Genomic DNA, 72089 nt, shown 5'->3' with positions numbered 1-72089 from the left:
ACGCATGGGACACACCAGTTGGAAGAACAGAGAATATCTGCTGCACCAAAGGTAAAACTAGCCACCAAAATTTCAGGCCACAGTTGCAAACAGAGACAAAGTGTCCCTACTAGAGTAGAGGTGATACCCACTATGACAAATTCAGGCCACAAAGACAAGAAGACCAAAGAGGAAACAGAAACTAAGGAACAAAACACCCAACCAACAAAGATAAACTCAGAAATCAGCATTTAGAACCATATTTAAACCAAACCCAGATAACTAATTACCAGTGTAAATACAATCAACAACAGTTAGGGCAATATGGCACCACCAGATTCTAGCTATCCTACTGAAGCAAGACCTGAATATTACAGCAACACAGTTGTAGCATAAGAAAAAGACCTTAAAACAAACTTTATGAAGATGCTAGAGGTCCTTAATGAGGAAAGGGAAAAAAAACCCTTAAAGTAACTGAAGAAAAGACTAACGAAAATGAAGAAAATCAATAAATCTCATAAAGAATTACAAGAAAGCCAAGAAAAAACTAACAAACAGGTGAAGGAAATTATTTGGGATCTGAAAATAAAAATAGAAGCAATAAAGAAAACAGAAACAGGGATTTCTGGAAATGGAAAAACTGTGTAAGTAATCAAGAACTAGAGACATGAGCATCCCCAACAGAATACAAGAGATGCACAGAAATTTCAGGTGTTCAGGTTATGATAGAAAAAAATAGGTTAGTCAGTCAAAGAACTGTTAATTTAATATTAATAGTTAATGCCAATATTCCTCAAAGAAACATTGCCAAATTTATTTTATGAGACCATAATTACACTGATACCCAAACCAAATAAAGCCTCAAAAAAGAGTGCAAATTATAAAACAATTTCTATTTTGAAGTAGATAGAAAAAATACTCAATAAAATGCTTGCAAACCAAATTCAAGAACACATTAGAAAGAGTATCCACCATGATCAAGTAGGCTTAATCTCAGATATTCAGATATGGTTCAATATATGAAAAATCAATAAATGTAGCCCACCATATAAAATTTTAAGAAAATAACAAATTATCATTTCATAGATGCTGAAAATTTCTTTCATAAATGCCAACACCCCTGCACGATAAAGTCCTCAATTAGGAAGAATAAAAGGAATATACCTAAATATAATGAAGGGAGTTTACAGCGAGCCCATTGCCAACATCAAAGTAAATGGAGAGATACTTAAAGCAATTCCACTAAAATCAGGGACAAGGCAAGGCTGTCCACCCTCTCCATACCTATTCAATATAGTATTTGAAGTCTTAGCTAAAGCATTAAGACAACTGAAGGAGATCAAAGAAAAATGAATTGTAGAGGAAGAAGCCAAAAGTATCTTTATTTCCAGATGATATGATATTATATATAAGTGATCCTAAGAATTCTACTGGGGAACTTATAAAGCTGATAAACATTTTCAGTGAAGTAGCTGGATACAAAATAAACTAAAAAAAAATCTGTAGCCCTATTATACAGAAATGACAAATGTACTGAGAAAGAAATCTGAGAAAAACTCCTTATCAATACTCTCAAATAATATAAACTATATTGGGGTAACTCTTACTAAGCAAATGGAACTGTTGTATGATTAAAACTTGAAGTTTTTGGAGATGAGTGTAGTGGCACATGCCTTTAATCCCAGCATTCAGGATGCAGAAGCTGTGTGTGTGGTCTACATAGTGAGTTCCTGGAAAACCAGAGCTACACAGAGAAACTTTGTCTCCAAAAGAACCAAAAAAATCCAACCAACCCACCAAACAAACAAAAAACTTGAAATCTTTGAAGAAATTGAAGAAGATATTAAAATATTGAAAGATTTCCCATGCTCAAGGATCAGTAGAATAAACATAGTAAATATGGCCCTCAACCAAAATCATCCTCAAGATTCAAGACAATTCTCATCAAAATGCCAATACAATTCTTCAAAGATCTTGAAAGGTCAATTCTCAAATTCATATGGAGAAAAAAACAAAACGAAACTAAAAACCCAGAAAGCTAAAACAATTCTGAAAAATAAAAGGACTGCTGGAAGTTTCACTATTCCTGATTATAATTTGAACTGCAGAAATATAGTTATAAAGAACACTTGATGTTGGCATAAAATAAGACAAGTAGATCAATGGAATTGAATTGAATTTCCAGACATAAATCCATAAATGTATGGACAGGTGATTTCTTGATGAAGAACCTGGAAACACACACTGTAACAAAGCATCTTCAAATAATGTTGCTGGTCAGTCTGGATGTCTGCATGTAGAAGAATGCAAATAGATCCAAACTTATCATCACTCTGCACAAAACTCAAATCCAAATATATCAAAGGCCTTGACATAAAACCAGATACAATGAAGCGAGTAGAAAAGAGACATAGCCTTGAGTTCACTGGAACAGGAGACAACTTTCTGAGTAGAACACAGATAGTGCAGGCACTAAATTCAACAGTTAGTAAATGGGACCTCATGAAACTGAGAAGCTTTTGTAAGCCAAAGGAAACAGCCATTCAGAGTGGCAGCCTATGTAATAGATAATTTGTTATCAACTCCAAATCTGATAAAGAACTAGTAACCAAAATATATAATGAACTCAAGAAATTAGATATAAAAAATCCAATTTAAAAAAATGTGGTACAGTTCTAAACAGAGAATTTTCAATATGGAAAACTCAAATGCCTGAGAAACGTAAAGAAATGTTCAACATTCTTATCCATCCATGAAATGCATTTCAAAAATACTTTTAGATTTCATCTTACGCATGTCAGAATGGTTAATATCAATTAACAGAATTGAAAGCTCATGATAGCAAGGATGTGGAGTAAGTAAAATTCCACAGGTTTCTCTATGTTCTGAGAGGAGGGAGTTGATGGAGACTTTCTATTTAAGACTGTGTTCTCACTGTGTAATATTTGGCTGTGGGTCTGCATATATGTTCCCATCTGGTACAGTAGGAAGCTTCTCTAATGATTGTTGAACAAGGCACTGATCTAAGAGTATAGCAGAATATGATTAGGAGTTATTTTCTCACAACTTTTTTTAAGACAAGCAGTATTTGGTTTATTCTAGGTCTTTGCAATATCTAGTCTCTGATTCAGGTCATCCATGTAGTGTTGGGTATGGCTCCCATCTTGTGGAGCATAACTTAAGTCAAATCAGACATTGGTTGGTTAATCCTACGAGCTTCGTGCCACCATTATATTTTAGCAGGACACGATTATTGATCAAAAATGGTGTGGATGTGTTGGTGTATATGTTTCTCTTTTGGTAGACTGCAGTGTATTTCCCCATACCAAAGTCACTAGAATGTGGGAAGGAAGGTTATGTGTAGGCACCATTTTATCCTGTCCATGTTCAATGAGTTCTATGGATATTGTCTTCAGCAATGGAGAACCCACATATTGTCTTTGCATTAGCCTGGGTTGCTGGGGGATTTTCTATTTCTTTTTTTTTCTTTCTGTTTTTTTTTTTTTTTTTCGAGACAGGGTTTCTCTGTGTAGCTTTGCGCCTTTCCTGGATCTTGCTCTGTAGACCAGGCTGGCCTTGAACTCACAAAGATCCGCCAGGCTCTGCCTCCCGAGTGCTGGGATTAAAGGCGTGTGCCACCACAGCCCGGCTGCTGGGGGATTTTCATACGATCCCTTTGGCCAAAAATTCAATTGGATATAACCAAGTTTTATTACTGAAAGCTTCATTTGGTGATAAGAGAGGGCCAGTGGGACTCTGTCTCCACCATTATTTAGAGAATTCATTAATATTACTTTTATATATTTTTGGAAGTTTACATTCCACTAGGTTTCCATACAACACCTCTAAAGCTCCTCATTTCTGGCTGTCTCTTCCTCCATTCTCTCCCTCAACCTCATTTTTCCTTCCACTCCCCACCTACTTCTCTCTTGCTAGTCCTCGCCCAACCTTAGTTTACCCATAAATATCTATTTTATTTCTCTCTCCCAGGAAGATTCATGTGTCTCCTCTTGTCCCTTCCTCTATATATGACCTCTCTGCATCTATGGATTGTACCTTGGTTATCATTTACTTAATTGCTAATATCCATAACTGAATGCCTATCATATTTACCTTTCTGTGTCTGAGTTACCTCACTCAAGATGGTTTTTATACTTCTTTCTATTTGCTTGCAAATTTCATGATGCCATTTTATGAAAACTGAGTCATAATCCTTTGTGTATATATACCACATTTTTTTTGAGACAGGGTTTCTCTATGTAGCTTTGCGCCTTTCCTGGAACTCACTTTGGAGACCAGGCTGGCCTTGAACTCACAAAGATCCACCTGGCTCTGCCTCCCAGAGTGCTGGGATTAATGGCGTGCACCACCACCGCCCAGCTAACACATTTTTTAATCCATTTATCTGTGGATGGATATGCAGGTATGTTTCTAATTTCTGGCTATTATTAATAGAGAAGCTTTTAGTCAATGTATAATGAACTTTGACATCATAGGGGCTTTTTAAAAAAATAAATTGTGTTTCAATAGACTGTCTTGGCCTCATAACCCACAAATTATTACTACACCTAATTTCTTTGTTATGGTAACAGTTTTCTCCCAGTCTCCTTCTTTATATGGCTTTATGTGTCATCTTGTCCACCTCTAATTTTCTCTATCACTTTTACTCTCTCTTGGTCTCCTATCCACCTTGTTTAGGTTTTGTTCACATAGCCACAGATATGTTGATACATATGTGCACACATACACACACACACACACATACTTATATACATATTTTAGATACTGAGGTCTGCATATGATGAATATTGTGGTCTCATTTTTCTGACTTTAGATAATCTCACTTAATACAGTTTTTTCTTTATCTGCACATTTTCCTAGCAAAATTTCATAATACTTTGCTGCTGAAAGAAGTCCAGCTACACACACACACACACACACACACACACACACACACATATATATATATATATATATATATATATATATATGGACATCTATGCCCTTCCTCTTTCCTTACTATGGTAAATAGAGAAGTAATTAGCATGAGCATGTTGTTATCTTTCTGGTAGCATATGAAGAAACTTGAGTACATGATGAATTTTGTATTATTGACTCATATAGTTCTGTTTTTAGTTTTATGAGAAGCCTCCATTTTTGTGTCCATAATGACTATACTAGCTCTTACAGCAACTAGAAGCAAATAAAGAAAGAAATGAAAGAAGATATCAGAAAATGGAAAGATCTCCCATGCTCATGGATAGGTAGAATTAACATAGTAAAAATGGCAATCTTACCAAAAGCAATCTACAAATTCAATGCAATCCCCATCAAAATCCCAACACAATTCTTCATAGACTTGGGAGGAACAATACTTAACTTTATATGGAAAAACAAAACACCTAGGATAGCTAAAAGAATCCTGTATAATAAAGCAGCCTCTGGAGGCATCACAATCCCTGACTTCAAGCTCTGTTATAGAGCTATAGTAATAAAAACAGCTTGGTACTGGCATAAAAACTGACATGTAGACTAATAGAATTGAATTGAATTGAACACCCTGCCATTAATCCACATACCTACAAACATACGATTTCGACAAAGAAGCCAAAACCATGGGGAAAAAAAATCATCTTCAACTAATGTTGCCGGCATAACTGGTTGTCAACATGCAGAAGATTGCAAATAGATCCATACCTGTCACCATGCACAAAACTCAAGTCCAAGTGCATCAAAGACCTCAACATAAATCCAGTTACACTGAACTTGATAGAAGAGAAAGTAGGAAGTAGTCTGGAATACCATGGCACAGGAGATCACTTTCTAAATATAATACCAGTAGCACAGACACTGAGAGCAGCAATTAATAAATGGGACCTCCTGAAACTGAGAAGCTTTTGTAGGGTGAAGGACACGGTCAATAAGATAAAACGACAGCCTACAGAATGGGAAAAGATCTTCACCAAACCCACATCTGATAGAGGGCTCAAAATACTGACCAATCCCATTTTAAAAAATGGGCTATAGAGCTAAACAGAGAATTCTCAACAGAAGAATCTCCAATGGCTGAAAGACATTTAAGGAATTGCTCAACATCCTTAGACATCAGGGAAATGCAAATCAAAAGAACTCTGAGATGCCATCTTACACCTGTCAGAATGGCTAAAATCAAAAACACTGAAGAAAGTCTATGTTGGAGAGGATGTGGAGCAAGGGGAACACTACTCTACTGTTGGTGGAAATGCAAACTGGTACAGCTGCTCTGGAATCAGTATGGCCGTTTCTCAGAAAATTGGGCATAAGTCTTCCTCAAGACCCAGCTAAACCACTGTTGGGCATATACCCAAGGAATGCTCAATCTTACCACAAGGACACATGCTCAACTATGTTCATATCAGCATTATTCATAATTTCAAGAACCTGGAAACAACCTAGATGCCCCTCAACTGAAGAATGGATAAAGAAAATGTGGCAATATACACAATGGAGTACTACTCAGCAATAAAAAACAATGATATCATGAAATTTGCAGGCAAATGGATGGAACTAGAAAATATCATCCTGAGTGAGGTAACCCAGACTCAGAAGGACAAACCTAGTATTACTCACTCCTAAGTGGATACTAGATGTGAGAGAAGGAATGACCAGACTGCAACCCACAGCTCCAGAGAGGCTAGCTAACAGGGAAAGACCCTAGGTGGGACACATGGATGACCCTGTGAAGGAAAAGTGGATGAGCTCTACATGAGAGGACTGTATTGCTGAAGGGCTTCTCTCCAGGTTCCACTAAGCCCTGCAGTCCTACAATCCATGTATAAAATAATCACTCAGACGCTTATACTACTTATAAACTACATGGCCATGGCAGGCTTCTTGCTAACTGTTCTTATATCTTAAATTAACCCATTTCTATAAATCTATACCTTGCCATGTCACTTGTGGCTTACTGGAGTCTTTGCATGCTGCATGTCCTGGTGGTGGCTTGCAGTGTCTCCCTCTCCTTCTTCCTGTTCCCTCAACTCTCCTCTGTCCTTGTCCCGCCTATACTTCCTGCCTGGTCACTGGCCAGTGTTTTATTTATATAGAGTGATATCCACAGCAGGACTGGGTGTGTGGGGGATGGCAGAGTGTGAGGATGGGGGATGAGAACATAGGGAAATGGGAGGGTCAAGCTGGAATAGGGACAGAGTGGGAGGGCAGGGAGGAAGATACCATGGTAGATGAGGACATTATGAGAATAGGAAGAGGCAGGATGCTGGGGAGGTTCTCAGGAAACCACAAGGATGACCCACCTTAGTCTGCTGGCAGTGGTCCAGAGGGTGCCTGGACTGGTCTACTCTGGTGACCAGTCTAGCAAATACCCTAACTATCATCATAGAGCCTTTATCTAGTGACTGATGGAGGCAGATGCAGAAATCCATGGCCAGGCATCAGGCTGAGCTCTGGGAGTCCAATTGATGAGAGAGAGGAGAGATTCTGCAGGCAGGGGAAGTTGAGATCATGATAGGAAGATGTGCAGAGATGACTGACCACACTAGTGGAAGCCCATGAACTGCAGACTAGTACCTGTGGAGCCCCCATGGGACTGGACTAGGCCCCCTGGATATGGAAGAGGGTTTTTGGCTCAAAGTGATTGGGGGGACACCCAGGCAGGGGGATTGGGATCCATCCCTGGTGCATGGGCAGGCTTTTGGGAATCCAGTGCCTGTGGTGTGACACCTTGACAGCCTTGGTGCAGTGTGATGGTGCTTGGACCTGCCTAGGCTCAGTGTGTCGGGCTCTGCTGACTCCCCATGGGAGACCTGAATTTGGTGGATGTGGGGATGTGAGTTGGCTTAGGAGAGAGGCCTGGGGGTGGGAGGAGGGAGAATGTGGGACCTGTGAGTGGTAGTGAGCAGAAAATTTCTTAATAAAGAAAAATGAGAAAAAAAAGAATTTCTCTTTCCCATTATCCTGTAAAATATTCATTCATTCCTTTGTTTGTTTGTTTTTGCTTGTTTGTTTTTGTCAATGCAGGATTTCTCTGTGGGACAACCTGGATGTCCTGGAACTCCCTTTCTAGACCAGGTTGGCCTTGAACTCAGAGAATTCTAATTGACTCTGCCTCTCAAGTACTGGGGTTAAGGGCATGCATTACCACATCTGGCTCACAAATATTTATTTCTTATTTCTTAATGCTAGCTCGCCTTTCTAAAGTTCGTGAAATGAGTTTCAAATATATACCATTATGCTGTGGGATGGTCTGTATGTCAAATGTGTTGCTCTGATTGGTCAATAAATAAAACACTGATTGGCCAGTGGCCAGGCAGGAAGTATAGGTGGGACTAACAGAGAGGAGAATTGAGAGAACAGGAAGGCAGAGGGAGACACTGCCAGCATTGCCATGACAAGCAGCATGTGAAGATGCCGGAAAGCCATGAGCCACGTGGCAGGGTATAGATTTATAGAAATGGATTAATTTAAGATATAAGAACAGTTAACAAGAAGCCTGAGCCATTAGGCCAAACAGTTTAAATAATATAGGTGTCTGTGTGTTTATTTTATAAATGGGCTGTCAGACTGCCGGGGCTTGGCGGGACACGGAGAGAAAACTCTCCAGCTACACCCTTAAGTCAACATTCCTCTTTGCCTCTAAAGAAGCTAACCAAAACTTCTCAGAAGTCTTATTTTGTTTTTTTTTTTTCATTTTTGACATTTTCATACATGTTTATAATATGATAATATACATCCCTTGTTACCATTTCTCCTCCTAATTTTCTATCATTATTTACATAGTAGTTATACATGAAGTAACATATTTCATGAATCCATAATTATAACAGCAAGGCATAATCATAATATAACATTTTGTAGCATTATATTTCTTGCTTTATAAATTTTTGAGCTGCTCTTCTGATATTTTCCCTTTATTGTGAGTGTTTGCTAACATTACTTTGTTTATAATAGAGCAGAAAATACCTTGCAAGCATCTTAAGAGGATCTGAAAGGAGGTAGTAGGAGATAGATGTTATCAAACAAATTATATACAGGATGAGAATTTTCAAATAATAAATAAAAATATTTTTATTGAGAAAAAGGAATTGATGAACCTGAGAAGTCCTATGATGTTTGGAAGATTAGAGAAGAAAAGTTTTATTTTTTCACAGAGGAAAGTCATTACATATTATGAGAAATATATTATCACTATGTTAATGAATTTTCAGATCTATATAGAAATATGTGTATACATATGATAATACATAATTCAATATAGATTGCCTTAGGGTTTCTTTTGCTGTGAAGAGATGCCATGACCCCAACAACTCTTATAGAGGAAAACATTTAGCTGGAGCTTGGCTTATAGTTCAGAGGTTTAGTCCATTACCAATATGCTGGGAAACATGGCAGCATGTAAGCAGACATGGTGCTAGAGAGGAGCTGAGAGTTCTACATCTGGATCTGAGGACAGTGGGAAGAGAATGAGACACAATTCCTCCAACAATATTACACCCACTCTAACGAAGCCACATCTCCTAATAGTGCCACTCCCTGTGAGCTTATGGGGGGGGCATTTTCTTTCATTCACCACATTGATAAAAACAAAAAAAAAATATTGGGGAACTATACATCAATAAAATTGCTAGCAATGAAAATAAGATTTTTCATATGCACACACAGATTGTGTTAGTAACCATTAAATAGATTAGGCAGTAATAATGTACCATTAACCTGACATAGTGTTAGTCTTTAAAATTTCATGATTATCATGTATCTACTAAGTTATCACTTGTTTTACAATTAATAAATCCAACTATGTGCATAAACAATTTTCACTGACTCAAATTATCTATCTTACACTGTTGTTAATAGAGTATTTTTAAATATATAAAAGATAAGGATATTTAAAACAAGGGGAAAGCCAAATATTGGAAAAGAAAGGTAATGAAATAAATGTGAGTCAAAATGGGAGGAATACTATTGAATTCATAACAATGAAATAATAGAATTAACACTTGTTCAGTGATTATTGTTGCTCTTTAAGTATTTATGTTGTCCCATAATCACATGGGAATTAAAGTATCTAAATAATGAGAAGCTGTGGATATTGAAACACCAGTACTACAGGGACTAAAGACAGTTTTCATATGAGAGAACTCAACAGCTTTATCCAGATAAATATTCAGCACCCTACTATCTGATTTTAGGTATTACCACTTTAGTAAGGGAAACAGATGACTGACTCTCTCATTCTTCAGTGTTTACAGTGAGGACATCTGATATTTCCTACTTTATGTCATACCACTATTAATGGTTTCTTGTCTATCAATCTACTTGGGAAAACTCCAAAGTGAAGCCTTCAAGAGGATGACCAGAATCATACTACATGTGGAGTGTCCTTATAATTCACATGTTTTCTTCAATACCTGAGAAACACTAATTTTGATATTGTCTTTTATGTTCCAGGGATGTCTTTTATCCTCAATAGCACTGTATTCTTGGTCAGTTCTGAATTAGTTTCAAATTTCTCCAAATTGAGAATAGGCATGTATATACATATATGTAGCCAGATTTTTCTTAATTTTGTCTGCCTGCTTTAGAAAATTCTTTGTTGATCAGATATTTAGTGTTTACTATGTTTTGGTTATAAATATTCTGAGAGAGAGAAGGTAGTGAAAAATGTCACTAGCTTCTCTACAGAATATTAAGGCAAAATATATATAGACAAGAGATAGAGATCATAGTTAGGAACTCTATGCTCTTATAGAAGACTGGCATTCATTTTCCAGCAACTGTATCAGCTGACTCAAAATTACATGTAATTGTGTCTCTAGAGAATCTGCCCTTTGTTTGGCCCTCTACTGGCACACATATTCCTATGTACATGCCCACATATAAACGTAAAACACATACAAATAATTTAAAATAAAATAAATCTTCAAAAAGCAAAAATAGCATAAATTAGCAAAATATAAGCACCATAATTCCTGAATTCACTAATGTTAATATTTTGCCATCAGAGTCCTTAAGACTAGACAATTATTCACATCAATATAATATATAATTTAAATTCTTAAAAAAAAGTCTTTGGTTTTGGAAGAAACCTGATTTTCAATTGAACTGTTCTCAGTACATTATTTCATTATTTGAATTTATTTGCCACTCATTTGAACATATTCCTTAATGAAACACAAGTCTAAGAAAAATCATTCATATCAAAGAGAAGGTACTATACTGATTAATTTTTTCATAGTTCTTTTCATGTCCTTGTTTCTAAGGCTAAAGATGAATGGGTTCAGCATTTGTGGGACTACAGTGTACATAATGCAAGCCACTGAAGTCTTATTGGGTAAAATATTAACTGCAGAGCTTATGTAAACCCACAACCCTGATCCATAGGACAAAGAGGTCACTGACAAGTGAGAACTACAAGTAGAAAAGGCTTTATATCTCCCTCTCACTGAAGGTATTTTCAAAACAGAAGAGGCAATTTGGACATAAGAGAAAATAATACCGGAGACTGGGATGCCACCAAATATAAACGTTGCAAGATATATCAGAATATTATGAACAAGGGTGTCAGAGCAGGCAAGCTTCATGATCTGAGAAAGTTCACAGAAGAATAAGGGAATTTCCAGGTTTGTACAAAAGGATAGCCTCAATACCATGAGACCAAGCAGTCCCATGTTCAAAATGCTAATGAGGACAGAAAAGAGAATTATTAGACCACATAATTGAGAACTCATGATAACTGTGTAAGTCAGTGGATAACAAATGGCCACATAACGGTCATAGGCCATTGCTGAAAGAATACAACTTTCAAACCCAGCAAAAAACAAGACAAGGCAGACCTGAGTGAGGCAGCCTGCATAACTAATGCTCTGGATCTGTGTTTGGGTATTCAGTAACATTTGGGATTACAGTCGTGGTTAAGCAGATGTCATTAAAGGACAAATTGGAGATAAAGAAGTACATGGGTGTTTGCAAATAGGAGTAAGAGCTCACCGCCAGGATAATAAGCAGATTCCCCAAGATGGTGACCATGTACATGAACAAGAAGAGGCAAAAGATGACTGGCTCCACTCTTGGATCATCTGTTAGTCCCAGAAGAAAGAAGTGAGAAACATCTGTCTGGTTTTTACTTCCCATATCTTTGGCAATCTATTTGAAATAGAGTGAAATAAAGTGTAGGAACAGTCAACATGTTGAAAGATGTTGGGAATATAAGTTATTTGGATGAATCACATTTATTCTTAATAAACTCCTAATATGAGGACCATAGCCTATGTTCTAGCAAGCCCTCCAGACTGCTTTGAAATACAATTGATTTTGAGGTAAATCTAATTCATTTAAAAAACATGCTTATTATAGCAGCTGGTTAGCATTCAAATAGATCATTCTGGTTATTTTCCCTGCACAGAACCCTCATTCATCTTACTGTAACTATTACTGATTTTTTTTAACAATGTGGTTTTGTATATTGCTAAACATCCAGTAAAAAATAAATATAGTATAATGTATGGCTTTTTAATCAGAAGCATTCCAGGGATTATACGGACAAAAAGATGAGCAAACATTATGTAAATTTTCTTATAAAATTCTTTCAAACCTCAGCCTGCCTGTTTTTGAGAGTATAATATTGTCACATCATATATATATATATAAAACCTTCCCCCTCCAAACTTTCTGATATACTTCTTCTTTCTCTTTTTCATAGACATGACCTCTTTTTTCATTAACTGCACACATATATGTATAGTTATATATGTGTATTACTAATATAATCAGATAAGTACCTAGAATGCTACTCATATGTATGTTTTCAGGGCTAACCATGTAGTTTTGGAAAACCAATTGGTGTGTTCTTTCCTGGAGAAGATTATACTTCCACTCCCAGCATTCCTTTTGTGTTTGTAGTTCTTCATGAATGGTTGAGACCTCTTGTAAAATGAGAATGTATCATCAAATTATGAATGGAGCTGGGCGGTGGTGGCACACGCCCTTAATCCCAGCACTTGGGAGGCAGAGGCAGGTGGATCTTTGTGAGTTCGAGGCCAGTCTAGTCTATAAAGCCATATCCAGGAAAGGTGCAAAGCTACACAGAGAAACCCTGTCTTGAAAAACCAAAACCAACCAAACAAAAATGTGGATGGATTATTCAACTTAATTATCCTATTTATCCAATGGAAATATTTGGGAAAGTGAATTTTTCCTTGATATGAAGTGAGCAGTGAGTGGAACAATTAAGCTCTAAACATTTATTCTCTATTATTAGACTTTTCTGACTAAACTTTATTCATGCACCTGGATCATACAGTTTTGTCTCCTTGTGTAACTCAAGTATATACAAGTTTACTAAATTATATTTCAATAAATCTTGGGAAATCATTTGTAAGAATATTTCATGATGAGCTACAGTTATAATAATTAAATTTGAAGGTAGCAGTGTATGCAAAGAATGTGCGTTTTGCTGGGCTCAATATGCTCAAAGAGAAAATGCCTTAGCTCAGTGCTCAGAATGTGGTAGTCTCACATAACATTTACTCAGTTTTTCATTTTTTCTTACTACTATGGACTGCCATACAACTATTATTCATTAATCAGAAAGAAGTGACAAAGTGGAGTAATTTTAGAAAAGGAGTAAGATGGGACTATCCCTAACAAAAGAATTATAAACATCAGAGATGTGACTGCATGTAAAAATCACCTTTGACAATGATAGTCACGTAGAATAATAACAAGGAAACATCCTTGAAAACAGTATTTTATTAACAGAATTTGTAATAAATATACAGGGATTAACAAGAGTTTAAGTACAAATGATTTAGTTAATGAAACATACTTAAACTCACTTTGTCAACCTTTACTAAAGAATTTTACATTATATGATTAGTCTCAAGAGCAACAGGACTCAATAGTGTACCTTGTTATTGAAGACAGAAGATGTGTTCTTGTGAAGCAAAGGAACTGAGTCATTACTTCTTTGCTAGGGAGACTCATCTCAAGAAAGATGCATATGTGTTGGTGTCTACCTAGGGCAGAGATGTTTCATTGACTGTCACAGGATAACTCCTCTAGTTTCTCCATCTCCAGGGACATAATATCCAAAGGTCTTCATTAGGCTAGGTATGTCATGTAACTTTATTTCCTTAAACACAGAGGGTAAAGTAAAATGAGGATGGCTGCCCTCCTGACCCCTGGGGCTTGATTACACTGCTCTCCTGTAATTATTATGTCTGTTTTTCTCCATTTCACAGGCCTAGAATACAATGTCACATCTTACTTTTCTAAAAATTTAAATTACTGTTCTCAAAATCATTACTAAACTGTTACTGATACACTAAATATTATTTTCTATGGCAGTAAAAATACTTTTATGTTGAAGTGGACAATATAACTATGCATGATAGATTAAATATAAAATTATATACTCAGCACAATTATCCTAATTTGTCTCTGCATAGTGATAAAATGAATGTATTAAATATGCTTCTGGGGAAGGAATTTATTAATAGCATTTCACCAAAGAACACAGAAATGTTGTATCATTTGTACATTGGAGCTCTTTGAGCTATAGAAATCTTTATATTCCCTAGCATATTTCCTCCAATGAAAGTGTATCTTTTAAACTATAATTTCCAGAGGGGCGGAGAAAGAGAGAAATGTTATAGATTCTATAATATCAAATGTCTGAACTTCAGTAAAGATTTGAAACATTACAATTTTAGTCCTTTTGAAAGTCATTCATTTCTATTATTACTTAGCCACACCACCTACCCCTCATGAATAAATTCTCACAACAATGGAAAATACATTTCTTCATATTATCTTGTCTCTTGGTATTAAGAAAATCATTAAGTAAAAGAAAATGTTAAACTATGTAAGTAAAACTATGTAAACATAAAACATTTTAGTATGTAAGGTGTACATATGAAGACAAAAGAGTTATGTGACTTATAAGCAAGTTGTTTATATTATGCAAATGATGAGACTTTATATATATATATTTCTTAGGACAGTGATAAAAACTAATAACTGACTAAAATATATTTCTAATCAAAGTTTATTTAGAAATGCCTGATTTTTAAAATACTATACATTAGCTAAAACTAAGTAAGTGGTTGTAACTGATCTTAACTGTGTGAGACAACCAGACTTGGAGGCTCATATCAATGTGTTCAAAGAGTAAAGTGAGTGGTATTTTGCAATTACGAGTCTCAGTAATTTTTTTTTTAAGACTGACAATTTATTGCTGCTGAGACCAGGCTTAATGGAATTTACAGTTCTCTTGCCAGATCCTACTTAATGATGGGTTGGAATTGTGGATTGGTCCCATACATGGAGAGAAAGACACAACTGACTTGCATTTGTCTGTCACAGGGTTTTGAAAGTTCACGTACAATATTCCATGAGGAACTGACTGTAGATCATGTGATATTTCTTAGAGATATTTTGCATTATGCCTTATCCCAATATATGTATGACCTGCTTGTTTACAGCTCCATGTCCTTCTTGTAGCTTCCAAGTTTCAGAGTTGAAAGAGAGTACCACAATTCCTGGTTGGCTTTGTTTCTTAATTCATTCAGCAAGCATATGGCCATCAGTTCTTAAAGTTAGTAGTGAAATTGCATATTGATTACAGTTAGTTTGTTCTTCCTTTATTGTTGTTTGTGTTCAGTTTCAGTAGCAACAATTTCATGTGTTTTGCTATAGTCTCCTGGTTATGTATATTTCTTTCTTCTGAAATATCATATCCAATATTCTATGTAAGGCAAGTATTAAGGATGCAAATTATTTTAGCATGTTTATTTCATGGACAGAATTTTTTATTCCACTATACCTGATATTTGTTCTGGGTACAGTATTCTAGATTAGCAATTAGGTCATTGAGAACTTGAAATACATCACTTTAGGTTCTTTGGGCTTTTAAATAGGCCACTGAGAATTCAGCATTCTGTCTGATAGGTTTTTATTTATATGTGACTATTGGTTTTCTGCTTCCTCTTTTCAATACTCTTATTTTTGTTGTCCTATGTATATGGAGTTTTAACTATGAAATGCAAGCTGGGTGGTGGTGGTGCACGCCTTTAATCCCAGCACTCGGGAGGCAGAGCCAGGTGAAACTTTGTGAGTTCGAGTCCAGCCTGGTCTACAAAATGAGATGCAGGACAGGCTCCAAAGCAACACTGAGAAACCCTGTCTCAAAAAGAAAACAAAAACAAAAACAAACAAACAAAAAAAAAGAAAAGAAAAAGAAATGCATGTGGAGATTTTTTTTTGGATATTTCTATTTTATATCCTGTGTGCTTTGTTTTTCTGTATGTATATGCATTTTGTTTTACGGGAAAGTTTTCTTCTATGATTTGCTGAAGATGTGGTGAATGCCATTGAACTAGGTTTCTTCTGTATTTCTGTAAAGAATTAGAAGTTTTGTCCCTTTTTTGGTGTCACACAATTTATGAACATGTCTATGTGTTTGTTGTAATTTTCATATCCTTTTTTTCTGTTATCTAATACCTCTACTTTATCTTAAAGCACTGAAAATCTCATATGTATTTGATCTACTGTACTTGTAAGATTTTACTCCAAGTTTTTAAAAATCAAATGCTATAAAGTGTTTGTTGATTTACAAGTATCTTTCATACGTATTTTTATGTATTATATGTATGTGCTTAGTATGTATGTATATGCAAATATTTGAAGCAAAGATTGTAGTGAAATTTGAAATGGGTTGTAAAAGAGTCAATTAGTCCAATTTGGATGTAGAGAATATATTAGAAATCACAGTTTACAGTATGCAATATCCTGTGCAGATTTTGCTAAGCCATGTGCAGTTACCTCTCAATTATTGCATTTTGTTACATATTGACTATGTTGAAAGAAAAAAACATGATTATCTCATAGATGAAGAGAAGTCTTTTGACAAAAACTGAACACCCTTTCATGATAAATGTCCTGGAGAAATTAGGGATACAAGGAAAATACATAGACATAATAAAGCCAGTTTACAGCAAGCCAATAGCCAACATCAATGTAAATGCAGCGAAATTCAAAGTAATTCCTCTTAATTAAGTGACAAGACAAGGTTGCCCACTATCTCCATACATATACAATATAGTACCTAAGATCTTAGCTAGAGAAATTAGACAGCTGAAGGAAATAACAGGGATAAAGATTTAAAAACACAAAATCGAAGTATTTTAATTTATGGGTGATATGACAGTATACATAAGTGACCCTAAAAATTCCACCAGAAAACATCTAGAGCTGATAAACCTTTCAACAAAGTAGCTAGATACAAAATTAACTCATGGAAATTAATATATACAAATGGCAAGTATAATGAGAAATAAATCAGGGAAACATCTTTCACAATGAGGGCACACTTTTCTATTTCTGATGGGAGTGCTAACTTGTACAGCCACTCTGGAAAGTAGCTTCAAGCCTTCATCAGAAAGTTGGGAAACAATATTCCTCAAGATGCATTTGAACACTTTTAGAAATATACCCAAATATTCTTCATCCTATCACAAGGACATTTGCTCACCCACGTTCTTTGCTGTTCTGTTTATAATAGTTAGAAACTAGAAACAACCTAGATATCAAGCAACAGAAATGGATAAGAAAATGTGGCACATTTACACAATGGAGTAATATTTGGCTGTTAAAGCAGAACAAAACAAAACTGATACCATGAAATTTGCAGGAAAATAAATGGAAATAGAAATAAATCATCCTGAGAGAGATTATGCAGACCCCAAAACACATATATGGTATGTATTCACTTATATGTGGATAGTAGGTGTTAAATAAATGATAACCAAACCACAACCTATAGGATCAAAGAGGCTAGGCATAGAAAACAGGACTAGGTGGGACAGATGTATCTTTCTGAGAAGGGGAATAGAATAGATTTTATGGCTGGACTGGGGCCAGGGAGACTGGAAACAGAGGCTCAAATGGAGAGGGGGAATGGAGAGAAACTATATTTCCCACACTGTCTTTCTCTTTCGCATCATGCTGTTACAAGCTACATTTCCCAAGATTTCTTTCCAGTCTGCTGTACTCCCATTTCCATTTACACAGTTTGTTTTCATGCTTTTGCTTTTGCAATAGGAGATTTTTGTTCTCCCTAAGCTTGCTTTAGGATGGCCATGTTACTGTTTAACAGATGTACCTCTCTAATAATATTTTTCACCTGCCACTGTTCCCAGAGCTGGTCATGTCTATCTGTGTGCCTTGAGACAGATGTTTTGGTGCCTGAAACAAAAACTTCTCAGGGCTTGCTCCTCTGCCTTACCAGGTCAGTGAAATAAAATGAAGGTATTTAAAATAAAAGTCTTTTCAGAGAGATTTTTGGGGACTCAAACTCTGCCTCCTTCATTGCTGTGAAGATTTCAAAGCCTCCACTTCTTCCTCCACACCAGCAGACCCTCCCTGGGTCCTGTACCACCTCTGTTGTGTCTTCATCCTTTGGGGAGGAAGCTGCTGCTCAGTCTCTACCTGCACTATCTTGGGTGTAGGCTCTGGACACAGGGGACTCCAGCTGATTTTTTTCTAGTACTAGCTGGAAGGAGAGACAGGACAATCAAAGAGGATTTGCCACATTCCAACAGGTTTTGGGGGGTTTTTTGTTTGTTTGTTTTTAGAGCAATTACAGCTGACACTCCCATATTGATAGATGTTGTTTCCAGGTGAGTTAAATTTTTGCCCTTACAGAAATAGAAAAAAATCTGAGAAAAAAAAAGGTCTGAAAAGCTTTTAGTTTTTTTTTTAAGAGAGAGATTACTAAGAATTTCCTAAGACCTCTGTTCTCCTTGGCTTCATGGCCAAATGGAAACTAATTTTGATGGTATGATGCTTTCATACAGTGGCAGCATCAGAGGAGTGAAAAGTTTTATTTCACTCACTTCCACCTCAAGGAAAATTCTTTCCTCTACTGCTTGGGACTTAGAATTTAAGGAGTTCACAGACAAAAAGCTTCCGTAGGAATCTTTTTCTGTTCATTTTTCTCATCTTTGATAGATTTTTCTGATTCTTCAAGGATTTTACATTCATATCCCCATAGTTGGAAATCAAGGACATAGTTCCTCTGTCTTGTTGCTTATCTTATTCTAAATTTTTCCTTAAACTGTATTCCTAACCCAATATTTCTATATTCTACCTTACTCTAAATTTCTTCGGACACTATATTCCTGTATTTCTTAATTTTTATAGATAGAAATTAAGAGAGAGATAGAGAAAGAAACCTAGATAGAGAGAAATATACACTGTAGTCTCACTTTTCAACGTCAGCATTCCAATGTCTAACTTGATTCCCAAGAATAAAATACTGCCACCTTTATCAGTTCCTTATTGGCATGCCTTACATTCACAATACCCCCTGATACCACTTTCACCAAGTCCCTGGGTCCCTGTTTGGGCGCCATTTGTGGGGACGCAACCCCACCTTTCCCCCCAGGATACTCTCTAGGAGTGAGGGAATAAGAGATTTAGATATATAGAGGGGAAGAGAGACAGATAGAAACACAGGATAGCCCGGGAGAGCCTGGATCCTAATCCACTGGCCCATTCTGTCTCTTCTAAAGGGCTTATTAAAGAAATGCCAAGGAGTGGAACAAAAGACCTCCTCCTAGCACAGGCAAGTGCAGAACTTTCCGAGCACCTGATAACCACACACATGGTAAATCCCTCCCCCTACACAGCCCTGCTGGGTAAAGAAAGCTCGGATCTCACTGGGAAACCTCTGTGGGCTCCCATAGTCTATCCACTTACCTGCAAAGTTCATGATTTCATTTTTCTTGATGGCCAAAAAGGACATTCAGATTGTCTTGATTTCCTAGATGCTGTGAGTAGAGCAGCAATGAACATGACTGGGTAAATATTTCTGGAGTAGGATGTTGAGATTATTGGATATATAGCAAGAAATTGTATAGCAGAGTCATGTGGTAGATTTATTTTCAGCTCTTTTTGAATTAGCCACACAGATTTCTCTAGTGGCTGAACAAATGTTCAATCCCACAAATAGTGAATTAGGGTTCCATTTTTTCCATTTCCCCTTGAGCAGGTGCTGTGGGTTGTTTGTTGATTTTACCAATCTGACTGGGGCAATATGAACTCTTTTTTTTTTAAAAGATTTATTTATTTATTATGTATACAGAAGAGGGTGCCAGATCTCATTACTGATGGTTGTGAGCCACCATGTGGTTGCTGGGAATTGAACTCAGGACCTCTGGAAGAGCAGTCAGTGTTCTTAACCTCTGAGCCATCTCTCCAGCCCCGCAATATGAACTCTTGAAGCTTCTTTGATTTGTATTTGCCTACTTACTAGGGATTTTGAATTTTTTAGATATTTCTCAGTCATCATTTTTCATCTTTAGAGAACTCTCTGTTTATATCTGATGCACATTTTATGAATGGGGCATTTGTTGTTTTTCATTGTTTTATGTTCTTTCTGTATTCTAGCTACTAATATCTCATCAGAGATATAAATAACAAAGCTTCTTTCCTTTATTGGGGCTTTCTCTTCATCCTACTGATGGTTTATTTAGCTGTGAAACAGATTTTTATGTTTATGAAGTCCCACTGATCAAGTAGTGGCCTTATACCAAATGTAGTCCTATTCTTTTTTGTACATATACAATATTAACATATTGCCTATGTTTTCTTCCAGCAGTTTTAGGGATTTAGCTTTTATATTTAGACATTTGATCCATATGGAGTTAATTTTCATGCAAGGTGATAGCACCGTCTAATTTCTTTCTTCTGAATAGGGACCCACACTTTTCCCTACACATTTGTTGAAATTACTTTCCTTTTTTCTGTTTATGATTTTAAAGGTTTTTCACATATTCAATGATTATGCATACTCATTATTGGGTGCTTGATTTTTTCTATTCATCTACATCCCTCTTTATGTTCCTGTACTATTTTGTATTTATTTCCATGACTCTATAATATATCATAATATCTGGAATTGTAATGCCACCAACATTATTCAAGAATATTTTATCTCTCCTATTTTTTGTGGTTTTGTATAAAATATAGAATCATTTTTATATTGTCATGAAGAATGATTAGGATTTTTTATTGTGATTGATTTAATCTGTAAATAGCTTTTGGTAAAATGATTATTTTCACAATATCAACTGTGCCAATCAATGACTGTGGGTTATCTTTCAATTTTCTAGTGTCTTTCTCTTCTCTGTCTTCAAAGGTTTAAAGTTTTCATTGTAGAGGTCTTTCACTTCCTTGGGCATGTTTATTCCTAAATATTTAATTTTCCCAAGGTAATTGTAAATGGTACTGTATCCATGGTCTCCTTCCTTATATGTTTGTAGCTGGTGTACAGAAAAGCTACTCATTTGTACAATTTGGTGCTGTATACAACCACCTTGCTGAATTGCTGTATTGCTTTTAGAATTTTTCTAGTAGAAATTTTAGAATTTCCAATGTACAGTCCCATGTCATTTACATATATATATATATATGTATGTATGTATATATATGTATGTATGTATATATATATAGTTTAACTCATTTTTTCCATTTTATCCCTTCAATTTCCTTCTCTTGCCTTATTCCTCTGAGCATTACTTTGAGCAAATTATTGAAAAGGAGTTTGTATTGTAGACACTGATGTCTCATCTCTGTCTTCACTAGGATTGCTTCAACCCTTTCACCATTTAAGATAGTGGCTTTGAGTTATACATAGCTATTTATGGAGTTTCTTACACATAGCTATTTATTATACTGATATATCTTCCCTAGAGCCCTACATTCTCTATGACTTCTATCATGAATTCACGTTAGATGATGTCAAAGGATTCCTCTATGTCTACTGTGATGGTAATCTGATTTTTAGTTTTATGTTCACTTTTGTGGTTTTTTTTTACCTTTATAGGCTTGTGCATGTTGAATCATCTCCACATTTTATGGATGAAGACAACTCTATTTTTTTATATACTTCTGCCTTCTGTTTTCTCATGTCTTATATAGCATTTTTGAGTCTATGTTAAACAAAAGTATTGGATGTTTGTCTTCTTTGTGCTATTGTTGCTGTGAATTTATCTTGTGGTATGAGATTGATACTGCCTATCAAGAAGTTTGTCAACACTTATATTTCTATTTTAAGAACTGGATGTAGGTCTTCTTTGAAAGTCTGGTAGAAATCTGTTGTAAATCCATCTGACCTTGGGGTATTTTTAGATAGAAAGTGTTGTAGCTGGAGTTTTCTCCAGTCCTGCTTGGGCCCCCACAGTTCTACAGCCCACTTATAAAATAATCACTCAGAAGCTCATATTAATTAAAATTGCTTGGCCTTTAGCTCAGGCTAACTATTGACTAGCTCTTACAACTTAAATTAATGCATTTCTATTAATCTATGAGTTGCCATGAGGCTTGTGGCTTACCTGTACTTTTACATCTTGCTTCCTCTGTGTCAGTCTGGCATCTCCTGACTCAGCCTTCCTGTTCTCAGAATTCTCTTCTCTGCTTGTCCTGTCTATACTTCCTGCCTGGCTACTCGCCAATCAGCATTTTATTTATCAATCAATCGGAGCAACACATTGCAGCATACAGAAAGCCATCCCCAGCAGTCTGTTTTGTCAGATATTAGGATAGTGATGTCCTCTTGCATTCTTCTCCCATTTGATCAGAGTCTTTTGGTCCATCCTATCTTGCTAAAGTGATATTATATATCTTTAACTAAAAGTGTTTTTTTTTCTTTTTTTCCTCTTTGAAATACATTTCTATTTTTTAATTTTTCTTTATTCAATTGAAAATATATTTTATATAATATTTTCCAGAATATGTTTTCCTATCCCCTAACTCCTCAAGATTCTCCTTACCTTTACTCTCATTCAATCATCTCTACCTTTTGATTGGAGAATTGAGGACATTGATATTGAAAGTATTGTTGAAATGTGTCTGTTAATGTGGTCATCATACTGTACATTTTTGGTGTTTGTATTCTCTGTGGTACTTTGTGTTTTAGTAAGTATAGGTTTGCATTTGTTTTCACATTCTCTTTCATTTCTTTCTTCAGGCACAAATATTGCTTCCTTTATTATCTTTAGTTTTCTTTTGCTGAATTTAAATGATTTCAGGATGTTTATTACATGGAAATTTTTCTTCCTCAATTATGGCAGATAGTCTTGCTAAATACATGATTTTAAGCTGGCTATTATAATCTTTTGGGATTTAAAATGCATTGTTTTAGATTTTCGGGCTCTCAAGGGTTCTATTGATACTTAAGCTGTTATTTTGATGGATTTTCCTTTACATGGGGCTTGCATTATTATAATGTGTAGGTTTGATATACTTTATTATGCATACTAGTGTCTTATGAGATATTCTTTTATATTTTTGTCTATTTGGTTTTGTGTATGCTTCCTGTATCTGTATGGGTGACTTTCCTTTGCTTGGTGAATTTTTATTCTGTGAGCTTGTTAAATATTTTGTCCATGTCATTGACAGGGATTTTTTCTTCATCTATGCCTATAATTAATAGTGTTAGTTTTTTCAAATGTCCAATATTTTTTGTATGTTCCGCTTCTATGTTTTAAAAAAAATTTATAGTTCTATCTTTAAATCTTTTGTCTAGATCCTTTACTTATGTTCAGGCTGATACATTTTATTTTCTTCATTGAGTCTATGTATCTGCATCCATCAGCTGCTGTCTGATAACAATTGGGCTAGTCACCAATCCTATGAGTATAGGGTATCATTAGGAATAATTGTGTTTTTAGTTTTGTCGAGACAGAGTTTCTCTGTATAGTTTTGGTACCTGTCCTGGATCTCACTCTGTAAACCAGGCTGGCCTCGAACTCACAGAGATCTGCCTGGCTCTACCTCCAAAGTGCTGGGATTAAAGGCATGGGGTCACCACCACCTGGCCTTTAGGAATACTTTAATTGACTCTTTTTATCAATAGTGTTTTATTCTATCCTAGGTCACTGAGCCATCCAACCTCCAGATCCTATCTATCTAGGCTGTGCTTGGCATGGTCTTTTTCTCCTGGCATGGGCTTCATGTTTGACCAGTCATTGGCCTACCATTACCACAAGCTCTAATGCACCATTGCCACAGCACATCTTGTAGGTGAGACAGCTGGTGGGTCATAGATTTTTGTAGCTGGGTTTGTGTCCCAGTCCCAACACTGGGAGTCTAGCCTGATTACAGAAGATGACTGCTTCAGGCTCCATATCTTCCATTACTAATAGTCCTCTCTAGGGTCATAACAAATATACAGATAACATATATACTGAGAAATAAGGAAAAAGTATCTTTCATAATATTTGAAAACTTTTAATATCTTGGAATACTACACACCAAGCAAGTGAAAGTATTGTATAATATAAACATTTAAGACATTGAATAAATTAATAGAAGATAACATTGGAAAATTGAGATAGCCTCCTGGTTCATGGACCTATAGGAGTATTGTAAAAATGACAAATCTACCAAAAGAAATTTACTGACGCAAAGCAATTCTTGAACACAATTTTAAAATAGTCTTAAACTTGTCAGAGTAAGCAGCCATTCTCAAGTTGGATTTCAAACCCACTTTATGAGATGGAACCTAAACCTGACACTGCTTTGATAACAAAGAACCTGAGACTAGATAGTCCCAGGGTAAATCCAAATCCTATTGGTCTGATAAAGGAAAATAATAAATGACTCTTAATGATATTCTGCTATACCTGTATACAAATGCACCACTCAGCCATTGCCAGTGAAGCTTCCCCTTGCAGTAGATTGGAACTAAGGCATAGACTCACAACTGAACAACAGAGACTGAGAGACTTTGGAACAGTCAGTCTTGAAATGGATGTCATTAAATCTCTGCCATAGCTGGGTGGTGGTGGTGCATGCCTTTAACCCTAGCACTTGGGAGGCAGAGCCAGGCAGGCCTCTGGTTTACAGTTCGAGGCCAGCCTGGTCTAAAGAACGAGTTCCAGGAAAGGCACAAAACTACACAGAGAAACCCTGTCTTGAAAAACAAAACAAAACAAATCTCTGCCATAAAGGATCAGGGAGCTAAGAGGAAGAGCAGTCAGAAAGATTGTAAGTGCCAGAGGGAAAAGATGATTCCATGGAAACAATGTCTTCCATATACAATAAGACTGACACAAATATGAATGAACTCACACGGGGCACATAGCACATAGCACACACTGGGGCTACACAGATTCAAGTTAGGTTGGATCCTAGTGTTGAGAGAGAAAAGAAGACATGGGCTTCCACTCCTAACCTAACCAAAAGGTTACCTGCAGTTGATACCTACTTACAAAGGAAAAGTCAGTTTTCTCCAACAGAGTCTTATTGGGTTTATTAACCACACTTAAGTGTGGACCCCATTCTCAACATTAGATGGCCAATACAAGGTGAACTTAAGTTTATTTTTGTCTCACATCGATAACTTTGGGCATTGTTTTTTCTTACTGGTCTTTCACTTGTATATTACGGTTTCCAATTTTGTACTTTTATGGTGTGTATGTGTGCATGGGTGTGTATGATGTGTCTCTGTGCATGTGTGTATCTTTCTTGCAATTTGTTTTGTCTTGTTTTCATTCTTGTTTGTTTGTTTCATCTGTTTGTTTACTTCACAAACAAAGAGAAGTGAAGGGCATGGAGTTTGATGGGTATGGAAGTTAGAAGAATCTGGGTGTAGTTGGGGATGGGAACTGATGATTAAAATATAAAGTATGAAAAATATTTTCAATAAAAATATGAGAAAAACAATGATCTTCTGCCACGACCCACATGGCCTGGGACTGAGAACTGGTGAGGGATGTCGAGGTTAAGCAGCACTCAGGACACACTGTGGTTCGTCATTCAAAGAGAGCCCTTTATTGACTATCCATCAGCCTTATATACCCTGTTACTTCCTACTCTCCATGGGGTCAGGGTATGGTCCTCAGGTTCCCATCCACATCCCAGCAGCTCAGCCAAACAGGAAGACCCCAAGCAGAGAGCTGATTCTTGAAACAATGTTCCAGCAATAGCTATATCGTAAATATCCTGTGACTTACTGACCACAGGAAAAGAGGAAGAAAAAAGGGCACCTTAGGGCGACTTAGGGCAAGCAAACAGGCTGTGCACAAGGGCTGTTCAGCGTCTGCTGCCAACAATCTTCAACATCAAATGAAAACACAAAAATTCCAGGATAGCTGGAACATTCCTGATTAATCAAAGAACAGCTGGAAGTTGTTCCAGATTTTAAGATTTTTAAGTTGTACTGCAGATCTATAGTAATATAAAGAGTGACATTGGAATAAAACATTTCTTTCATCAGTAGAACAGAATTGAAGATATGAACATGAATCCACAAACCTTCATTACCTGACTTTTGACAATAAAAAAAAAAACCACTGGAGAATAGACACTATCTTCAACAAATGATGCTTTTCAAACCAGATGGGCCATGGAGAGGAGTAAAAATAGATTCAGATTTATCACTCTGAAAAAGCTCAACTCCAAATGATTAAATGACCTCAAAATAAGAGTTAAATAAGCTTGTACTCATTGTCACAGGAAAGGACTTTCTTAACAGGACACAAAAACACAAGAATTAATATCAAAAATTAATAAATAAAACTGCATGAAGCCAAAAAGTTTCTGAACAGCAAAGAAACAAAGAAGCAGCCTTCAAAATGTGAGGGAGTGGAATCTTTACCAATTATATATTTGACAGTGTACACAAAGAAATAATTAATTAATAGAGGCCTCAATGTAAAGGAAATAAATAACCTGCTACAACCCACACAGCTGGAGCACGAAATCTGGCGAGGGACGCCGAGGTTGAACAGCACTCTAGATACCCAGTCTCAGTTCATCAGGGAAGCTCTCTTTAGTCACACCATCATGGGCTTATATACCACTCTAACAGCAGGGGTCAAGGAACAGTTACTCTGTATCCAGCAGCAAGCTGGACACTGTTCACCAAACAGGAAAACCACAGGGGAACTGATCCCCAGCACTTTCAGGATCCCAACTGCACATTCTCACACAAACAACTTATGTAAACACAGCATAACTGGGACAGGACAAAAAAGGCATTTAAGATTAAGGCAGCAAACTTATTGCTGTAGACAATAAACAAATAAATTATGTAATAAAATCAAACAAAATTAAACACAAATGCATGTGAACACTTTTGTAGTATTCAGAATCCTTAGGCATCAGGTAAATACAAATTAAAACTACTTTGAAACTCTATCTTACCATAGTCAGAATGTCACAAAATAATTTAAAAAAGAGAAGTCACAGCATATGTAGAAGAGGATGTGGGGAAATAGATTAAAATATTTATTTCTAGTAGCTGTACAAATTGTTACAGCCACTGTATGGAGATTCCTGTGAAGATGAATATAAATCTACCATGAGATCTAGCTACAGCACTTTTAGGCATATACCCAAAACCTGTAAATCTTAGCACAGAGATATTTGCCCATCCATGTTCACTGCTGCACCATTCACAATAGTGAGGATATGGTGCATTCATGAAGAAATATATGTCATTTACTGAAGAATATATAATGCAAGTGTTGTTCATGTGTTCAATAAAATATTATTCAGCTGTTAAGAGAATTTTGCAAAAATGGATGGATTTAGAAACAATCCTCTCAAGGGAGTTAACACATACTCAGAAATACACACATTACATGCTTTCTTTTATATGTGGATGCCGTCTGCTAAATTTTAGATATTAATGCCACAATCTAAAGAAACAGAGCTTAGGTACCTACTAAGGAACAAATGATGGAGGCAGGGAGAAATATATACCAAGGAAAGGAAAATACAGTGTTATGGAGAGAAAACTAGCATATGAGTTTGATGGGAGAGAAGAGTAAAGGAGAAAATATGTGGAGGGACAACTAACACTAAAGGCCATCTAAAACACCATGTGGAAGCATCCTACTATAATATGTATATAGTATACCAATTTGACATCTTTCACAAAGTAAAATCTCCAGTGTCAGCAATTGGTTATATCTTATTGAGTCATTGGCCAAAATGACCCTTATATACCTCAAATATTACAGGATATTGCCAAGCCTATAAATCCTGATGGTAAGACTTTATTGTTGAAGAGACTACAAACTTACATAATTAAAGCCCTTAAGGGTCAACCTTAAATATCTCCTGTAAGGGTTCAAAGGAGACACTACAATAAGCTTCAGAAAGACTAATGGCAAAGGAATGAATCTACTCACACTGTGATCCTTGTGTGCATATCTCTTTATTCTTCTACTGTTCTCCTAATTTTCTTGGCCTAGTTGTCTATAATTTCTTGGCTCTAATTCTCTGTTCTCATTTTCCTGCTTCTACTCTAGCCTAATAATTCTCCTCTCACAGGAAGCTTGAAGCAATAGAAAAAGTTACAAGAGTTACCTCTCAGTGGTCAAAAGCACATTACTAGGGTAAGCCAATTACAATGGCAACACACATTTTCAGGTTTCAGGAGTAAGAAGGAGGGCCATAGTACTCAAATGAGAAGAACTTTGAGACATAAATCTATTGTCAGCAGATTTGACAAGCAAAGAATTGGCATGCTCTTCTTAGGGTGCTTTGTGTTAATAATCTTAGTAGATACTTGTGACTCTGACCTTGTGCATAGCTGTAAAGTTTTAAACTCATGATCTATTTACAAATGCCTTTAGTCAAGTTTGAACTTGCAATTAAGTAAAAATGAGCTAAATGCATGTAGTTTGTGTTAGACTGAGGAGAGAATGTTATTTTGGTCAGTCTGAGTAAAAGGAACAAATCTGGCATTAAGTGTCAACAGTCTCATTGGACAATAGATCTGGCTATGAAGCATATCCTAGTATATTTTCTATATATCAAAAGTACACAGCTAAATGAAAAATCATCTTCCTGACTACACACAGATATATGTGTCCATAAGATTGAGATGTAATTATGATATTACATATACGCATTTTATGAAAATGCATGGTAATGGGGAGATATCATAGCTGTTGTTGCATAAGAAGTTGTACATGGAAGCAACATTATTCAGAGTCAGTGGCCTGCAAGCCATGTTCAACAGGTTACCCCATTGGAGAACATTCCTCTGATGGGTTGACACCTGAATTATCAATTGCTATAAATTGTAATTGTGTCATGGTCTGCAATAGCTAATGACAATGGTTCCTGACATTAATGTCATCAAACATAAAGAAATAGAGCTGGTACAAAACTGGACATTACATCTTAACTAATGAGTGTTAATAATTCTATAGGATACTATACATGCCACTAAAGTATAACAGCAGTCATGAATCTGACCCAATTATTAACTCTCTTAGTACATTAGAAACATAACTGCAGCGGGGCAGTAGTGGCGCATGCCTTTAATCCCAGCACTCGGGAGGCAGAGCCAGGCTGGGCTACCAAGTGAGCTCCAGGAAAGGCGCAAAACTACGCAGAGAAACCCTGACTCAAAAAAAAAAAAAAAAAAAAAAAGGAACATAACTGCTAGAAATGCCCACTGGTGGAATTAGTGGCACAAATGTTATGGAAGAACCTTACCACTTTGTATATTTGGGTATGTGGCCCTCTCTTAAGATGGAATACATAGCTAAAACTGTTAATGAAGCAAAAAGCTTAAAATTATATAGGATGTGGGGTAGGAAACCCCAGCTACTAGTATTTTGCTATAGGAACATAGCAATAAAGTAACTCAATAAAAAATACCCATAGATCAGTGTCCTGCCCAGCCCTCTTCAGAGAAGCTCCTTTATGCAGTAGATAGTAATTAACATAGAGACTCACAACTGGACAACGTTCAGAGAGTTGAGAGACTTTGTGGCATTCAGCTCTAAAAAGGACACCTGAGTCAACATTTCTCTTCAAGGCTCAAGGATGTATGAATAAAAAGAGATGCAACATTATTAGAGCTAGATATGCTAGGGGACTTCAAGGAAACAGCATGTGGGGATAATGCACATGTGAACTAAGAGACTGTGAAGGCACACAGAAAACCTGCACAAGTTTAAACTAGACAAAAGCCCATCAGTGTGAAGGGGAAGTTGTCACAAAGTTCCACCTCTAACCAGGAAGATACTTGTAAGTGATAATATCTGGAATAGGAAAATTCATTTTCTCAAATGAAATATAACTAAGTATATCAACCATATTCTAGGGCAGGTGCCTTCCCCAGGATTAGCTGATCAAAAAAGACTCCATTTTTTGTGTGGTTTTGTTTTGTTTTGTTCAGGCATTTTTTTTTTAAATCAAAATGATTGTCTTTTTGTTGTTCTGTTTTTCTTTCCTCGTGTTTTACTTTTTCATTTTTCTGATAAAGAGAAAGAACATAAAGCTAATCAGGTATGAAAATAAGGAGGATCTGCAAGAAGTTGGAGAGGGGAAACATATAATCAAAACATACTTCATAAAAATAGGTTATATAATTCAAAAATAAAAAGTAATAAATAAAATGTTATTTGGGGAACACTGATATAAATGGAGTTCATAAAGCTAAGTGGAAAAAGTTACACTAAGGTAAGCAAGATTTACATGTGTTCTGTAATATGTATATTTCAGAAAATAAATTAACATAAAGTTTGACAAGTAGAATCACAGAAAGATAAGGCTTAGACTCTAAGACACAGATTGTGAAATTTAACTGATAACACAATGAATATTTAAAAATTTGCTTTATTAACAATAAAATATATTATTGCTATATGCAATATTAAATATGAATAAAATATAATAAATGGTCTCTGTACTATGCTTATCTTCTGATATCAGTAGTAACTGGGGTTAATAGTTCAATATAACATTCAACTGTGATTGATGGGTTCTCAATGCTTTTTGCACTCAGTGTATCAGTCAGGGTTCTCAAGTCCCTGAAATTATGAAATGAATCTCTCCCTTTCTCCATATGTGTGTGTGTGTGCGTGTGCGTGTGCGTGTGCGTGTGCGTGTGCGTGTGTGTGTGTGTGTGTGTGTGTGTGTGTGTGTGTGTAATTTTATTGGATTGACTTACAGGCTGCAGTCCAAGAATGGCTAGCTATGAATGGAAAATCCAAGAATCTAGTAGTTCCTGTGTCTCAGGAGGCTGGGTGTCTCTGCTGGTCTTCTGTATATGCTGGAATCCTGAAGAACTAAACTCCAATTCCAATGAAGGAATGGATTCTATAGCAAGGAGATGGCAAGCAGGTAAATAATGAGCTCTTCTTCCATTGTCATTATATAGAAGGGGTATCCTAGATTAAAGGTGAAACTTCACTTGCCACAAGATATGGATTAAGGGTGTGTACCATCCCTCTTTAAGAGGAGGGTCAAAAGATTGTGTCTTCCAGCCTCAAGATCTAGATCACAAGTATGCCTTCTATTTTTGGATTGTAATTCATTCCAGATATAGTCAAGTTGACAACCAGGAATAGCCATCACACTAAGTATATTTAAAGTATTCTATTGCAAAATTCACAAAACTAATGAGTTTGTGCATATATTTCTCATTATATTAACCTGCATTTTATTTTTCAATTTTTAATAAATTATATCATTGGCCATTCAGCTCTTTATTAAACTAATCACAGTGATATATCTTTGTAGTTGGAGTTTTCTCCAGTTCCGCTCAGACCCATAGCCACTCATACCCAAAAAACCACACAGATGTTTATATTATTTAAACCATTTGGCCTAATGGTTCAAGCTTCTTGCTATGTAGTTCTTATATCTTAAATTAATCCATTTCTATTAATCCATAAGTGGCCACGTGGCTTGTGGCTTACTGATACCTTACATCTTGCTCCTCATGGTGGTGGTGGCTGACAGCCTTCCACCTCCCAGAATTCTCCTCTCTCCTTATCCTGCCTACACTATACTTCCTGCCTGGCTACTGGCCAATCAGCATTTTATTTATCAATCAATCAGAGCAACACATTCACAGCATCCCCAGCAGATCTTCACACAGTGAAGACAAATATTCTGTAACATATCTTGGTCATATTCTGTTTTTAACATCTTTTTGGTAGAAACTGATTTCCACAATGACTGTACTAATATGTACCCATACCAACAATGAATAAGGGTTCCTTTCTCTCACATCACTCCCAGTATTTTTTTGTCAGATTTCTTGATGATAGTTATTCTGTGTGAGGTGAGGTGGTATCTCAAAATAGTTTTAGTTTTCATCCCTCCCTGGTAGTTCTAGTGACAATTTTTAAAAAAGTAATTATTAGTCATCTTGTAAATCTTTGTTTCTTCTCTTCCTAGCCAGGAAGCAACTGAGGAAAAGACCTTCAGAAAATAATTGGCCTCTTTATTTCAAAGCTATGTATACCTCTTTACTTCAACACAGGGAAGGAATTGGAATTATTGTTAAATGTATTTGGATGTGAGAGCCTTTGAGTTGTTGAGGAGATGTGAAACCATTAAGGTTGGCAATAACTCAGAATATAACTGGTAAGTTGGAGTGGGACCTACAACTTGGTGCACTGGATAATCTTTTCACTACTGTACATCTTCAACCTACAAAAGTTCAACATCAATTGTCTCATAGAAAAAGGAAGCAGTGGCTCCATGAGCTTCATTTAACCATCATATTTTTATAGATTTAACTGAAGAGCCAAGGTGAGTCTCTGAAGGATATAATCAGGATTTGAGTCAGTGATATTATATTGGACTACTATAAATAAAAGTTTATATCTGATTAATTACATCAACTAGAAGCAGCAAAGATTATGAATCACACAAGGGATTTTTAGGCTATACCAGAACATTTGGACACAACCATTTAAATGGCATGGGAAAATAGACTAGCCCTGGATATAATATGAGTACAAAAGAGTAGGGCTTATCTGATGAGAGTTTGAAAATCCTGCATTTTCATTCCTACATGACTTCTGATGGCAGCATTGGGAGAGCTCTTTAAGAGCTAATCAGTATTGGCAGATTTATTAAAGCAACTCCACATAGTTAAAAAGGAAATTTATTTGAGGGTAACTTATAGCTAGTAAAGAAGTAGGTTACAGGATCTGGGAGAGGTGAGGTACAGTCCAGCTGGGTTCTCTGGAGAACTCCGCTTGGTTTACCATCCGGCATCCAGGATCACCAGGAACCAAAAGACCTGGCACATTGGGATCTTGGGTCTTAAGGGCTCCCATCTTGGCCCCACCTCAGGGGCCAGTCATAGGTAGGCATGACAGTTACCTGAAGCCTCACTGGGGGGAGTACTCCCAGCTCAAAGCTGGAACAGCTACCCACTACAAACCACTGTGCATGGTTAGAATTAGAAAATTGAGGAATAAAGAACCCCTTTCCCTTTTTAATAGGAAATTGATTTAGATAGTGAAAACAGAAAATAACCTTATTCCTGACCTCCATAATTATAACCCAAGATTATAGTTGAGTGCTATGTAATTCGATGCATCTGATGGCTACCTCCATGATTCATTTAAACAGCTATAACTGACAAATTCCTATCTCTAGATCTCATCAACGTATTGTAGTGACTTTCCTCAGAATAGGAAAGTCAGAAAATGTTGAATGAATTTAGAGAAATCAATGAAAATCAATCGTAAACAGGAAGGAAAATGTAGGAAATGTAAATAAAATGAACTGTATTTTATGGGAGTAAAATTCTTGTTTTTTTCAAAATATTTTGGATTACATGGACTTTTTTTTTGAAGCCCCATACCCATTTCTAATATGTTTGCATCGTCCTCAAGACTTTCACATGTAAGACTTCTTAGTTCACTCTTGTGGCCAAACCCACCCAGGATGTGTTTATCCCTGAGGACTTGCTGTCACTTGTCTTAAGTCATAATGCATGCAGCTGGAGAAGACGATCCACAAACATGTTTTCAGCTTGATTTTCACTTGAATACAGGGCCTCAGATGCAGAGCCTAAGGGAAGAGCTCTCTGGGGCAACATAGGAAGCTTGTCACCAAGTAATTGGTGTGATTAGAGTCACAACTTCACTGGCCAGCAGAGTTGTAAGCTCCCTTACACAACAATACATCAACTGAGTATATAGCTGCCAGGCACTGTGGCTTCTATAACTAGCCATTTTTTATGTACTGGAAGACATTTATACTAATAGTATGATCTCTTGGAGTTTCATCCCTTGGATCCTGCAGATTCCCCCTCTGATGTGTGCTTTTGAGATCTCTGAGTGCTATTTCAGTATCAAAGACTTTCGTCGTGATGGAAATGTGATGATTGGTGCATTTTTCCCTCTTCATTATTATTACATAGTTAAGAAAATTCCTCATAAATTTCTGCCAAACCATTATGAGAATCTTTATTTACAGTAAGTGCCTTTTCATTTCCAGAATTCTTAAGACCTTGGGGCTGTATGGATTTAATTATCATTCTTCTCTCTGATTTCCATTATGACAATCACTCTTTTCCATGCTCAAGATTGTTGCTTTCTAAATACTCTTTCTTCTTTATTTCTTTGCTTCTCACATGGAATAAGAATTTTTTGAAAACATTTTTTAAATATTTTTGAATGTTTCTCATCTTTAAGCTCAAGAGAATTACCATTTCTGAGGTGATAATTCAATCAGTAATCTATCTTGAAAGCATGAGAAGCTAAAAGACTACTAATGAAATACTTATTTCTTTTTATTGTATAGATGTGCTCACAAAAAAAGAGTATATAAATTATCAGGGAATATATACCAATGAATCATATTTTTAAGTTATTATTATAAAAAAAGCATACATCCTAGGTGGAAAACCACTTTAACACATAACCAACCATATTTTTTGATAGACATGAAGAAAGATACTCACATATATGACTAGAGAAACTGCAAGTTAGTTTTACGGGTTTTATTTGTTGTTGTTATTTGTTCTTTTTATTTCAGTGGTTTTATTATACTCCACTTACATACACAAATCAGTAATTATAAAGTCCTTCTTTCTTTTGAGCTTTCTTTAGTTTTGGTTGCATTTTCATACACTATATTCTTATTATGGTTTCTAACTCTTCCATATATTACCTGCCTACCCAATTCCATATCCTTTCTTTTTCTTCCTCATTAGAGAACAAATAAGCATTTAAAAATAAATAAAATAAGATAAAATAAAAATAAACAAACTAGAATATGATAAAACAAAGGAACATTTCAAAAAATAGCAAAATCACTGGAAACACATATAGATACAAAGATACACAAGTTTCACACACAAACAGATGCTATAAAATCACAGAATTGAAAACCATAATATGTAAGCAAAAGACCTATAAGCTTAACAAAATAAAAACATCAGACAGAGTACTAGTTCTTATTGATTTAGAAGGATATTAATCACCATGCATTTGAAATTCCAATGTGAGCTAGCACTATGACTCAGCAAATAAGGACTACTACCATTGAGCCTGATAAACTATGTTTGTTCAGCAACTCAGGGCTTGTGGAAGTATTGAATTCACTAGTGTAACTTCTCCACTGACTTCTACATGTAGACCACAGAATGTGTGTGTGGTGTATGCACATACACACAAACAGAAACACTCAAAACTAAATAAACATAGTAAAAAAATTAAAGACTTTAACATTTACAAAACCATTTGCCAAACAGCTGTGCTTCTAAAAATAACCTTGCATTAATCAGAAAGCTAGCACGTATTTCTAATACTCTATGTATACGGAATGCTTATAAGTAATTTTGTTTGCCTGGAATTGAAATCCTATTTTAAAATGGTACCATCCAGAAACTAATGTAATGAAAATTAATTGTACTTCTTGGGTTATGATTTTCTTTGTTAGCATGATAATTGTGATGAATGTACTTACCAGAGTAGAAGAATATTAATAAATTCAATTAAAGAGAGAAGTAGAACAATCTTTCTTTCAAAATATATACATCCAGGCAAATACAAAGAAAGGGAACTTAATCAGAATCAAGAAAGATGATTTTCTTGTTTTGCTTTGAAATATATATACTTCATATGTTCCCACATGTGTGAAAAAATACATTGAGAAAAAGAGCTACATAAGACAGTTCTTTTATTCTTTCATGCTAAGTATAACATTTCTGTAGCCATGAATTTGGTCTGATGTTTTTATGAATTAGTAAGAAATAAAATCATTCTTAAAAGCTACTATCCTCTTTTATTGTGGACAAGCCAGCCACTAAAAGTTCATGTAAAAGAAAGCATGCTGTTTGCATCATAGCCTTGCTACTGTACAGTCTAAAGAGCAGTACATAATATGTAATAATGCACATTGTTACTTTACTGGAGAAATTACTTAGTAAAAGAGAACAACAATTCAGGTATCATTATCTTTTATGAAGTAGAAGACTCTCCGTCTACCAGCAAGGCTATTACATCAGCTAAAATATATAAGATAAAAATGGTAATCTTATTGATATAAAATATGGTCCTAGAGGCTTGTAGTGCATGAAATCTAAAAATCCAGTTTTGAATTTTTATGACCATGTTTACTGTGTCAGTTTCACAATAAATGTCAAGATATTCTTAATATGTTAGAGCATTTCACATCCGACCATTTCATCTTTTCCACTCTAACTTTTCTACTGATGTAACACCTCACTAATTTTTGAGCAAAATTACAGTAATGTTTTACTGACTGCAATCCACCTTCACTCCTGCTTTTTCCTCTTATTTTGTGTTTTCCAGTAGCTGAATCCCCATATGCCTTGATTAGGTAATTCCATTTTTTCCATATTGTTGTCAATCGTGAAGGTCAAACTATGCTCTTTCATAATGGATCTTTATTGAATGTATTCCTACTACTCTGGGAATATTTGCATGAGATAAAACACATCTTATTTCCTTTAGAATGAAACATACATGAATATTTTTCTTATATTGGACTAAGTATATCAAATGGACATGTCTAAAACTACCTGATTGGATTTAAGAGCCTCTTCAGAAAATGGAAACCATAGCCGACGCTGTTCAGATGCCTAAGAACTAAGGCCCTTAAACCCACTTAGAGAGTGATTGCTTACTGCCAATATAAACATTAGTACAACAACCTTTGCATATCATACAGGGAGCTCACCATTGTAAAATGCAGGGTTTATACCTGGGCATGTGGTTATCTTTCTCCTTTGGTAGTATGCAGAGAAACTTCTAGTACATGACAGACTACTAATTCTTGTCAGAAGTGGTGTAGCCACCTACAAACTTCTCCTAATTCAATAAGATATATAAGTGCTGTCTTCCACAACAGTCCTTACTATTAGTTTGTTCAGAGTAACCAAAAGCCTTGGCAATAGCATTAGTGGCTTAGATATCCTTTGGCCAACAGTCTAATTATATGTAAACCATTCCTGCTACTAGAAGTTTCACTTGTTTAAGAAAAATATCTAGCAGGGGCATGATCTCCCCCAGTGTTTATTGATTCCATTTAGCTTACTTTTCTATATGCATATATTTTGAGATTCTTACACAATAGTAAGTTTCCATATAATCCTTCAAATATTGTCCATCCCCATATCCCCCCCCTTTCCAACTTTCTTATCTCCTCTTTATTTAGTCCTCTATGTAAATTCTCCTCTCTGTCTTTCTTTTGTTTTTTTCGTTTGTTTGTTTTTTGTTTTTTTGTTTGGTTGGTTGGTTGGTTGGTTTGGTCTGGATTTGTTTTGGTTTTTCGAGACAGGGTTTCTCTGTGTAGCTTTGGAGCCTGTCCTGGAACTCACTTTGTAGACCAGGCTGGCCTTGAACTCACAGAGATCCACCTGCCTCTGCCTCCCGAGGACTGGGCTAGAAGTCATGCACCACCACCGCCCGGCTTCCTCTCTGTCTTTCTATAAATATATATTCTATTTCCTCTACCTTGTTCGATCCTCTCTTCCCAAGTAGTTTCTTACTCTATACCTAACCTCTGTTATATAGAAGGTAGAATATCTATTGAAAGCTTAGAAGGTAACACTACATATTAAAAAATACAGACAATATTGGTATTTTTGTGTCTGGGTTATCTCACTTAGCCTGTTTTATTTCTAACCCGACCTATTTACATGGGCATTTTATTATTCTGTTTTTAAACAGGTAAATAATAGTCTATTGTATAAATGTTCCTCACTTTCCTATCTATTCATCTGTTGGTAAGCATCTAGATTATATCTAATATCTGAATCTTAGGAAGAGCAATGATGAACATGGATGAACTGTCCTTCCAAATGCAATCTACAGATGCAATACAGTCTCTGTAATATTTGTGAGACACTGAGGTAGGATGCACAGTCTTTGGATATAGTTATATAAGTGCAATAGCTGAATCTTAAGGTAGAACTATTCCTGAATTCCTGAGGAAATGCCACATTTATTGGCATGTCTATTTTATTTGTTTGTATTCCTACCAAAAATGAGTAAATGTTCACTATACCCACACCCTTGTCATCTTGGGCTCTTGTTGGTTTTACTGATATTGGCCAATGTGTTTGATATATGTTGAAATCTTAAAGTAGTTTTGATTTACATTTCTCTAATGACTAAGAATGTTGAACATTTCTTTAAGCAATTGTCAGGAATTTGTGTTCATCTTCTGAGAGCTGTCTGTTTAGTTTTGTACCCCATTTTTAATGGGGTTATTTGTTTTTCCAACATCCATTTTTAAACTTCTTTATGCATTTTATATATTATCTTTTAGATGTGCAGTTGGTAAAAAGTCTGGTTCCATTCTGTAGAATTCCACTATGCCTGAATGATGGTGTGTTTTGCCATAAAGAAAAATTTGAATTTCAATAGGTCTCAGTAATTGATTGCTGTTATTATTGCCTCTGCTTTTTGGCATCCTGTTTAGAAAGTCTTTTCCGATACCAAGGTGTTCAACACTGTCCTCAACTTCGTCTTCTATCAGATTCATGGTATCTTGCCTTATGTTAAATGCCTTAATCCATTTGTAGTTCAATTTTCTGTAGGGTGATAAACATAGGACTGTTTGTATTCTTCTACATTCATTCATCCAGTTTGACTAGCACCATTTTTAAAGGTGGTGTCTTCTCCATTGCAAATTTTTTTTTTACTTTTTGTCAAAAATCAGGTGTTCATAGATATATGGACTTATGTGTGAGTCTTCAATTTGATTCCATTGATCAGTGTGTCTGTTTATGCCAATTTCATACTCCTCTTATTACAATAGCTCTGTAAAATGTCTTAATATCAGGATGGCAACAGCTCCTGCAATTCTTTTATTACTAAGGATTCTTTTAGCTATCCTGGATTTTTTTTTGTTTCATATGAAATTGAAAATTGTCTTTAAATTTTCTGTAAAGAATTGTGTTGGGGGGCTGGAGAGATGGCTCAGAGGTTAAGAGCGCCGACTGCTCTTCCAGAGGTCCTGAGTTCAATTCCCAGCAACCACATGGTGGCTCACAACCATCTGTAATGAGATCTGGTGCCCTCTTCTGGCCCACAGACATATATACTGTATACATAATAAATAAATAAATCTTTAAAAAAAAAAAAAAAAAGAATTGTGTTGAAAGGTCAATGAGAAACGTGTCCAAGATTGCTGTAGGAGGGCAATTTCTATTTTATTAACCCTACTAACCCATAAGCATGGAAAATCTTTCCATCTTTTGATGTCTTCTTCAACTTCATAAAGTTTTTATTAAAGAAGTCTTTCATTTCCTTTATTAAAGTTATCCCATTTTTTTTATATATTGGAGTTTTGTATAAAGGTATTATTTTGCTGATTTCTATTTCAATCTGTTTGTCCTTTGTGTTAGGAACATTACTAATTTATGTGTATTGATTTGATTTTGTATCCTACCTTTCTTAGTTTATCAGCTGTAGAATTATCCTAATGGAGTTTTAAAAGTTATATATATATATACATACATATACACACACACACACACACACACAATCATACCATCTACAAATAAAGATATTTTGACTTCTTCCTTTCCTATTTGTTTCACTTTGATTGCCTTCAGTCATCTTACTGCGCTAGCTAAGATTCCAAGTAAGATACTGAATAGGTTTTGACATCCTTGTCTTATTCCTTCTTTTAATTGAAATTCTTTGAATTTCTGATAGGTTAGGCTGATTTTGATTGAGTACTTGCTGTTTATTACCTTTATTATGTTGAGGTATGGCCTTTGTATCCATAGTGTCTCCAGGACTTTTGTCATGAAGGAGTATGGGATTATATCAAAGGAACTTTCTCATCTAATGAGATCATCATGGGGTCTTTGTCAATCTATTTAGGTGGTGAATTACATTTATCAATTTATATGTGTTGAACTATCTGCTTTTCTGGGATAAAGCCTACTAATCTTTTTGATGTGTCCCTGGATTTGGTTTGCAAGAATTTTTTTTTTCAGAAGAAGTAAGACTTTATTTGCCTGTCATTAATGACTTCATATTGAAATGGGTGCATTTCTCTACTTTAAGATAAATTATACTTTATTTCATTTTTTAATTTTTTTCTTTTTAAAATTTATTTATTAAATTTAATTTTATATATCAGCCACGGATTCCCTTGTTCTCCCTCCTCCTGACCCCCCCTTCCTCCCAGCTCACCCCCAATTCCCATCTCCTCCAGGTCGAACTCAATCCTCAGGGGAGTCTTTGCCCTGGTTTGCAAGAATTTTATTGAGAATTTTTTAATATATGTTCATTAGTGAAATTGAGCCATAATTTTGTTTGTTGGATCTTAGCGTGATTTAGGTGTCACAGCAATTATGTCTTCATGAAAAGAATTATGAAATGTTCCTTCTATTTCTATTTTATGGAATAATTTGAGGAGTACTAGTGTTAATTCCTCTTTGAATGTGTATAGAATTCTGTTCTGAATCCACATTATCCTCATCTTTTCATATTTTTGTTACTGGGGTTTAAATTACTGCTTATATTTCACCATGGGATATGATTCTGTTTAAGTTACACACCTGATTTTTATTTAACTTTGATTTGTCATGCATATGTAGAAATTTAACAATTTCTTTTGGGTTTTCCAGTTTGGTGGAGTACAGAATTTTAAAGTATGTTCTTATGATTCTTTGGATTTTCTTGGTGTTTCTTATGATGTCCCCCTATTCTTGTCTATTTTTTTTAATTTGGAAATTCTCTCTACATCTTTAGTTAATTTGGATAAGGTTTATCAATCTTACTGATTTTCTCAAAAAATTAACTCATTTTATTGATTCCTTGTATCTTTTTATTTCTATTTTATTTAGAAATAATTTTATTTCTATTAATTTCAGACCTGAGCTGGGGTATTTCTTCCTGAATATGCCTTTTCTGTGTTAGTGCTTCTTTTAGCTGTAGAGCATTGAATGGTGTCGTTAAGTTGTTAGTAAGGAAACATCTCCAAGTCTTTAATGTAGGAACTTGCTGCTATGGAACTTGTCTCTTAGGAGATTCATTATGTCCCACACATTTGGGTATGTTGTGTTTTCATTTTCAATCAGTTATAAAATGTTTCTAATTTCGTTTTCGATTTTTTTATCTTGACCCACTCTTAACTGAGCAGTGAGTTTTTCAGTGTCTAAGAATTTATGAAGTTTCTGTTGTTCCTGTTGTTGATATCTAGCTTTCATCCATGATAATCACATAGGTTGTAGAGAGTGTTATTTTAATTTAATTATAATTGTTGAGACTTCTTTTGTCCATGTTTGTGATTTGTTTTGAGAAACATTCCACTAAATGATGAGAAGAAAGTATATTCTTTGTCTTTGGATGAAATATTCTGTATTATCTCATAGGTTCATTAGATTTATCATATTATTCAACTACATCATTTCCCTGTATAGTTTTAATTAATTTTAATTTAATTTGTCTGAATTAGTTTTGTGTTTGCCATCTACTACTAGACATAGCATCTACCTATAAGGGTCATTTGTTCCTCGGTGAGACTTTCTTCAATAGAACTAATTTGTAATTTGCAAGTGGCTATCAATCGGAGATATCCTCCGGGTTATGGATAGTATTAGTGTTCACTTCTCCTTTTCCCTCTAGGACTTCATCTGGACCAGATCTGTGCAGACCCAGTGCTCGCTGCCTCAACCTCATATGTGCACTGTTCTTGCTGTGTTACGAAGGCCCTGTTTCCTTCATGTAGTCCATTTACTCAAGCCCTTTCACTCTCTTCATATCCTCTTCTCAAATTACATTGAGCCCTGGGAAGACGAATTTGACTGGGGGCTGAGTGTTCCAAGGACTCTTACTCTCTGTTCATTGACTGGCTGTGAGCCTCTCTGTTTGTTCTCATCTTCTTCAGGAAGGATCTCCCCAAATGATAGCTAAGCAAGAGTACAGCACAATGTCATTAGGAGCAATTTTACTGCAATGTTCCTTTAGCAGCCAGTACTACTTGATTTTTGCACAGGTCCATGGCCTATCTAGTCTCAGGTCCTTGGCAACACAAGCAGTGCCACATACCATCTCACCGACTGGGTTATAATTCCGAACAGATATTGGTTGGTTACCTCCACAAGTTTGTGCTCCTATTATATCAGCACATTTGGCAGGTAGGTTACCCTTAGAGATTGAAGGTTTTGAGGCTGAGTTGGTGTTTACCTTCCTCCTTCAATAAGGTGCACAGTGCCCTCTGGTACCAAGAACACTAGTCTGGGAATGGGAGTGGCAGTAGGCAAACACCAACTTGACTTTTCTGTGTTCAATGAATTGTAGTTTGAATAAGAATTCCCCTCATCTTGGACCTGCCTCAACTGAATGTACCAGGCTCTGCTGACTCCCCATGGGAGGCCTTACCTTTTCAGAAGATGGAATGGGGTGGGTGGGTTGTAGGCACAAGGTTGTGGGGGGGGCAGGATGAGGGAAGAGAGGGGAATCTGTGATTGGTATGCAAAATGAATAAAAAAATTCTTAATAAAAAAATTAATTGCCCTCATAGACTCATATAGTTGAATGCTCGGTCACTAGGGAGTGGAATTCTTTGATAGGATTAAAAGGTTTAGGAGTTATGGCCTTGTTGGAAGAAGTGTCTCACTAGGGCTGAGCTTTGAGGATTCAAAAGCCCATACCAAGCCCAATCTCTCTCCCCGTCTCTCTTCCTAAGGATCAGGATGTACCTTTCAACTACACTATGCCTTCTGTTCTCCCCACCATTATAATAATGGACTAAGCCTCTGAAACTGTAAGCATGCACCCAAATAAATACTTTTTTACAACAATATCCATGGTCATGGTAACTCTTTACAACAATAGAATATTGGCTAAGACATTGTGTAGCAATATTGCTTTATTATTGGTTTGGGAAGGAGCATCAATTCTCTTGATAATATTCTGGGTTGTTTGGGGGTTCTCATGAAATCCCTTTAAACAAAAACTTGATTAGATGCAAGCCGTTTCTGGTACCAAAAGTTTCATTTTGTGATGAAAAGTGTCTAGTTTGAGCTCTGTCTCCACATTATTTGGCAACTTTGTTTAAATTACCCTCACATATGTACAAATTTTAGGAAGTTAATGCTGTATTAGTTTTCCATATGACCTCTCAAATACCCTTAGTTTTAGCTGTCCCTCCACATATTCTCTGCCTTGCCCAAATGTTCTCTCTGCTGTCCCTTTTGATCCTCCTGTTACATTTCTCACCCCATCTGTCCATAACTATCTGTTCTATTTCCCCTTCCTAGGGAGATCCATCCCTTTCTGCTAATCCCTCCTTATATACCAAATTTCTGTGGATATGTGGAATATAGCTTATTGACAACATCACAGCTAATATCCACATATAAGCAAATATAGATCATATTTGTGTTGGGGGGCTGTGTTAACTCAGATTGATTTTTTTTTTAGTTCCACCCATTTACCTGTAAATTTCTCGATTTTTTTAAAGGCTGAGTAATATTCCCTTATGTAAAATACCACATTCTCTTAATATTTTCATTTGTTGGCATATATTGATGTTCTTCTCTATTTTGGTTATTATGAATAAAACAGCTATGAATATGGTTGAGCAAATGTCTTTTTAGTAGGATTGAGCATAATGTGGGTATATGTGTAAGAGTCGTATAGCAATGGATCTTGAGGTAGATCTACTCTCAGCTTCCTGAGGAACCCCCACTCATTTTTATGCTGGCTGTATAACTTTACAGTACAACAAGGAATGGATGAATATTTCTATCACTCTTACAACCTTGCCAGCATGAGAGGTCATTTGTTTTATTGGTCTTGCTTGGCAAATCTGGCAGGTGTAAGATGAAAACACAAAGTAGGTTTGATTTGGATTTTCATGATGACTAAGTATGTTGAACATTTCTTTAAGTGCTTCTAATCCATGTGAGTTTCCTGTTGGAAAATATCTGTTTAGATCTGTACCCATTTTTAAGTTGATACTTTGTTTTCTTGAGGTCCAGTTTTTGAGTACTTTATGTATTTTGGATTTAAGCCCTGTATCAGACATGTAGTAGTAGAAATATTTTTCCATTCTGAACTCTGTCAATTTGTCTGAATGATGCTCTCCTTTGACTTAGAGAAGTTTATCTGTTTCATGAGGCTCCATTGTTAATTGTTGATCTGAGTGCCGGTGTTATTAGTCCCAATGACTTAACTCTATCCCTCACTTTCTATTCTATGAAATTCCGACGTTCTATAATATATCTGACTTTCTACTGAAGCCATTAATCCATTTGGAATTTAGTTTTGTGCAGATTTATAAGTATGAATGTATATGCATTCTTCTACATGAAGCCATCCAGTTTGACCAGCAACATCTGTTGAAGGTTCATTATTGTTAAAAGTAAGGAATTATGGGTGTGTGTATTTACATCAGAGCCTTCAATTTTGATTCATTTTTTTTTGTGTGAGTGAGTGTATGGGTATGGGTATGGGTATGTATGTGTGCATATTTTCACATGAAGCTGAAAAGTTTCCTTTTAAGTTTTGTGTAGGAATGTGTTGGAATAAGGATTGCACTGAATCTCTGCATTGCTCTTGGTATGATGGTATTTTTACTATATTTATCCTATTAATCCGTGAACATAGGAGATCTTTCCTTTTTCTGATATCTTCTTACATTTCTTTCTTCAATTTCCTGAATGAACTTTTTATTATATGAGTCTTTTGCTATCTGGTGTAGAGTTACCCTAAGATATTTTATAATATTGAGTCTATTGTAAAAGATTTTATTACTGATTTCTTTCCCATTCCATTTGTCATTTCTACATCTGGAGGCTACTGAATTTTGTGTATTAATTCGTATCCTGATACTTTGGTGGAATTTTTTTTATCAATTGTAAGAGTTTCCTGGTGGTATTTTAGAGTCAAACATATGTGTGTGTGTGTGTGTGTATGTATGTATATATATATATATATATATATATATATATATTTCTATCATTAGCAAATAATGATACTTTGAGTTCTTCCCTTCCTGTTTCTATTTCTTTGATCTCCTTCAGTATCAGCACAGAAAACATATATACATATACATATTATATATGTATATGTATATACATACACACACATACAATATCAATTGATGAAATAAGGAGACCATGAATTTGAAGGAGAATGTGGAAGGGTAAATGGGAGGACTTAGAGGTAGGAGATAGAAGGTAGAAAGGTTGTGAATAAATTACAATTTTGAAAATAAACAAAAACAGAATTACCTTAAGAAATTTAATGGCTGAATCTAGAAATGTTGGCTTTTTGTAGTTGTGGAGAATAAGAAACTATGAGCCAGGCAGAACATTTTTATTTTGGAGGGCTTAATTCCTGTTTCCATGGAAGAATTTTTGGTGTAGTCTCACAAGAAAGAGAGACAAAACAAGCTCACTTTTAGCTTTCATTAATCATTGTTATAACTACAGGATCATAATTAATCCTAACTCTAAAACACCTATTCTAATTCTATCCATTTAAGGTAAATTTAAATTCCAGAGAATTTAAAGTATGGGTTTTGTAGGAACAATAATATTTGAAATATAAAATGTATTACATTAAATGAGCAGATGTATGTTGTCTAAGTCTTCCTCCTATATATTTTTATATCCTGTGTGCAGGTATAAGTTTAAAAACTACCAGTTTGTCCTGGCCCTGGTATTTGCCATTGAAGAGATCAACAGGAACCCTCAACTTTTACCTAACACATCTCTTGGATTTGATCTTTATAATATCCCTTTCAGTGAAAAGAATACTCTTATGAATGCTTTTATTTGGCTCACAGGGATGAGTGATGTCAAAGCTAATTACAATTGTAAAAAGGAGCGGAAGTCAGCAGCCGCACTTACAGGAACATCATTCGCAATATCAGCACATATGGGGACACTGCTTCAACTCTACAAAATACCACAGGTGAGGGTGTGCAGAGTTACAGAACGGGAAAGAAGCTTTTGTTTGGTGATATCTCAGATATCTACAGAGGAAAAATAGAGTCATTTGAATAACTAGTCTGTCAAGGGATAAATATTTAGACATTTGGTGATTTATCTATATTTTTTTCTGCTTGGAAAAGAATGGACCAGCAGGATAAAGAAGACAAAAAGTTCTGTTGAGATTAGGAGACTTGACATAATTTTTTGGAAACCTCACAGCAAGGGAGGTTAGACTTTGAAAATTGAATATGCAGGTTAGCATCTTAACAAGTCCCAACTGTTGCTTCAAAAGTAAAACTGTTTCTGATGCCAATGTTCTCACCCTGTTTTCAAAATTCTGCTTTCGACTTAGCTTACTTTTGGGCCTTTTGATACTATCCTGGATGATCGCACACAGTTTACTTCTCTCTACCAGATGGCTCCCAAAGACACATCTCTGCCACTTGGCATTGTCTCTTTGATGCTTCATTTCAAATGGACCTGGGTAGGATTGCTCCTCAGAGATGACCACAGAGGAAGTCAAATTTTATCTCATTTGAAAGACGAGATGAAGAAAAATGGAGTCTGTATGGCTTTTGTGGAAATGATTTCAGGTACATTGGCTTCATTTTCTGACAGTTTCTGGAAAAGTGTGGGAAGGATTCAAGACTCATCTGCAAATGTGATTATCATTTATGGAGACACTGATTCTCTACAAGGCTTAATGAAAAATATAGGGCAGAAGCTAACTACAGGGAAAGTCTGGGTCATGAACTCACTTTGGGATGTTACCAACCACTTGGATTATTTTATGTTAGATTCTTTCCATGGGAGTCTCATTTTTTCACACCACTATGAGGAGATGGTTGATTTTACACATTTTATCCAAAAAGTTCATCCTTCCAAATACCCAGAAGATACATATCTTCCAAAATTGTGGCATTTATTCTTCAAATGTCCATTCTCTAGAACTGATTGTAAACTCTTGGAGAACTGTCAGCCCAATGCTTCCTTGGATTTATTGCCTAAGCAAAATTTTGACACGGCCATGAGTGAAGAGAGTTACTACATATATAATGCTGTGTATGCTGTGGCCCACAGTCTCCATGAGATGATTTTTAAAAAAGTTCAAATTCAACAATATGAAAATGGAGAGGGAATTACATTCCTCCCCTGGCAGGTAACCTCTTTTCCTCTTTTAAAATCAGCACTGTTACACTGAGATACGTTTCAAAGTTACCAAACATGAACACTGTAGATGGTGATACATTTATTCAAATAGCATAGGAGGACCTGTACTTGTTTCGCTGGAGTTCAGTACCTACCTAAATTTCTTCATCGCTGATAAATAGAGTGCCAATTTGCAAGAGGCAATGTGTTCAGGCAGTATCAAATTCATTTTACAAATAGCTTTACAGTCCCCTTAACTAATAGTTTCAATAAGAAAATTCAGACTTCCCTCATACATTTTTCACAGTAGAACTAAGAGAAGCAGATGCTTAAATGTCACATTGTTACTGAGCAGTGCAACGATGGTTATGTAGGTAAATAATCATTTTAATTAACATTTCTGCATTATTATCTTCATATTACACATTGAAACCTTAGAACATTTAGCAAAGAAATAGGCATGACCAGGTTTTGAGATTTGCCTCATCTTTGACTGCTTATGTTTGCTTCCTACAATGCTTTCTCTTGAAACAGATGTACATGTTATGATTATAATAGTAGTTCTTATCAGCTTGAATCCCATTTACTAAACATTACCCAGCAAAATTGCCTACAAAAATGCATTTTTACTTCACAGTCAAAAAAACAGATTGATTTCGCACTATTTAGTTCTGTTGTAACTATCTGGGCCCCACTTTAATAGAAGTTCATGTATCTCTTTTAGCTCCACCCATTCCTACAGAATATCCATATGAATAACCATGTGGGAAGTCATATGTTAACGCACATGAAATCTAAGTTAGATTCCAAGTATGACATTATCAACTTTTGGAATTTTCCAAAAGGCATTGGACTAAAGGTAAAAGTAGGATCATTTTCTCCAAATGCCCCACATGGTCAACAATTGTCTTTAACTACCAATTTGATACAATGGCCCACTAGATTTACAGAGGTAGGTTCATTCTTAACTCAATGGTTTGAAATTACTAAATAAAACAAAAACATATTCTTGTACATAATAATTCTTAGTTCCTGACTCAGATCCCATCAGTATAAATCTACCAATTCAGAATACCAAAATAATATATACACAGAATTTTCGGTATCCAGATTCTGATCAATGGAACTGTTTGTTTTTCGATGTTTCTTAATTTTCACTCCTTTCCTGTCATAAATATATGCTTAAGTAAAATTTATACTGTTGCTTCAAAACACTTGATATGAGGTTTATTTTGATGCCCACTTATAAAATAGCAGGACAAAGTTTCCTGTAATTTAGTTCTCTAGCACAGTTACAAAGTATAGTGGGTGTCTGTGTATATCTTAGTTACTTTCTTCACTGCTGAAAACAAATTTGTTAAAAAAAAATTTAAAAGATTTATTTGGCTCCCAAATTAAGAGAGCAGCTTAATTATGTTGTATAAATCATAACTGTAGGAGCCCCTGGTCACATTACATCTACATTCAGAAATCGTAAGTAGTTAATGTTACTGTTCACTTCCATTCTCCTTTTCATTCACAATGAAATAGTGTAAACCATTTTAAGAGTGGCTCTTTCTCATCCATGTAAACTCACCTGGAAATACCCCAAATGAGTATGCAAATACTTGTTTCATAGTCATTATAAATAATTCCAGGTTGACAGGATCAACAATACTTTTGGAAATACAAGCTGATAACCTAAGAAGTCAATACATGTAGAGACAAGATCAATCTGGAATCACACCTGGACATGCTCAGTCACCTACGTTCTTCCTAATTAACCACATCCCTTAAAGTTTACAAGCTTTAATCAATTTCATGTTCTTTGGACCAAATTTTATGAGTTTGTGTTGAGCACAAACTTCCAAAACTGGGAGTACTGTAACCATTATCTTCATTTATAAGTATAAAATCTAAGAATCAATAGTTTAATATTTAAAGGCCTATATTTATCCCTATAACTCTGAACATTTTCTAAAATATCTTTTGTTTTCTTCAGATTCCTAAGTCTGTATGCTATAAGCTCTGTAGACCTGGATTCAGAAGAACTATCCAAAAGGGTAAAGCTGCCTGTTGCTTTGATTGTATTTCCTGTCCATACAATGAAATTTCAAATGAGACAGGTAAATACAACTCTCAGAAATATTTAAACTCTGAACAACTCAATTCTGAAAAATCAAAGCAAGTGAAAAAAGATCTATAAGAGAACTACAGAGACAAAACTTTTCCTTTTATAGCAATTTTAATGGTAGAGCTAATTATATTTATTCTTGAAATTACACAAGAATTAAATATAAATTCATACATGATTTAAGCTATTGATCCATTATAGATTTTGTTAACTGAAAAAACCCTTCCCACATCCAATCATTTTAATTATGTTTTTCAAACTAAAATTTAATTGCATCTAGAACTCACTCAAAGCTTCGGTTTATTGTGTATTTTTAAGGATACTTCCCACCACAATTGTTTATACACAGCAGATGACTGGGAAATTTTGTATGCGTTTTCTAGTGCATAACATTTTGGTATCCTGCATACCTGATGAAAAGTGGGATTTCTTCTTATTCTCTTGATCCACTGGAATAAGAAACAATATTTAAGAAGTAAACTGAGCCGGGCGGTGGTGGCGCACGCCTTTAATCCCAGCACTCGGGAGGCAGAGGCAGGCGGATCTTTGTGAGTTCGAGGCCAGCCTGGGCTACCAAGTGAGTTCCAGGAAAGACGCAAAGCTACACAGAGAAACCCTGTCTCGAAAAACCAAAAAAAAAAAAAAAAAAAAAAAAAGAAGTAAACTGAAAAAAATTTGGTCCGTCTACAATGACATGATATTCAGAAACCTAAGAAATGCAGTGGTCTACAGATTTCTATTTCCAGATTAGGTCATAAACATGTTCAAATTTACTTCCATAGCCAAGAAAGAATTAGAATTTGGTGTTTCCACATCTAGTAGTGTTGTTGCATCTATAATTGAATTATGTGACTTTTCAAAGTTATAATGAAAATGACATATATTGATGAAAGTTTTCAAACCTTAAAAAAACTTAATGCTCATTAATGCATCATTACTCACAAATGTTTATAGCTTATAAACATTAATTTTATTTATTTTTTATTTATTTTACATAAAATATTTATTATACATAAAATATATACAGGATAAAATAACCTGTGCCTCCTAGTTGTAATATAAAATCACAGCATATGACCACTTCATTGAATGTTGGTGGAATGGATATCCAGGCATAGCTGTATGAACCTGTACTTATGGCAACTGAAAAGTCATTAGTTTCAAGCCAGTTTGTGCAAAATAGACCAAAATGTTTCAAAGTATGTTTGGAGAATATAAAAAGTGTACAGTGTAACTATAACCAGAAAATGAGAATGAGCATTGAGACATATTGAATAAGGCCTTCCAGAAGAATGGATAAAGAAAATGTGGTGCATTTACTCAGTGGTAATAAACAATGACATCATGAAATCTGCAGGCAAACAGATAGAAATAGAAGAAAATTCATCCAGAGTGAGGTAACCAAGACCCAGAAAGACAAACATGGTATGTACTCACTCATGAGTTGATATTAAATATAAAGCAAATGATAACCGGGCTACATTCCATAATCTCGAGGAGCTAGGTAACGAGAAGGAAGGACCCTAAGAAGTTCACATGGATAAACCTGGTGAGGGAAAAGAAATGAAATGTCCTGGGTAAACCTGGTGAGGGAAAATAAATGAAATGTCCTGGGTAAACTGGGAGCAGGAGCTGATGGTGAGGGGAATGGAGGAGAGGGTATGGGAGGATGGGAATATGAAGGGTCAGGTTAGTCTAGTTGTGGTCAGACAGAGTGGGAGAGTAATGAAAGAGATATCTTGATAGAGGGGGCCATTTGGGGGTTAGGGAGAAGCCTGGTGCCAGGGAAACTCCGAGAAATCCACAAGGATGACCCCAGCTAAGAATCCTAGCAACAGTGGAGAGAGAGGGTACTTGAACGGGCCATCTACTGTAATCAGATTGGTGAGTACCCTAATTGTCCTCAGAGAGCCTTCATCCAGTTACTGACAGTAAGTATAGATATAAGGCATTAGACTTAGTTAATTTGTGGCTTCATGAAGAAAATAGCCTATATTAATTTGGAATTACTAACTATAGAGTATTTATTTATGTCTGAAAGAACCAAAGAAAGTCATTTAGGAGACAATCCAATAAGTTGGTGTTGAAAGGTACCTTAGGATAAAAAGAAACATCTGAACACATACTCATGATCATCTTAATTTCTTATCAGATATGGATCATTGTTTGAAGTGTCCAGAAAGCCATTATGCAAACACAGAGAAGAATCATTGCCTCCAGAAAACTGTGACATTTTTACATTATGAAGATCCCTTGGGCATGGCACTCAGCAGCATAGCCTTGTGCTTCTCCGCAATTACAGCTTCTGTTCTTGGGGTCTTTGTGAAGCATCGAGACACTCCCATTGTAAAGGCCAATAATCGGGCCCTCAGTTACATTCTGCTCATTACACTCATCATCTGTTTCCTCTCTTCCTTGCTCTTCATTGGGCAGCCCAACACAGCCACCTGTATCCTGCAGCAGACCACATTTGGAATTGTATTCACTGTGGCTCTCTCCACTGTGTTGGCCAAAGCTCTTACAGTAGTTATTGCCTTCAAGGTCACTTTTCCAGGGAGATTAATGAGGTGGTTAATGATATCAAGGGCCACTAACTACATCATTCCCATTTTTTCCCTGCTCCAAATAATTCTTTGTGGAATCTGGCTGGGAACCTCTCCTCCCTTTGTTGATCAAGATGCTCATGCTCAACATGGACACATCATCATTTTGTGCAACAAGGGCTCAGCCATTGCCTTCCACTGTGTCCTGGGATACCTCTGCTCCTTGGCCCTTGGGAGCTATACCATGGCCTTCTTGTCCAGGAATCTTCCTGACAAATTCAATGAAGCCAAGTATTTGACATTCAGCATGCTTGTGTTCTTCAGTGTGTGGGTCACCTTTCTTCCTGTCTACCACAGCACCAAGGGGAAGGTTATGGTGGCTATGGAAGTCTTCGCTATCTTGGCTTCCAGTGCAGCACTCTTAGGCTTCATATTTGCCCCTAAATGCTACATTATTTTGTTAAAGCCAAAGAAGAATGTGTTTCATGGCATCAGAGACAATACATACTATGGAAGAAATAACCTTAACTAATCTTAATTAGACAACATATTTGGCTCCATGTTTCTAAATCAAATACAAGGATTGAAGCCAGTCCCATGCCATTCTAACAACTAGTTACAAAGCTGTAATATGATATTTAATTCCATGAGCTATTCTTCCTTCATCTAATTATATTAAAATCCCATTTTTTCTACTGTAGGCATCATATTTCCATGTCTAGTATTAGTGTTGTGAGTGTTCTTCAGATATGGCCTCACTGTATAGACCGGCCTGAGCATGACTATAGAAACAGGTCTATCCTTGAATACATAGGCTGTTGCTCTGTCTGCCTCTCTAGCTCAGAGGTTAAAAGCTTGTGGCACCACATCTGCCCAGCGTTGATCTTTTGTGTCCTCTTTTATGTTGATTATTAATGTTCTAGTTACTGATTCAATTTGCGTTTGCTCTCTGCACATATTCTGTCTTATTTTATTATGCAAATATTTTCTCATTTTGGAAAGTGGATTCTGACAAACCCTCCATTCTTTCTTTAATCATTCGTGATGTGAACTTCAAAAGTCATATATGTAGACAACAAATATTTTATATCAGTTCTTGTTTTCATTTTAATACAACAAATTTGCAAACATATGTCACTGTGATTCTGAATTTCTCAAGACTATCCACTAATTTATCATGCTTTCATTTTATGTTTATTTTAAAGAAAACATTTTAATATGCAATGTACTTATTAAAATTTCTTTTCCAGATATCCATTTGCATAAAAGCTGACAACATTATTTCTTATTCTTTTTCTCTTATTGAAATAAGTTATTTTGTATATAATATATCCTGACTATAGGTTCCCTTCCCTCTATTCATTCCAGTTCCTCCCCACCCCACCCCCATCCAGATCTACCTCATTTCTGTCTCTCATTAGAAAACAAGCATTATTCTATGGAATGCTAATATAATAAGATAAATGAAAAGTAAGTACATTGGAATATATCAAAACAAGTAAAAATATGGAAAAGAGCCCAAGAAAAGGCACAAGAAACAGATACACATATAGAGAATTACAGTTTATAGAGATCCCATAAAACACAAAACCAGAAGGAAATGAACCTGTAGGGAGAAGTGGGGGAATTAAAAAAGCAGAAAAAACTTTGACACTTATGTGACAAGGACCTTCAACAATTCCATTATGTTTATCTTCTGATGGCCATCTACTGCTAGGCATGTGGGTTACCCATAATGATAGTCTCTTTCCCCAGTGATACTCCATTGGATACAATTAAATTTTCATTAGAAAGCAATTATAAATTGGAGGTAGCTTTTGGGTTAGGGATGGATGGAGTCATGTGTCCACTTTTTTATTCAGTTCTAGTACCCAATATAGTGCCGATCTCCATAGGCCCGGCACATGCTGCCTCAGTCTCTATGAGTTCATATATGTGTTGGTCCTGTTGTGTTTAGAGGCCTTATTTCCTTGGTGTCCTTTATCTATAAAAGCTATATTCAGGGCTTTCTATTCTAGGGTTTCTGGGCTTGGAGACATTATTTTAGCTATTATTAATTGTGTTTTCACACTGGTGTTTAGGCATCTTTGTTTGAGAGACAATAATTCTAGGTGCTCGACTTGTTTGGTCTTGTCTTTGTTGGGTGGGTGTTTTGTTCCCTTTTTTTTCTGTCTCTTAGAAGAGTAAGGTAGTTTGTGTTGTCAGGTAGGAAATTCTCCTGAGATCCTAATAGTTGTAGCCTCTGGGGGTAGGAGATAAAATATGTTTCTAACTATTGGGAGCTGACATTTATGAATGAGAATGGGGAAGGGATTGGGGCTGAGGGCATCCACAGAAGGGAAGAAAGCAAAGGATCCACCATGATCCACTTAGTCCCCTGTAAAAGGGGACAGAGAGTAAGGATAGGTGACAACAGAAGGTTTGCAACAGAACTGGGGGTAAGAATGAAAACTGAGACTTGAAGGAGTGAAAGGAGACTGACAGTCTGCTGTTCGCCTACCTGCTTCCCTGGCTCGAATGGGCTGACAGTTCTCAGGGAGTGACTGCTGATGTTGCGGTTTAAGAGAAAGCAATGAACAGGGGAAGGGAAGTTAGGAGAGGAAGACCTGTGTGATCCACTGGAGATTGGGGCAGAGGGTGAAGGGAGGCCTCAGCACGTGTTCTGCTGGATTCGTAAGGAACCACGGGCGTGTCTTTGTGAAGGGGGGGGGGTGGTATTAAAAGCAGTGACAGAAAAGTTCAAAGGGGAGCACTGGAGTAGGAAGGGTCAAATTGGGTTAGGAGTAGGACAGTAGCATAGAGGAGAAAATAATGAATAAAAATAAATAAGTACAAAAACAGAGAGTCACAGAATATGGATATGTAATGCTGGTACCGCACCAGAAGTTTTATCCCCGCTTGCCAGTTTCTTAGTCAAACAATTGTGCCGAGTATAGGTTTCATCTTGTGGAATAATACTTAAATGGTTTGCTATTCCCATAATGTTTGTATTATTACTGTACCATTTCTTTTCAGGCCAGTCATAATTATATTTTGCAGGATTCAAAGCTTTTTTCATTTGATATAAATAGCACCTTCTAGCACTGTGAAATCTATGTATTAGGGATGCAGCTGGACATAATATTTTGCTAAATGGATATAATATGAAACTGACTTATAATGGCATATATATATATATATATATATATATATATATATATATATATATATATAATTTCTCAACCCTTATCAGAGAAGCTTCTTTTTGCAGTAGGTGTTGATAAAAACAGAGGCCCACAAGTGACAAAGAGCAAGAGGCAGTGAATGAGTACAATCAGAGCAGCTATATGTATGACTTCATAGCAGTTAAGAAAGTATTCATAATCCCCATGAAAAAAAAACAGAAAAAAATCTCAGCATGGAGAAGGAAGTTTTCACAAAGTCACACTAGTAACTAAGATTGGGAATTGTTGGCATATAAAAGAGAGAGGAAGTCTTTTTTCCATGAGGATGAAGCCACTAGTTAGCTGACTATCTTCCAGTGAAGCTCACACATCCAAGAATATATGGGTACTACAAACTGGAGGTGTTTGGAAAATGAACAAGAGTCAGGTGGACTGGGAAATGGGGAATAGCCTGGGATGAGCAGGAGGAATGAGGTGAATATAATAAAATACATTGTATGAAATTCTCTAAGAACAAATAAATCAGAATGATAAATCATTTGGGTTTACTAGTAGTCTGATTATACTAAGTTTCTCAAAACACACAAAGCAAACAGCATGCCATAGATACATTTTCTTGACAGTAATAAATGACCATGATGAGGACATAGGCCATCATTTTGAGAAGAAAGATTTCCATGGTATCAAAAATTGGGGAAAAAAACAGATGTGAAGGATATTCTATATCAGTAATCATCTCATCCTTTAAGTGAATATTCACCAAAATCTTATGGATCATACTTCCACTTGAACAGATGGCATTAATGGACATATAACTACATGGCAGTGCATGTGTGGGAGTAAGAACTGACAGATGTGGTAATGAGCAGGTTTCCCAAGATTGTGACCAAGAAAATGGACAGAAACATGATGAAAAGCAGAGGCCGCTGTTTGTGATCATCTGTCAGTCAAAGGAGATAGAATTCTACAGCAGCTCTTTGTTTTTTCAACTTCATCTCATTGGAAAGAACTTTGAAATGCTGAAGAGAAAAGGCAATTAAATGCATAGGCATTAGCAGCAGCATCACTTGAGAAAATGCACAAACCATACATCTGGATAGTTTATTGTTTAATTTATAGAGTCCCAAATTTAAGAAAACATTTTTTTTTATTTTTCCAGAAATTTTTAAATAAGATATATTTACAATAATTCCCTCTCCTCCATTTAATTTCGTCCATGCATTTCAGGTGGCTCCTTTTCAAATTCATGACTTTTTATCCTTTAATTATTGTTACATATATATGAGAATAAATCTCTAAATGGATCTATGTGTGTACATTTGCTTATATGTATATTCCTTTAGGGCTGACCATTAGGAATTGGAAAAAAAACATTTAGGGTATTTCTTTTGTTTTTGTCAAGTAAACACAAAACTGAGGGGCCTAGAGAGATGGCTCAGAGGTTAAGAGCAATGGCTGATCTTCCAGAGGTCCTGAGTTCAATTCCCAGCAAACACATGGTGGCGCAAAACCATCTATAAGGAGACCTGGTGCCCTTTTCTGGTGTGCAGGCATACATGCAGGCAGAACACTATATAATAAATAAATAAACAAATCTTTAAAACAAAACAAAAAATGACAAACTTAGATGAATTGCCTCCATCACATTGAACTTTAGGCCACGCTGTGGGGCATTTTCTTGATTAATAATTGATGTGTGAGGATCCAGCTCATAGTGTACAGAGTCACACCTGAGCAGGTGGTCTGGGTAATAAAAGGAGAATGGAGAGCTAGGCAGAAGCAGTACTCCTGCATGGCTTCTGTTTCATTTCCTGCCTCCAGTTTTTTTGTTTGTTTGTTTGTTTTTTTAACTTGGATTCCTGCCTTGGCATCTATCAATGGAGTGTGGACTGGGATATGTCAGATAAATGAACCCCTTTCTTCCCAACTTGCTTTGGGCAGTGGTCTTTACCAGAGCAGTAGAAACCTCATAAAGACAGTCCTCATCTCTGAAAAGCACAAATTCTCACTGTCTCAGCAGTTTTAATTGCCTGTGGCTCTTCATCTAAAGGTGAAGACCTGTGAGATCTTCCTGATGTAAGTTTATATTTCACTTGTGTTGTCATTGTTCAGTTGTTCATTAGGAGGCCAGTTTAGTTGCGAGTTTATTGGTGTAGCTTCCCCATGATTTCTAAAAGACTCAATCTTGTAGAAGAATTCTTGGTCTCTTTACTCTTAGTCTTTCTGTCCCAACTTCTTCAATGTTCCCTGAATCTTAGGTGTAAGCAGTATGTCAACTGGGAGTAGGCAGCCCACATAAAATTATCTGAATTTGGCTTTTGTAACAGTCTCCATCTCCTGAGAAAGGAAGCTGCTCTGGTGCTAGTATTAGGATGTATTTGTCTGTAGCTATAAGGATAAACATTTAGAAGCAGTGAGGAATTATACTAGTATAGGAAAGTGACAGTATTAAGTTCCCCTCTGATGTCTGTAACCTCACTAGTCATGAGAGGGTTGGCTAGATTTATAGTACCAGGCTTTGTTTCCATCTTGTTAAGTAGACCTTACATCCAATTAGACAGCTGATTGCCACCAAAGTGTTTATGCTCTTACTAAACCTGTGAGGGTAACTTGCAGCACTGATTCATAGGTACCACAGCTGATTAGGACAGTTGATTGCTATCTTCACTTGACAGCATACATAGGACCTTCTGGTACTAGTTTTCAGAGAGGAGTTTGGGGGTCAGATCAAGCTTGATTCCTTCCAGTCCTGTGTCCAAAGTGCTGGGTGTCTTCCATAATAGGAACACTTTCTCCTTCTTCTCCTTCTCCTTCTTCTCTTCTTCTTTTCTTTTCTTCTCTTCTCTTCTCTTCTCTTCTCTTCTCTTCTCTTCTCTTCTCTCTTCTTCTTCTTCTTCTTCTTCTTCTTCTTCTTCTTCTTCTTCTTCTTCTTCTTCTTCTTCTTCTTCTTCTTCTTCTTCTTCTTCTTCTTCAAGCAACAAAAGGAAAAAAATAGCCTATATTGTTTTAGAAGTCCCTGGATTCCCTTACCAATCTCTCAACAGGAATTTTCTAATTCTGGCACATGGGTTTTTGTTAGAAAGTATGTCTCCCAGGAATGAACATTGTTACCCCAAGTGGTATAATTTTATTTAACCCGTGTACACACACTAATCTACCAGGTAATTTTAGGTAAATAAAACATATGGTACCTTAAGGTTTTTTTTTTCAAGAAGTCTTATTTTTATGTATTGCTTCTCATTCCTTCGCCTTCTGTACTGGCCTCCATTATTCCTTTCCATTTAATCCTTCACATGTTTTCCCATTTCTCCCTGCATATCACCTCCATGCTGCTACTCCCCTCCATTGCTCTATAAATCTCTCTCAAACCCTCCATCTCTTCCCGAGATAGATTGTTTCCATTTGTTTAATTTATTTTCCTATTTTGGTAGACTATTCCAGGCTATATATGCATGTATGAAGATTTGGAGCTAAGAATTACAGAAAAGAGAGAACATGCAGCATTTATGTTTCTGGGTATGTTACCTTGCTGAAAATATTTTCTAGTTCCATTGATTTTCATGCACATTTCAAAATTTCATTATTTTTCATTGATGAATAGTATTTCATAGTGTATATGTAACTCATTTTCTTTATCCATTTACCAATTGAAGGGCAGGCAGGCAGTTTAAATTCCTAGCTACTGGTAATAGAATGGCAATTATCAAGGCTAAGCAGATACTTGTATAGTAGTACAAGAGAAAGTACTTCAAGAGAAGTTCTTCACACTGATTTTCAGAATGGCTGTATCAGTTTGCATTACCAGCAACAATAAATTAAGTTTCTTCTTTCCTCAGCATTTGATGACATTTGATTTGTTGATCTTAATCATTATGATTTGGCTGAGATGAAATATCAGAGGAATTTTACTTGGTATTTCCTTAATTGCTCAGGATTATAAACACTTTTGACATGTATGTTAGCCATTTGTTTCTTCCACTGAAAAATTTCAATTCAAATCCATAGCGCTTTTCTTTTCTTTTTTTAATTTTATAATTTAATTTAATTTTACATATCAGCCCTGGTTCCCTTGTCCTTCCCCTTCCCACCACGCCTCCCCCAAGCCCACCCCCATTCCCATCTCCTCCAGGGCAAAGATACCCCTGGGGATTGAGTTCAACCCGGTAGATTCAGTCCAGGCAGGTCCAGTTCCCTCCTCCCAGGCTGAGCAAAGTTTCTCTGTACAAGCCACAGGTTCCAAACAGCCAGCTCATGCATTAAGGACAGGTCCCAGTCCCACTGCCTAGATGCCTCCCAAACAGATAAAGCTAATCAACTGTCTCACTTGTCCAGAGGGCCTGATCCAGTTAGGGGCTCCTCAGCTACTGGTTCATAGTTTGTTCATGTGTTTCCATTCGTTTGGCTAATTGTCCCTGTACTTTTTCCAATTTTGGTCTCAACAATTCTCCCTCATACAAACCCTCCTCTTTCTCGCCAATTGGACTCCTGGAGCTCCACCTGGGGCCTGGCCAAGGATCACTGCATCTGGTTCCCTCAGTCATTGGATGAGGTTTATAGCATGACAATTAGGGTGTTTGGCCATCCTATCACCAGAGTAGGTCAGTTCGGGCTTTCTCTCGACCATTGCTAGCAGTCTATTATGGGAGTATCTTTGTGGATTTCTGTGGACTTCTCTAGCCAATAGTGCTTTTTTAATTGAATTGTTTCTTGACTCTTTGCTGAGGTCCTTATATGATTTGGATGAAAAAAAAAATCTTTGTCAGGTACATAGCTAGAAAACATGTGCTCTTACTCTGTGTGTTTTCTCTTCACTTAATTCTTTTTTTTTTTTTTTTTTTTTTCGAGACAGGGTTTCTCTGTGTAGCTTTGCGCCTTTCCTGGAACTCACTTGGTAGCCCAGGCAGGACTCGAACTCACAGAGATCCACCTGGCTCTGCCTCCTGAGTGCTGGGATTAAAGGCATGTGCCACCACCGCCCGGCTCACTTAATTCTTTCTATAGTCATACAGGAGATTTTTGCTTTTATGAGGTGCAACTTACCAATATTTGGCCTTATTTCCTGATCAAAGGAAGTCCTATTCAGGGACTCCTTTCTCATACCTCCATCTTGAGGGGTACTGTCTATGTATTCTTCTAGAACTTTCATCATTTCAAGGTTTCAAATCGAGGTGTTTGATCCATTTAGAATTAATGTGTTGTGCATAGTGATAGATACAATTCTAATTTCATTCTTGTACACCTGGACATTCAGTTTCCCAGCACCATTTGTTTAAAATGCTGCTATTTCTTAAGTGGATGTTCTTGGACTCTGTCAAATATCAGAAGGCTTAACTACATGTATTCATGTTTGGCTCTTTTATTGTTTTCATTTATCTAGATTATTATCTTTGTGCAAGTACCATACAATTTTAATCACTATGGCTCTGTTATATTTTTGAAAACTGGAATGCTAATCTCTCCAACCTTGATTTTTTTCCCCTTGGAATTTTTTTTCTATTTCTGTGAAGAATATTTTAGATATTTTAATTGGTATTTCTTTTAATGGTAAATTTATTTTGGAAATTTTTAATTTAAAAAATATTAGTTCAACCAATAATGATCATGGACAACTTTTTCATTTCTAGTGACTTTCTCAAGTTTCATCAGAGATAGTTTTAAAAGCAGAACTTGTGGCAGTAGCCAATCAATGTTTGACTTAAATTGAGGTTCATACCACAACAGAGAGCCCTTCACTGCCTGGGTGACTAGGAACCAGACAGTAGATATTCCTGAGATATAGAGTAGACACAACTGACACAGGAAAAAAAATCACTGAAATGATTTCTAAAGATAATATGCTGTATTCATAGATTTAGGACTCATCATCAGAGAGGCAGGTTGGATTGGATGCAAAGATCCACAGGCAGACATTATGTAGAGAGAAAATCTAAATTGGTGCTCTCCATCAGGTCCCTCCCTTTGGAGATCCAGGAACCTCACAGAAGAAGGGAAGGAAAAATTGTAGGAGTCAGATGGAATGACACAAAGACAATATGGCCCACCAAAGCAACTAAGCAGACCTCACATGACTTCACAGAGACTGAAATACAAAGTACAAGGCCTGTATGGATCTACCACCAGGTCCCCTTTGTATATGCTATGACTATTATCTTGGTGTTTTCTATGATGATATTTTATCAGTACTGAAATGTGATTTTATTTGTATGTTAATAAATAAAGTTGCCTGGGGGTCAGAGCTAATAGCAAGCCATAGCAGAAGCTGGGTGGTGGTTGTGCATGCCTTAAATCCCAGCACTTGGGAGACATAGCTAGGCAGATCTCTGTGTGTTCAAGAATGCAGCCAGCATGGAGACACACGCCTTTAATCTCAATACCAACCATAGAAGACCTGGAGGTCTGTAGAGACAGGCAGTGATGAGGAGATCATGTGGTTGGGTTTACAACCAATGAGAAGGCAGAACAGAAAGTCAATAAAAAGGACAAACATACAGGAAGTAGGCCTCTGGCTGAGAGGAAGGACAGCAGCAGCATTGAAGGGTAAGCTCAGCTCTCAGCTTCTGCTCTGACCTCTTGGGCTTTTAACTCTGTAATTGGCTCTGTGTTTCTTATTTAATAAGACTGTTCATCTACAGTTTTCTTTTGTAGAACTCTTAACAGTAGGAACATTTGTATCTATGATTCTTTTGCCTGCTCTTTTCCTCTGTTGAGTTGCCTTGTCAGTCTTGAAATGAGGGCTTTGTTTTGTCTTATTGTTTACTGTTTTATCGTGTTTGTTTGTTGTTCCTTAGAGGGCTGCTCTTTCCAGAAGAGAAGGGGGAATGGACCTGTGGGACAGGAGAGGTGGGGACAAGGTGGGAAGAGTGAAGAGAGGGGAAGCTGTGGTCAGGATATATTGTATGAGAAAGGAATCTATTTTTAGTTGCTAATATGAGATCTTTTCTTTCTTTTTTAATTAAGTACTTAGTGCTATGAACTTGTCTCTCTCTTTTTTTTGGGGGGGTAGTGGTTTGAGCCCTGGTTTCTCTGTGTAGCTTTGCCCCTTTCCTGGAACTTGCTTTGTAGACCAGGCTGGCCTCAAACTCACAGAGATCCACCTGCCTCTGCCTCCCGAGTGCTGGGATTAAAGGCATGCGCCACCACCACCTGGCTTGAATTTGTCTCTTAAAACTGCATTCACTGTGTTCCATAACTTTGGGTAAGTTGTGTGTTCATGCTAATTCAATTTCATAAAGTTCTTTTTTAAAATTAATTTATTTATTTTTCTATTATCAGCTTGATACAGTATAAATTCTTATCCTAATAGTGAAGTGTTTGATTGAGGCTTGCCCAGTAATTGAGTACAACCAAAACTTATTATAAGCCACAGTCATCCTAGGGTCCCCCCTGCTAGATAGCCTCCCTGGTTCTGTGGGTTGCAGTCTGATTGTTCTTTGCTTTATATCTAGAATCTAAAGTGAGATACTTATTATGAGTGAGATACCACCTTACACCTGTCAGAATGGCTAAGATCAAAAACACTAATGACAATCAATGTTGGAAAGGATGCGGAGCAAAGGGAACACTCCTCCACTACTGGTGGGAATGCAAACTTGTACAACCACTGTGGAAATCAGTATGGAAATTTCTCAGAAAATTGGGAATCAATCTACCTCAAGACCCAGCCATACCACTCTTGGGCATATACCCAAGGAATGCTCAATCATACCACAAAGATATATGCTCGAGCAACTATGTTCATAGCAGCATTATTTGTAATAGCCAGAACCTGGAAAAAACCTAGATGCCCATCAACTGAAGAATAGATTAAGAAAATGTGGTACATATACACAATGGAGTACTACTCAGCAGAGAAAAACAATGACAGCATGAAATTTGCAGGCAAATGGATGGAACTAGAAAACATCATCCTGAGTGAGGTAACCCAAACACAGAAGAACAATCATAAAGTTCTTAATTGCTGTCTTGATCCACTTTTCATTCCATGTGAGTGTTTCAGTTTCCATGAGTTTGTAAGCTTTCTATTGTTTTGGTTGCTCTTGATATTCAGTTTTAATCAGTGATGGTCAGATAGAATGCAGAGTTATTTTAATTTTCTTTTATCTATTGAGACTTGCTTTGTGTCCATGAATGTTCTCAACTTTGGAGAAAGTTTCAAGAGGTGCTGAGAAGAAGGTATAGTGTGTGTGTGTGTGTGTGTGTGTGTGTGTGTGTGTGTGTGTGTGTCTGTGTGTGTGTGTGTGTCTGTGTGTGTGTGTGTGTTTGAGTGGAATGTTATTAAATATTTGTTAGGTCCATTTTGTTTATGACATCATTTAGCTCCAGCATTCCTTTTCTTAATTTTTCTCTTAATAACTTATCTGTTGGCGAAGTGGGTATTGCAGTCACCCACTATCACTGGGAGTGTCAATATGTGATTTTAGCTTTAGTTTTGTTTCTATTATAAACTCAGGTGCATAGATGCTGGAATTGCAACATCTTCCTCATGGGCTTTTCCTTTGACAAGTATATGGTATCCTTCCATATCTCTTATGATAAGTTGTGGTTTGGAGTCTATTTTATCATATATTAAAATGGCTACATCTGCTTGCTTCTTATAACATCTTTTTTCCTTTTTTTTTAATCTTTGAGGTGATATCTAATCTTGATGCTAAGGTGTGTTTCTTGGATGCATCAGAAGAAGGAAAATTTTTTTATCCAATTTGTTATCCTGTGTTTTCTTTATTGGAGAATTGGCATCATTGATGCTGAGAGTTATCAGCGAGCAGTGTTTGTTTACTGCCATTGTTTTGTTGTGGTGATATGATTTTTTTTTCTTGTTCTGAGACTATTTCTTTCTTGCATTTTTTTCTGGTGTTGTTAGCATTTTCTGCTTGAAGTTTTTCTTCTGGAACCTTCTATACACCTGTATTTGTAGGTAAATATTGCTTAAATTTGGTTTTTATAATAGAATTTTTTCTTTCTCCATTTAAGCTGGCAGTCCATCTGTGGTCTCTGAGTTTATAGGATATCTGTTCAAGTCCTTCATTTATTTTCTTGGTTAACAGCCACTCTTACTTGGATGAGATAGAATCTTGAAATAGTTTAATTTGCAATTCCCTAATGAGTAATATATTGAATACTTTAATCCTATTATTCTTCGATCTGGCCTTTTCGTAGTATCTAAGATTTCCTGAAAATTTTGTGCAGCAGATTTTTAGATTCAATGTTTACTTTGATTTCTTCTATGGTGTCTTTAATGCCTGAGATTCTCTCTTTCATCTCTTATTCTTTTATTATTAAAATTTTTCATTTATTTTACATCCTGACCGCAGCTTCCCCTTTCTCCTCCTTTCATTCCCTGCCCCCATATACCCTTTACCCTTTCCCCCAATCCACCCTTCCTCCACCTCTGTTGAGAAAATGACAGTCCTCCCATGGATGCCAACAAAGCAAGGCATATCAAGTTGAGGTAGGACTAAGCTCCTCTACCTGTAATAAGGCTGGACAAGGCAACTCAGCATCAGGAACATATTCCCCAAAGCCAGCCAAAGCATTAGGGACAGGCTCTGCTCCCACTGCCAGGAGTCCCACAAACAGACCAAGCCACACAACTATCATACATATGCAGAGGGCCTAGGCCAGTCCCATGCAGGAGCCCTAGCCATTGTTCCATAGTCTGTGAGCTCCCATTAGCAGGGCAGTTGCTTCTGATGGTTCTCTTGTGATGATTCTGACCCTCTCCAGCTCATACAGTCCTTCCTCACTCTACTCAGTGGTATTCCTGGGGCTCAGACAAATGCTTGGCTATGGATCTCTACATCTGTTTCCATCAGTTACTGGACAAAGGATTTCCACTGACAATTAGGGTAGTTACCAATCTGATTACAGAAGATGGGCAGTTCAGGTTACCTATCTAATGTTGCTTAGAGTCTTAGCTGGGGTCATCTTTGTAGATTCATAGGAGTTTCCCTTGTATCAGGTTTCTATGTGACCCAAAAATGCCCCCCATCAAGTCATAATTTTCATCACTCTTCCCCTCCATCCACTCCTTAATTCGATTCCTTATGTTCCCATTACCATATACCCCCAGTCTACTCAGGGTATCTCTTCTACTTCCCCTTTCCAGGGAAATCCATGCATTCCCCCAATTGAGCCCTTTTTGTTACCTAGCCTCTGTGGGTTGTAGCATGGTTATCCTTTACTTTACAGCTAATATCCGCTTTCAAGTGAATATATACCATGTTTGTCTTTCTGGGTCTCGGTTTCCTCACTCAGAATAATTTTTCCTAATTCCTTCCATTTGCCTTTGAATTTCATGATGCTATTCTTTTTAACAGCTGAGTAATACTCAATTGTGTAAATGTGCCACATTTTCTATGTTCATTCTTCCATTGAGGGGGAATGAAGTTCTTTCCAGGTTCTGGCTATTACTAATAATGCTGCTATGAACATCATTGAGACAGTGTCCTTGTGGTGTGATTGAACTTCCTTTTGGTATGTGCACAAGAGCAGTGTTTCTGGGTCTTGAGGTAGATGTATTCCCAATTTTCTGAGAAACCACCACATTGATTTCCAAAGTTGTGGTGATATTTATTTGTGCTGAAATGTGATATTCTATTTGTATGTTAATAAATAAAGTTTGCCTGGAGATTAGAGGTCATAGTGAGCCATAAACAGGCAGAGTCTCTGTGTGGTCAAAGACACAGCCAAGCATGGTGACACACGCCTTTAATCCCAACCATAGAGACCTGGAGGTCTGTATAGACAGGCAGTGACAAGGAAGTGATGTGGCTGGGCTTAGAGCCAATGAGAAGGCAGAACAGGAAGGTAATAAAAACACAGGTTAGATAGGAAGAAGCTCTCTCTTGGAAAGCTACAGTGAGGTGGTAAGATAAGGTTAGTCAGTGGCTATTTGCTATTTCTCTGATCTCTTCAGCTATTACCCCTGTATTTGGCTCCATGTTTCTTATTTAATAAGACTGTTTAGAAATTCGTCTACACAAAGTGGCTGTACAAGTTTGCACTCCCACCAACAGTGGGGTAGTATTCTCCTTGCTCCACATCCTCCCCAACATAAGCTGTCATTGGTGGTTTTGATCTTAACCATTATGACAAGTGTAAAACGCATTCTCAGAGTCTTTTTGATTTGCATTTCTGTCTCTTCCATCTCTTCTATTCTGTCAGTAAAGCTTGCCTCTGGGGTTCCTAAATTGCCCATTTCCAAATTTCCCTCAGTTTGGGTTTCCCTTATTGATTTCCATTTTCGCATCTTGAACACTTTTATTCATTTTCCTTCTACTGTTTCTGTTTTCATACATTTCTTTAAGGTATTTATACATTTCCTCTTTATATTATATTCATTAATGCAGCTTTAAGGTTTTTTTTTGTACTTAAGCTATGTTAAATACTCAAAGCCTGTTATGGTAATGCTGCTGACAATATGTGGAGACATATTGTCCTGGATATTGTTTTTCATGTTCATGTTTTCATGCAGGTATCTAGCAATCTAGAATTGGGAAGATTATAGTCATGAGTGCTGATATCTGTTTTTGTCTTTGTTGGGTGGATGCTTTCTTACTTGGTTTCTTTTTCCTCTACAATACTTAAAAGAGTGTGGAGGCTACGTGTTGCCTGTTAGGAAATTTTTCTGGGTTCCTGATAGGTGTGGATGCTGGGGAGTTCCAGGTAAAATGTGTTTCTGTGTTTTGGGACCTGACACTTAGGAGGGGAAATGGGCTGACACTTATGCATGGTGATGGGCCAGGGATATCACAGGGGGTTCACAAGATGGAGGAAAGCAGGCTGTTGCACAGAATACCATGCTTAGTTAGTCCCTTGGGAATATGGACAGAGAGTGAGAAGATGCCACCGCAGAAGTTTTGCTATAGAGCAGAGAATAAGATTGAGGTATTGGACTTGGAAGAACAGAGGAAAATGTGAAGATCTCAGTTTGCCTATTTGCTTCTCTGGTCAGGGTGGCATGTGGGTTTTTAGGGAGTACCTTCTGGAGTCGGGGCCTGGGACAAAGCAATGAGTTGAGGGAATGAAATTTGGACAGGAAGTTCTGTATGAGCCACTGGAGATACTTGCAGGTGTGGAAGGGTGTCTGTGGCAGGTCTTCTGCTGCAGGGCTTGGGATGAAATTGGGGGATTGTATTTGGAGGAACAGAAAAAGATGTGAAGGACTCCAATTAGCCTACCTGCTTCCCTGCCCAGTTGGCCTGTGGGTTCCCACCAAGTGCCTTTTGGAGTAAGGGGCCGTGATAAAGCAAGTAGGTAGGGGATGCCGATTGGTGGTGGCACACGCCTTTAATCCCAGTGCTCAGGAGGCAGAGGCAGGTGCTGGTATTAAAGGTGCAGATCACAGCACCCAGAATCATAGCCTATTTTTTATTTGATTTTGTTCTTAATGTTTATATTTTTATATTTGTATGTTCTGGATATTAATATCCTGTCAGATGCATACATGGCAATTGTTTTGTCTCATTCTTCAGAGGGTCTATATGGTTGAATGACAATTTCATTTGCTATACAAAAAGCTTTTCTCTTTTATAAGATGCCATTTGTAAATTATTGACATTATTTTCTGAGCAGCCTCAAGTGTTTCTTACTCAGAATGACCTTACATATACATATATTTTTGTAGTAGTCCCTAATTTTTCCCTACATGTTTCAGAATTTATTTGAAATAAAAAGAAACATATTATTATTGAAGTAGCTTGATAAAAAGGCAATTTATTAATATAATTAATTTAAGGATTATAAGCTACAAGATCCATGTTAGACACAGATTCTTATCTCTATGCATACATTTATTCAGACAGACATACAAATTTATAAATATTTAAAATTAATTTTAATTATTGATTATACTAATGTGTATTTTTCTCAAGCTCCTATATAGTCTCCTTCCTCCCTACATACAGTCCCTCTTTCGCATTCCAGTCTTTTTTTGTGTGTGTGACTCATTGATTTTAAGCAGGACAAGCTGTATGACCACCTGTTTGAACTCTCCATTGGAATCTTCAGGACTCATCTCTGAGTACCCAAGTGAAGACATTGAATTCCTCTTTGGCAGAATCTACTTATACACAATAGTGAAACAGAGTGGTGTATGGTCCTTTGATTAAGCCTGACTGGTGACAAGCCCAGTCTGCCATACATTAATTGTAGACAACTATAACTGCTGTGTGTTGATTATGATTGAAATAGCAGTGCCTTGTTCAAAATACATCATTTAGTGTCTCCTTTCCCTCTCTTAAGGCTTTATAGTCTCTCTACTTCTTGTTCTATTATGTCCCATCAGCCTTAGACTGTATGGTGTGGGTATGCTGTTCAGGGATAAGCACACAACATTTCCATCTCTGTTTTTCCTCTAATATTTTCAATGGTTATTCACAGGCTGAACTCCTGCATTCATATCACACATGTTTTACCATGAACTTAAGCCTATTTCTATTCTCATTGTTTCTTTTTGTCTCCTGGTCTCTTTTGAACTGACTCTCCATACAACATAAACAAAGACACCATAAAAAAAATACAGGGTATTTTTCCTGTCTCTCTGAGCCTGGGTTACCCCATTCAGTGTACCTTCCAGTGTGTCCATTTTCTGCCTTTATCAAAATTTCATCTTTTATAACAATTTTTAACTTCCAATGACTTAAGGTGGCTTTATTCTTGTTTCCTAAAACCTGAAATTGCATCATTAGATTATTCTATTTTATAGTTTCATTTTCATTTAATTCAATGAATTACATTCTTTCTTGATGACAAAATGTTCAAAACACTATGACTCAATGCAATTTTCTACATTTCTTATAATTTCTCTTTAGATTTTTCCCATTCTGTTGCTATATATTAAAAGTAGTAAGGTATTTTGAATTTTGTATTGGCTTAAGTTTCTAAATCATGCTCAGTTTTGGAGAAAGTGCTATGAAATACTGGGAAGAATGTGTATTATGAGGGTATTTATGTTAGGTCAATTTAAAATATAGTATCACTACAACTGAATTTGAGTTGTTGATTATTTATTTATTTATTTATTTATTTATTTATTTATTTATTTATTTATTTATTTTTGGTTTTTCTAGACAGGGTTTCTCTGTGTAGCTTTGCACCTTTCCTGGAACTCACTTGGTAGCCCAGGCTGGCCTCGAACTCACAGAAATCTGCCTGGCTCTGCCTCCCGAGTGCTGGGACTAAAGGCGTGTGCCACCACCGCCCGGCGAGTTGTTGATTTTTTTCCCCTGTATTACTTATAGTTTGGGAAATATGTGAGACTAAAGCTAGTGACTATTACTGCTTTTGCATTGAAAGTCAATTCCTTTAGATTTTCCTTAGTACTACAAGAATTATTTTTAAGTATATGCAATTTAGCATGATGTTTATTTGTTCTTATTTCAATTCACATTGATCTATGATTTTTCTAAACCAAACTTTATAAAACATCATGACTTTCATGATGGATAGATGTTGAACTTTACAAAAAATGTGCATTTTATTTATGCCAAATATACCCCCAAACCCAAATACTAAGAATGAACTATCAACTAGTATATTCTTGTATACTGTATATCATGCTATTGAATTAAAAAATAAAATCTAAAAAATTAATTTTCTGAGTCATATAAGACACTATACCATAGTTAACCCAATTATTGCATATGTGCCACTCAATGATGTGATCATATTCACATATTTGGAATGCCTTCCATTAAATATATACATATAGATTATTATATTTATAAGCTAAAACACATAATGAAAATTTTACATTGCTGTTTGAAAAGGTATAATAATTATATGAGGAGGCATTGAATTTTGCAAAACATGCTAATGAATGTCAGCACAAAAGTCATGGGACAGAAGGACATGGCTCCCATCTGGCTCTCTGCCTCTGTTAATCACATGAAGCAAATTTTTAATCAAGTAGGTCTTCTCCTTAAGGATTTGTGTGCTGCCCTGTAATCACATGACAGTCAAAATTTTAGTAATGAATGCATTTTATTGTTAAAACCCCAGGGGCTACAGAGACTGTAAATACCAACCTGAAATCACCACAAAACAGTCTTGCTCAGGTTAGTAGCCAGCACAACTGCCCTTGGATTCAGGCACCATGACTTCTGTTCTGTACAACAGTCAGGTAGGTTCTTTCCTAGATTTGCGTTTCTTGTGAAGTGTATTTTCATTAGTCAAAGAACTTGTGCCATTCATTCATGATGACACCAAGCTTTCTGAAGGTTTTTGACGTAATGTTTTGCATAGATAGCAGTACTTTAATATTAGTTATGTAGTGGTTGCAAGGTAAGGACATAAAGGGGATGAATGGATATATAATTTGGTATGCCAAAGGCAAAACTAAACCACAATACAAGTGTTAAAGGCATCCTGTACCAAGCTCTATTTAAAATAATGTCCATTTATGACTCACTGTTGAATCATGGCTAAGATTCATGGTTTTCTGTGGTATTATTAATGAATACAATGAATCGGATCAGAAAGTCCAATGTATATGTTTATTTACAAATGAGCCACAATTGGGATAAGATGTGTTTAACTTGAAATTTGATTTTATATTAATTCTATTAGTTTATATTGGATATAATATTCTTTTTGGTTTCACAATGATTATAATTTTATTAATTTAATTTTTTTCAGTGAAAACCCACATATAATGTATCATGTTTTTCTTATTCATTGGTATAATGTAGTAAAAGAGAAGGTATGGGTAAATAAAATTAAAACAATCAAATAATAGATGGGTAGGAAAAGGGGAGATTAAGAGATAGAAAAGCAGCAACAAAGACAGAAAGAGAGAGAAGTAGAAAGAGACACAAATATGGATGGAGAATAGAATTGACAAATAGGGAAATAATGTTTTCTTCACTAACCATGTCGTGAATGTTGAACTGGTGGTCATTTTTTTCTATACAATCACCCCTGTAATCTTTTTCAGCATCTGAAAACCATGGGATTTACAAACCAAACAGCTGCTACTAACTTTCTTCTTCTAGGACTCTCAAGTGACTCAGAATTGCAACCTGTCATGTTTGGACTGTTTTTGTCCATATACCTGGTCACAATGATTGGGAACTTGTTCATAATCTTGGCCATCATTTCAGATTCTCATCTCCATACTCCCATGTACTTCTTTATCTCCAACCTCTCATTGACTGATATCTGTACAAGTACCACGACAATCCCAAAGATGCTGGTGAACATCCAAGAACAGAATCTAAGCATAAGCTTCACAGGATGCCTCACTCAGGCTTGCTTTGCCATGCTTTTTGCTAGTCTGGAGTGCTGCCTCCTTGCAGCAATGGCATATGATCGCTACGTGGCCATTTGCTACCCCTTGAGGTACACTGTCATCATGAATCAGCGCCTGTGTAGTCTACTCATCCTATTCTCTGTGCTCAGTAGCACTGTGAATGCATTACTTCTCAGCCTCACAGTGCTGTGGCTTTCCTTCTGCAAAAATGTGGAAATTCCCCACTTCTTTTGTGAAATTACCCAGGTCATCAAGGCAGCCTGTTCTGGCACATTCATCAACAATATACTGATTAATATTGCAGGATTAACATTTGGTGGCATTACTTTTGCTGGAATCATTTTTTCCTACACTGAAATTGTCTCCACTGTTTTTAAAATACCATCTGTTCAAGGGAGATATAAAGCCTTTTCCACATCTGGGTCTCATCTGTCAGTCGTTTCTTTATTCTATGGGACAGGTTTAGGTGTGTGCATTAGCTCAGCAGTAACTAACTCTCCCAGGGTGACAGCAGTGGCATCAGTGATGTATACTGTGGTGACTCAAATGCTGAACCCGTTCATCTACAGCTTGAGGAACAAAGATATGAAGCAAGCCTTGAAGAAACTCATGGGTAGGATGACTTCCTTTTTATAAATGTGTTCTCTTTTTTGGATGGATCCTATAGTTAAATCAGTGTGAC

The 72089-nt window shown here is 36.3% G+C and overlaps 2 protein-coding genes and 1 pseudogene across 2 annotated transcripts; 2 read left to right on the top strand and 1 right to left on the bottom strand.

Moving 5' to 3' along the window:
• Positions 1-11076: 11076 nt before the first annotated feature.
• On the bottom strand, positions 11077-12272 carry LOC102913030 (olfactory receptor 7G2-like; annotated as a pseudogene).
• A 21748-nt stretch (positions 12273-34020) lies between these two features.
• LOC102912722 (vomeronasal type-2 receptor 116-like) lies at positions 34021-52626 on the top strand. The gene is made up of 6 exons (XM_015986316.2): positions 34021-34229; positions 45878-46169; positions 46542-47348; positions 48063-48290; positions 49320-49443; positions 51604-52626. The coding sequence occupies exons 1-6, from the start codon at positions 34021-34023 to the stop codon at positions 52524-52526; spliced, it is 2583 nt and encodes an 860-aa protein (XP_015841802.1). The 3' UTR covers positions 52527-52626.
• An 18478-nt stretch (positions 52627-71104) lies between these two features.
• Positions 71105-72043, top strand: LOC102912408 (olfactory receptor 7G2-like). The gene has a single exon (XM_006992705.1). It carries the CDS (start codon positions 71105-71107, stop codon positions 72041-72043), a length of 939 nt encoding a protein of 312 aa, XP_006992767.1.
• Positions 72044-72089: the final 46 nt, after the last annotated feature.

This window comes from Peromyscus maniculatus, chromosome 7, assembly GCF_049852395.1.
Source record: "Peromyscus maniculatus bairdii isolate BWxNUB_F1_BW_parent chromosome 7, HU_Pman_BW_mat_3.1, whole genome shotgun sequence".
Lineage (NCBI taxonomy): Eukaryota > Metazoa > Chordata > Mammalia > Rodentia > Cricetidae > Peromyscus > Peromyscus maniculatus.
This window is presented reverse-complemented; position numbering and strand designations above follow the sequence as displayed.

Excerpts from the sequence above, each read along its gene's own strand:
- LOC102912722 (XM_015986316.2), top strand. The coding sequence starts at position 34,021 with ATGATCTCTTGGAGTTTCATCCCTTGGATCCTGCAGATTCCCCCTCTG. Across the intron at positions 47,349-48,062 it reads TTACATTCCTCCCCTGGCAG|CTCCACCCATTCCTACAGAA; the intron begins GTAACCTCTTTT and ends TATCTCTTTTAG. Across the intron at positions 49,444-51,603 it reads TGAAATTTCAAATGAGACAG|ATATGGATCATTGTTTGAAG; the intron begins GTAAATACAACT and ends ATTTCTTATCAG.
- LOC102912408 (XM_006992705.1), top strand. The coding sequence starts at position 71,105 with ATGGGATTTACAAACCAAACAGCTGCTACTAACTTTCTTCTTCTAGGA.